The following is a 60948-nucleotide window of genomic DNA, read 5'->3' as shown; positions in this document are numbered from 1 at the left end:
GCTTAATAGTGAAGGATTTAGGACTTGCCAGTCCCTTACAATATACCCTCCTACAGCTCACTGGGATCTCCAATCTCTGATTTAGCAAAACAAATCATAAAACTTTGTCAACAAAGGTGATGCCCACAGAGGATTTCCCAAGTTATCACCCACTCAGCGGCGCACCAGGAAGCGCTTTGGGATGTAAATTCCAGCCATCAGGAAGCATTGGGAGAGAGCTTTTTAAATCGGCTCCCCGTGAGGTTTTCCTTGTAGCCGCCTCCTGCGGCCGCGATTGGAAGTCTTGCTCCGAAAGTCCAGAGAGAAGCAGCCTCCTTCAGACACCTTCCCTTGGAGATGAACCTTCAGCCATTCCGGGCACGGCTAGGCAAGGACAAGTGTTGGTTTCACACCTGGCTGATGAACCCATTATCACAACGAGTGAAAAAACCCAACAGCATCCGACAAGGACCTTCTTCTGCTGGAAGGGAATTGACACACATCCAGTGCCAGTTTCAACTACAACTGACCTTTCTGCATGCACTCCCATACAGGAACTCAACTGTTCTGCACCCATTTTTAAAACTAAGATAACCTATATAGATACAATCTTGCCGACGACCATAGAGAAAATGAACAGAACAAACATCACAAAACAGCAGGGGAAAAAAAAAGGAATTAAATCAGTTTTTTTTTGCACAACTGGTTTTTGATACTTTATTTTCAGAACTGCCATGAAAAACCTAACGGTTTGTTGTTTTGTTTTGGTTTTTTTTTGTTTTTTTTTTTTTTTTCCCTCAAAGCAAAGTCAAAAACTTGGTTGCTGCTTTGAGGTTTTGTGGTGACCCCACAACTCTCAGACTTCTTTTCCAGGAAAAGGAGCGTGAGGAAATGTGTGGTTTAAGCTACTCACAAGGGGGGAATAAAAAAAAACATTCTTGCTTTGCAAAAGGTGCCTGTTGAAAACACTGCTGAGTGGAAAAAAGATGAGCCAAGGTTTGCCAGAGATGCTATTATGAGGAAGACTGGAAATTTAAACTGTGCATGATGCAAGACTCGACCTGAACCAGCAACTCGTTTTTTATAGGTGGAAGCCTTTGTAATTCTTGCTGCAGTAACAATTATCCAAGATTTCCTTCTTGTTGGTCTGAATATCAAGGAGCAGATTCCAGAACCTGGGAGAAGCTTGACGAGCGGGTTCAGCGCAGTTCAGGGCAGCAGGGAGTGTCGGGGCAGAGCGGGGTCAGTGAGGCTGCTCCCTGTGCTGGCTGGGCTAACAGGGGCTCCAGCATCCATTCCACGAGCCCTCCTCTTGCTGACAGCAGGCACAGCAGCACTTGCAGGGGAAACAATTCAAAATGTTGCAGACTTGGTGCTGGTAAGTAAAATAAACAAAATCAAGTGGGTAATATAATTGGAGATAACCTACTTGCCCTCAGCTTTACTCGAGGTTACCACCGGACATCACAGCTTGAAGAACTGATTCAAGGAGTGATCACAATCATCAACATAATCACACATGCAATAAAATTTTTAAAAATTAGGATTTCTTCTCTTTCTAGTGAATAATTCAGATAGGAATCAAAAAAGTTCATGCACTTATACAAGAGCAATAAAAAAAATTAAATATTTATTTTGAATAACAAGCTTAAGTTCAAGCTGCATTGTTGGCAATGTTGGTTTTAAACACAGATCACAAAAGCGTGCAGAAAATTGTATTTGAGCAAAGAACAAAATAATACTAAGAATTATACTAAACAGCTGCTGATTTTTAAAGAAACAAAAAGGCTTGTAATCACTATACAAAATATAAAATGTATTAAACACTACCATCCACAGAACAGAGGTTTATTTTAGTTTGATTATATTTAAAAATTATTTGTGTAGTTATTTATATAGTGAATTGTAAATGAATATTATACAGTAACCTCCTTTTGGTCTGCAAAACCTTTGTTGCACTATAGCACATCCAATCATGTTGCAAAAAAAATTAAAAAAAAAAGATTTATTTGTCCTTACTATCAATAAAGAAAACAATCATTGATAATACAGTAAATATTGTCAGGTCTACAAATAATGAAATTCAAAATGACTCCTTCGACTCTGAAGCGCTTTCCATGCAAAAAGTCAGCACTTGCTGTTTAAACTGAGTGCACTACCAAGCAATGTCCAGGGTCGTAGATGCTCTTGGTAAGACTAAACTTTACAAAAAATTTTGAAAATAAAATAAAATAATTTTTTTTTTTTTAAATCGAAGATTGAATGCAATCATGCAACCTCTTACTACTGGGTAACCCACTGTGTCTCCTGTCAATTTATTGCCTTTCTGGAATATCACTCAAGGCATCAAAATTAGATTCATGATAAATATACACATAATGAAAGGACACAAACTGCTATTCGACACTACTACTGGTAATGTCTGTGCTACGTGAAAGCACCTTTAAAAAGAGCCTATGCGGCAAGAGATAAGTGTCTAAAGATTCAAAATGAATCAACAGTATTGGATAACAATATAATTCTCAACTCAGAAGCTGCCTCAAGATTAGGTGCATCTTCAGTTAATGTAACAGGAAAAAAAGGCAATGGATTTTATTATTTGTATCCACTCATAAACTGACCTAAGGCCACCAGATGTGCAGACACAACAAGTTTTCTTTTCTTTTTACAGTTCTTTAAATTGTAGGATGATAAGGGAATAGATCTATTCAAAAACAAACAGCTATTTCATCTCTATTAAGAGGTGGCACCGGGCGTGGGATTCACGTTCTGAGTGGCCACCTGTGGTGCCACTTCAATGATCCGGGGTTTGTCTATAATCCTGGCCGTGCGGTTGCCCTTCTCCACAATGCCGATAATCCACGCCTGGTGGCCTTCGCCGTATTTCGGGGACTTGATCTCGGCGCAGAAACGCGCTGCCTGCTCTCGTGGTAAGCAGATGAGGAGGCCTCCTGCAAAGACAGAGAGCAGAGCATCAGAACATCTGACTGAAAAGTATTTCAGCCTCGGTCTGCCAGAGCCCTACTTGGACGAGCTCTTGGTGACTGACTTCAGTGGAGTCTGCTGAACTCCAAAGACTCCAAGAAAAGACACAGAAGTCCGAGCTCTTGCTCTATAGCAAGATGTCCGCGCCTGAATGCAGTGTTTAGTTTCATATAAATGAAGCCAAATACACACAAAAGATGCTGGCAAAAGGACGTGGTATTGATGCCAACAAATGACATACTGAATCAACACCAGCACTGTAACCTTCCTCACAGGACTGCAGAGTGCCTCTACACAGAAACATTTTGGATAAAGGTCATATGCAGATACCTGTAACCACATATTGGCAGCAGCTGATTCTGTGAGTAATCCCATTGCCTGCAATGAAATCATTCATCAAAGCAGGGACCACTGCCCTGCTGAGAATGCAAGAGGCAGAACATGAAGCACAGGCCTGATCCAGTGCTCCCTGTGATTGCCTTTGTGACCCCTTTGTCTGACAATTTTCTAACCTTTTTAGCCTTTCCTGTATGTTTTTTCTCAGACACAATAGAAATTACTTCATTTACTAATGAAGGCTTTCAGAAGCAGCACAGTAATGAGTTAGCAAGCTCACCATTCCACAATTAAACCCAAAAGCACTTCCATTCTTAGAATCCTTAAGCACTGAAGAAGATCGGTTGGCAAGTGAATTGAAAATGTTCGGAGAACACAGAGAGTCGATTCACACACCCTGGAATTTGGGCACATGCTGAGCCTCACTTCTCTTCAACCCAAAGCATCCTCAAGTTCTGCCACACCAGCTCTGAGCCAGCCCTGGGGCAAAGGGCCACCTGCTGAGGTCACCCTGGGCTCAGGTGCTACATCCTCCTCCTCCACAGGCAACACTTCAGCACAGTGGGCACCTCGATGTTTGCTTTTCTGAGCACTCAGTCCCCTCGGTGGTGACTAAAGACACTTTTCATTTGGGGCCATGAAGAAGCACCTACTGAACATGAGGAGTTAATTAAAAGGGTGAGTAAAGTATGAAAGTGATTTTTTAAAAATTCTGTACGAAGAAAAGTGTGCCAGCCAAAAAATGCCTACCTCTCTGACATTTCCAAATAACATCTTGGTATTTCCATCAAACATAACAACAAAAACTCATAAGCTTGAATGACAGTGGCTGTAACTACTCCAGATGTAACAGACAAATCAATTGCAAAGGAATTATGTGACATTCCCATGGAAGGCTCTAAATCCAACTGAAGAGAAATTTATGTCATGGTGGAAGTGAATCAGGGGAGATGTTTGCAAGTGGCAGTGCAAAGAAGGTGCAAACTAGCCAGAAGGGAGATGTGCAAGTATGTTAAAAAAAGGAAAGAAAAAAGAGTAGAAAAGTAATCTTCACTCAATTTTCACACACACAGGCTCTCCCTGCAATTTTGTGTCACTTGTACACATAACCCCCTTATCATTCTCTGGCAAGACCAAAAAAAAAAAAAGAAAAAAAAAGAAAAAAAAAGAAAAAAATCACTCCCCACCTGCTGACTACGTCCCAGTCTGATCAATAATGCTTAAAAAGGCTATGGGCTACTCTCAACCAGCAGCAGGCTTCCTGTATGCAGGGATTATAGTTATTTCTCTGGTACACTGACAGTCTCTTTAACCCTTTGGGTAAATCCTTAAGGTGTTTTTTAGGCTAGTCTGTGTTCTTGGCACCCCCAGCTGCTCTGCTTTTTGGGGACTGAAAGGATGTAGATACTTAGTGGCTCTCCTGGCTTATCTTGGTAAGAACAAAAGGGTTTTCTTCGAAGAGGCTTTGAACACTGCTGGTTTTAACAAGTAGTATTTCAAGCAGGGAAGTAGACACAGAACACTTCAAAAGCAAGCCAGACAAAGCTCTGTAATTAAGAGCAGAGATACAAATAGTTCATGAATCAAAACCAAGTCCTTGCTCCTGCTAATGGCTGTCTCCCGCAATGAGAAAACAGGATGACATCATTAGCCTTGCCTCTTGTCAGGCACGGACACAGCCCTTTTCCACCATCCACCTGCCTATTTCCACCCAATCTTCACAAACACCAAGTCGCTGAGATACCTCTACTACACTAAAAGAGTCATCTGACACCATCCAAAAGTTATTAGGAGTGAAAAATACATACATGTATCAATGTCCCAAACAGAGGAACTCTGACTTATCTCTGCAAGTAGCCACTCTAACAAACAACTCATTCTTTTGAAACCAAATGCCCAGCTGCAACTTTAACCATTACCAACCAAGGAGTTCCTTAAAAGAGAGTGCAGAATCATATAAAAGTGCAATTTTAGGAGACTACACCATTAGCAAGACTGCATGAAGGATGGACCAGATGACATAATACATCTTTTCAACACTGTCTTTTGTCAACAGATGCCCAGCAAATGCACATAGGGGAAAAAAACCCCAACACAATAACCTTAAAATCCATTCAAATAGTTTTCCAGTAGATTTCTTACTGCCTGTGCACTCTGCTGAAAAACATCTGTTCCCAGATGAAGAAGCTACAGACAGAGAGTGTCTAGAAGTTGAAGCCAATAGAGAAGAAGTGTCAGTGTTAGAGTAAGCAGAGCCTTGAGCAGCCCCAGCAGGCCTCCCCACAGCTGGGTATCAGGCACAGCAAGGCAGGCCTTGGCCTCCACATAAATCAAGCCCAGGACAGGAGATGTGCAAACAGCCTGGTCTGAATGCTAAGGAGCCATGCCAGCACAGCCTGCCCAGCTCACACTGCTGACACACACCAGGCCCTGCAGTGTGTGTCAGCAGTGTGAGCCCCAAGCCTGTGGGTGGGTATTCAGCTTCCTGGCCAGCGTATCCACGTGGCTATGGATCTTTGGGGGATCTGGCCTGTGACAAATCCCTGTGGCCACCTCTAATGTGAGAAACACAGCACTGTGATCACATCAGACAGATGTGTTTTGAGGCACCCGCAGTTCACCACCAACCAGATCTGTCTCACTGTTTTCCCCATCATCATCCATCTCTGCACACTGCAAGCTGCTCAGCATTTCAAAGACCTCTTGCTCTCACTCCCAGAAGAGATTCTGAAGTCAAGCATTTCCCACTTCCTGGCAGTGCATCCATCTACACTATTTTACATTCCTGCAGTGAAAAGAGAATTGGGTTTCCCCAAGGTGCAGGGCAGGCAGCTCTGAAGACGTAAACACTCGGTTTGCAGCTAAACCATTCCCACACCAACTGCTACCCAAACCTCTACTACAGCCACTCACCTGGAAGAGCACCTTGCAGTTCCAGCTCTGTATCATGCTATTTTTTTGGCTTTTTCCAAATAATAAATGCTAGTGGCACTCTAGCTATGTGGGCTCCTGGGTTCTAAGAATCTGACCGGTATTACCAACCTCACTGACACAGCTTGCCAAGCTGCCACCAGATATTTCTGCTCCCTTCTGACTGAGTCTGGATTTGGAAAGGGTTCACGTTGCATATCCTATTACACATCATCTGAGCCACACAGTCTCTGTAGGACAGAGTGTCTGCTCAAGCACAGAGGGCCAAGGAACAACTCAGCAGATCAGGGTAAGTTATGTATTCACTAGGGGAAAAGTTTATTGCTCTCACTGTGATGCTCTTTTCCAAATCTTTGACTGTTTTGCTTCAAGGGGCCCCCTCTGTTGTGAACTGCAGAGAACATGGATAATACTTCTGAAGAGCCAGAAGATGGCAGGGAAATTAAATAAGAGAAAAAGACAGATTCGTTGCTACATCTCTCCATTTCCCAAAGAGAAAGAAGAGTCAGACTAAATTAGAAAAAATAAAATTAAACAGAAGATTCAAGATGAAAGTTAAGTAGAAAGACATCCAGCAGATGACAATGATCATGCTCATCAGAGAAGAGCCTACTCTTAATAAGGCAACTGAAAAACCATCACAAGTTCTCATCAAACACTGATGACTCAGTGTTTTTGTCCACAGCCAGATTTCCAGTGCAGCCTGTTGTACTCACTGTCGCTGCAAGTGGCAGCTTTATTGAATTCAAGTAATAAACGGGTCAGAAAGCAACATTTATTTTTCTGCTGCTTGTCACAATCACTAAAGTCAGATTTAATAAAAGTAAAGGAGAAAAACTGTAAGCTATATTCTTGGATGTCTGTATGCTGTGGACAGAGAAGGCCTCAGTTGCCAACACTGGCCCACCCAACACTAAATTTTATAGTAACAAACCAAACACCATCCTTTGTCAGGCAAAACTACTGCCAGTGGCTTTGCTTTTAAGAAAACTGTGCCAGATGCGGTGGAATTTCCAGATATCCACTGTTCTGGGGTTAACAGAGAAAAGCAGGTGTCAAAAGAATTCAGAGTTATCATTAACTTCTAACTGCAGACTGGAGGGTTGCAGGGTTTCTGGAATAGTGATCCCTATGGGAGCAGAAGACATTCAGGACAGGATGGTGGTTTGAAGTCCAGCTGAAGGAATCAGTTGTGAACAGCTGTGTGGCTGCTGCTCATTAGCCTGGCCAGGTGCCAAACCAACTGTGACTCTGAACACACAGCACCAATTTGTGCGTTTGAAATGGAATTCTGAGGTGCAGGTGTAGGGAAGGAAGAAGGTGGCACAGCTGTGACCTACCTGAAGTCTCTGGACAAGTCCCGTGCATGAGGCCGAACATGTTGCCACAGGCCTTGCTGACAGCAGCCATCTTGGCCAGGACGGGGAGGTTGTGGATAACAAAGGACACCTCGTTCCGCTGCTGCTTGGCAAGGTTCTGTGCATGGCCCAGGATCCCAAATCCTGTGATGTCTGTAGCTGCATGTGCATTGAACGTGTGCATGAGTCCAGCAGCTACAAGAGAGGGAGGGGGGAAAGAACACCACCACATCAGAAAACACCCAATTATCAGGAAAGTGCTTTAACAATATTGTGCACAGTCCAAATGAAGTTGCACACCTTTAATGCAAACCAGGATGGGTTAAATAAATAAAAGAAATGAAATCGTGCTTGAAGAGAACTGGAATTCACCAATAGTGCACGTAACACTTAAAAAATTTGATTTGTATTTAAGACATTAAATCATGCCGAAAATCTGTCATGGAAGTTGCATTTATGAGCATGGGCTATTAGACACATGCTACTCCTTTATACTGGCAGTCTAAGAAACGGGTTTGCTTTAGATCCAAACTTCCCAAAGCTGAGGGCCAGCGAGGCTGTGAGCTCAGATTTGCCCCACTAAGGGCAAGGACCAGACACACTCCGTTTTCTCACACCTCTTTACCCCGCCCCCTGCAACGGCGACATCAGAACTTGAGATGTGGACACCAAGTTTGAGAGCTGAAGAACAAAACCTGCGGCTGTGGGGGAAGGGACCCAGCCTCCCCACCTATACATTCATGAAATTCCTGCACATTTGCAGCTCCAGGGTGGGAAAAGGGCACCCGTGCATGCAGGACAAAAGCACCAGTTAGGAGTATTTAAGTGTTGTTAAAGGTGTCTGACAAGAGTAGAGAAAAACAAAACCGAGAACACTTTGACTTTCTTTGGGCGCTTCCCAATAGAGGAGCAGGACCGAGTTCTTTTCCGTAAGACAATGCTGGTCATTTATCTTTCCTGGAAGGCTTTGACAAAGAATGAAAAACCAGGGGGATGACATAAGAAATGAAAACTGAATAAATGGGAAAAGAGATATTTAACTATGCCTGTTCCTTCAACTGAGAAGTAAGTAAGGAAACACTTAATTCTCCATTCTGCCAAAATATACTTTGAATAAAGAAGGGAAATCCTGGATTAAAACTTCTAGGGTAAAAGCAGAACCTTCCCTCTACCAAAATTCAAAGGAAAAAAAAAATCAAAACAAAAGACCCACTATAGGAACAGAAAAAAGACAAACAGAAAAAAAAAAAATTCCAACATACTGCACACTGTGGAAAGCATAGTACAAGACCGAATTAGAACAAAGTAAAAATCTTTTCAAAATCAAAATTTAAATTAAAGCTTACATAAGTTTAGAGCTTTTCATTTTTTTATTCTATTTCAAATTATTTTAATCTTATCACAGCCAGGCCTTCTCTATGCAACAAAGTAAGGAACAAATTCAATATTTTTCGCTTTAAAACATTTTAACTCACTGGGATGTTACTTGCAGCACTCACATGAGCCATAATCATATCCAGCAGCTTTGTGTTTTTGCTGTGTAATTACAGGAGGGCGTTTGATTTTAATTTACTGGTTTTGCTAACAGTGAACAACAGAGAAATGGGGCAGAATGAAAGCGACAAAGTGGCTGTGTCACAATTCCCCAAGGCAGTGAAATGAAGTTGATATGGAATTGAAAATACTCACAATCTCTCCCCTCCAACACACACATCTCTTCTTACCTGTCCTGTTCAGCCGTGCCATATTCATCATTGCCTCCTGATATGCTAGTTCTACATCTTCCTGCGTTACCACGAGCTTGATTTTGTTCCACTTTTCAGGCTAATGGATAAAATAAAAACGTTTCTTTTAGATTTTCAGCTGTACATTTTAAAGCACACCCTGACCACTTAAAAAAAACTCAAACCCTTAATCCAAAATGTACTTTTTTGTAACAGTTCAGGAGGGGAAAAATGTTCCCGTTGGATGTGCTCCTTAGTCTGCTGTACCTCAGCAAAGCTCATGTAAAGATCGATTAGGCACTAAGTACCTCAAATCCTACTTTCAGCAGCTGAGTGGAGTGGAATAAACTACCCTTGGGAAAGAACTTCTTCAAGGCAACTCTCTGGATTGAACTCCCACAGCCAAATTAAAAAAAAAAAAAAAAACAAAAAAAACAACTTTGTTGCTGGATGTTGAAATTTGTAATTTCTGTCTTTTTGGGTTTTTAAGAGATTGTTCTTGATTTCACACGTGGACACTTTGATCAGACCATTGATATCCACCAGTCCTGGTCAGAGGAATGTATGCTAAGGCAGGATATAATCACTCTAGTTTAGGATTAAGGCAGTTTCATAAGCCTCCTTTACAATTTAATACCACCATCTTCCACCCATTCTCCAGTGTCTGTTAAGGTCTTATCTCTTCATCACATTCCCTTAAATGCTCTTCATCCCAGAAGGGTTTCACAACAATTTAGGAAACAGCACCTTTATAAAGGGTAATTGTTACATTCAAAGCTGAAGTGATTCCAGATCCAGAATGAAACAAAGCAACTACTTTCTTTTTCAAAGCCACTGATTCAACTCTTTTTTTTTTGCAACGAAAATAAAATTACAGAGAACTGAAAGGCTTCACAGGATTTTTGAAGCCACAATACTTACATTGACATTTCATAGAGTAAATGCATAGAACAAACATCTTACTTAACAAAAGGTGCAGGAACTACTAGTGGTAATGATGCTACACTGGGAAAGATCATGTCTTATCAAATGAGAGAATCCAGAAATGGCAAAAGGGGGAAAGACTTGTCAGCCAAAATAAATAAATTGTTAAAAAGCAAGGAATGATGGCAACGGGACCAGAGTTTCTGATATTAGGTTGAACCAGATCTACCAATTGAAGACAGACATTTTTGTTTACACAAATGAGAGACCAAAAAATAGTCAAAAAATAAAATGTGGCAGAGATGACAGAATATTGATTATTCTTACTCTGGGAATGACTGAAAAAAATCTGAGCAGTCATTCTGCCTTAGGTTTCAAAAACAGTTCTGAGGCTGATCCCAGGACAGAAACTGGTCAGGTGATGGCAATGGAAATCACAAATGATGTGGAAGCAGAACTCAAGGCTGAGGGTAGAACAGCCACAAACACAGGTAAGATATGAATTGGAGGAAAATTCCTCTCCACTACAGCAGCCAAGGTACTGGGGTTAGTCAACAGGGAATTAGAGTGAAAAAATGTGCAAAAACTCCCAAAGAGGTTATAAAAGCAAGACTGGATTTCCAAATAGGAAGGGTCTGTAGACAACAGCAAAGAAGGAGAAAAGCCTCTCTTCTCTGAAGGGGCACGTCCCAGCCCCTTTCATGCCTTTAAGCATGCATATCTCTACAATCCAGTTTGCCTTTCTTATCTACACATAAACTTGCTATACTACACCCTCTCCCACACACTTTTTAATATGAAGTCAAATTCCCCACCAAAATTTGATTTACAGGTGGGTTTGTGATGGGTAATTAATTCTAGTTTCACTTTCCCTGCATTTTCACCAAAAAAAAAAAAAAAAAAAAAAAAAAAAAAAAAAAAAGCTAAGGAAAAGGTAGCATAGCTACTCAGAAATTTTCCTACCACAATCAAAGATATATTCTGTTTACATATAGTAATAGCAGTATTGATTTCCTGGCTGTCCTCATTTTTCAGACCATGTTTTTCTGTTTGACAGTTGAGGAAATTAGTAGTATTTGAAATATGTGGAAATTCAGAATAGCCTTAATTTGCAAGTCTGCTCATCAGTACAACAAGGAGATATGTTAAGAAGTAAGATTATGACCAGAAAACATACTATGGAATTGGGATCTTATTTCACTTCATTTTCATATCAAGATTATCTGAGGCCCTGATCCTTGTATCTGTGGAAAACACAGGATTCTGAAGAGGTCAAACTTGCTAGGCCAGACCCTATGAAGAAGGAGAAAAATATTTTTCCCTTGTTGCTCACACTTCAGACTCCAATGAAGGTTTAAGCTGATTCTCTCCTACTTTGCTAACACTAGCTGTGTTAATTAGAATTCATCTGACAATGCAGTGGCCAACAGCCAAACCAAAGTATATTCCAGCTCACTCCTCTGCCAGTCTTTTGGCTCAGGAGTCCCAAAAGTAGAAGAGATGCATCTTTTTAGAGTGTAAACTGAGCAGTTATAATTCGGAAGTCACGTACTGGGAGCCAGACAACATAAGCAGATGCCAATTTTGCAGTTACTTTTCAGTTCAGTAGTTACATTTTTGCCTGAAGTAACAGATGGAAGTATGTCTACATCCATAATGCTGCTAGAAATATTCTTACTGAATGCACAGGGCAATACATGTGAAACGCAGATAAACTTACATGTACACAAGCAGAAAGCCCAAGAACACAGAGAGAGCATTCTTGGCCTAATTGCCATCAGCAAGTGTTGCCAATTACTTTGGCAGGTGGAGTAGGGCATAATGTTGCCCAGGGTGATAGTCTGTTGTTCTGTTAGTAAACAATTTTGGTTATTACAGCAATGACTGAGAAATAACTAAGAATTAGGTGTAATTAAGATGGGCTCACTAAGCACAAAATTGTAAACTGCCTTGATTCCAAAGGAATGTTGCACACAAGTAGGGAAGGCTGGAGCATATCAAGGAGGAAGGAGGAGGGAGATGACAGATGACTCCCATCTGAGCTGAACTTTGTCACTTGAGGGAATGAGGAAGGTCATCTTTATACCTCTTCCCTATTTCTTTTTTTTTTGCAGTGTACTCACAATATCTAGCCACTGGTGGACAGCTACAGCCACTTGTGTTCCCAAGGGTTTAGTTAATACAAGCACATCTCCTGGCACTGCATTGTCTGGCCTGGAAACAAAGAATTCATATATTAACTACACAGCAATATTCAAACACGTTATTAGGAATAAGTGCTGATAATTACATTTTCACAGACCCACACATCTTACTGCACAGTTAAAAAATGGACTAATTTCAGAATTACCCTTTGAGATTCATTGCCATGCAATATTATTGAAGAAAATACTGCAAGCTTGTTTAAAAAGTGCTAATCCTTCTTTCTTGGAAAAAACAATGCTTGCAGTCAGACACACCAAATTACACCTCTTCTTTCAAATTTTTGAGACATAAGAGAGGATAAGGCAAAAAATGTACCTTTTTTACCCAGGGCATAAGATATCCAGCATTAGGATCATGAATGGGTTCATTTGTACAGAGTAACATGCCACAATGGGACATTCAAAATCAGCTGCTGTTAAAATGGACAGAATGCTCCAAAGACAGCAGTTCTGTAGTTCTCTACAGCCATTAACAGGATAATTGGGACATGGTTTAGAAATGTATGTATAAGTGGCAGAAATTTATGTTCAAAACAATCTCCACTACCTTTAAAGATTAGATGCTTAATTCTCCTGTCAAAAGGAGAACAGGATCAAAAAGGACTGGGGGGGTGGGGAGAAGTAAAAGGACATCCTGTTTAAAAAAAAAGCAAATATGTACAAAGAGATGTGACATCTTGTTGAGTGCTAAGGACAGATGCAAGCAGAAGGTACTGCTTTATTCATCAGAGACACACCACAAGATCACAACACAGTGCTTAAAGGATTTTTACTGTATCCCTCAGACCAGTGCCTTTGATTGTTTAGTGATTTAACTTACATTATAAATTCATTAGGCTGACAGACTGTCGTGGCCACTCCTCCTAAAACAATCCAGGGATTTAACACTGTTTGGCCACCAGTAACAGATGTTCCTGCCTCTTCTGCTGCATCTTTGAAACCCTGGATAATTAGAGGCATCACTTTGTCTCTTTCCTAGAGATCAAAACAGAAGTCAGAGTTCCATACACAGCAGTGCTAGTAATTACAAGACTGGTCCAAGGCTTTAACCACTCCAAACAAACGCCCTCGTGGCAAATAGACAGAAAAGCAACCCTTAGGAAGAGTCTGTCCTCCTGGAAACTGCATGTTATCCCACAGAGTTACAGTTTTACAGCTCTGTGTAGAAGAGGTGCAAAGGCACTCTCACACTGAAGAAACATTGTTCAAAAGGTCATACAAGAGTAATTAGAGTTCTGGAAACTCAGAACAATTATCCTGCTGCTGTAATCAGGTACAGCCACAGCAGAGCAGTGCTAAAAGGCAACATTTAACCAAGATGGCATTTGGGCTCCACTGACTATCAAAGTTTCAACTTACATCCTTCTAAGAATAAACGTGCTTGCAGTCAGACACACCAAATTACACCTCTTCTTTCAAAAACAAACAAAAAAAAAAAAAAAAAAAAAACACACACCCACCCAAAAAAAAAAAAAAAAAAAAAACCCACACACCCCCACACACAAACAAAAAAAAAAAAAAAACAAAACAAAAACAAAACAACCAACCAAAAAACCAAAAACAAAAACAAAAAAAAAAAAACAAAACACCAAAACCCAATCAACTCATCATCTATGCAGATTGATAGATGAATTGGCAATCAAATGCTGGCCTTGGATAGAAGGAGGCACCCCATTTTGGTGGGGATGAAGGCAGCAGATCACAATACCACAGAAAACTGAACTTTTAGCACATGACCTCAGAATGCTTATGAGGCAAGATCCTATGAACTAAGCCACTCAATAAGACCATCTCTTCTTTACACAGCTTCAAACTTTGAGGAGAAAATACACTAAAGGTAAATACATTCTGAGCACATTTGGCTGTTTGACTCTTCCTTCAAGAAAAAGTGTCAAAAGTCTTACCCTATCTGTCATTTTATTGCTGATTCCAAGGAGCATCAACATGTTATCACATTCTGTGACCCCCATGGCATAAAGGTCACTTAGGACATTGGCACACGCTATTCGTCCCTGAAAAACAAAGAGACAAGAAAAAAAATCTGCAGCACTCTTGGTGAATGTTTAAACATTTTCCACAAGCAAAGCTTCCAGTGTGAGTTTGCACTCTGACACAGCTTCTTACTCCACAGCATTAAGAAACCCAACTAGAAATGTGGTATGATCCATTTTGTGCTATGTGCCCACCTAGAAGTGCAGGTATCCTTCCTTTTACAGGTATGCAGAGAATTCATCCCAGCTGTCATGGTCAGCACACTCTCCCACACTCCATAGGAATCCCAGAGTTCAGACTGGATGCCCAATCTGAGAGGCTGAAGTTAAGATCAACAGATCTGTCCCTGATCACAAGCTCTGTTTACTTAACATGGTATTTTCCTGTTAACTTTATTCCAGCACAAAACTGTACATCCTGATAGAGATGGCCACGGCGTGGAACTCACAACTGCTAGGAAGTTAATCCAAAAAGCACATATTGCTGAACTTGTGCATCAGAATATGCAGGAGATGGGTCCTTGATGAGAAAGATGTTTGTTCCCTGCCCTACTCTGGAGGCCATGTCTGCAATCCTCAGTTTCTAGGATAGAACTCCTCTTCCCCGAGGATACAGCTGTGCTGCCAGCACACACCCACACTGGGCTGCTTCCTCTGCCCTGGGGATGACAGCATGTGCAGGCAATAGGGAAGCTCAGGGCTCCCAGGAACTGGATTTGCCACCACTGAGGGAAGCTGTGTACTCCCACCACTCGCACAGTGAGAGAGATGTGTTTATCTGTCACTTTCCAGGTGACAAGATCAGGCTGAATTCTGCTACAGCACCAACAACTTTACTGACTTGTGTGTACATATGAGTATTTCCACTAACAAAAACTTGTACAAGAGACAAAACTGTCTGTCTGCTGAAGATTCCTCTAAGAAGTCAGGAAGCTGATAGGACTGAGAAGCCATCACTCACATTGCATGAGGTCAGTTACTCTAATTGTACTAAATTAATGGATCTGACTCAGGGTTTCTGAGGTATGGACCCAGCACAGGTAAAACATCAAGTTTCCTGATGAAGATGCAGAACTTCCTCATACAGGGTGTGTTCTAAGGGACAGCAAGATATTTTAAAATACAGGACAAATTCTGTTGTGTTACTCTGGAAGACTCCATGCATTCTATGATAGCTGTTTTACGTTTACAGCTGCAGAACTGTAACCAACACCTAGCTTTATGATTTTAAGTCTGTGCTTTTCATTACATTCAAAGGCAACAGCACCATGGTAAAAGCAACGACATGCTTATTTGATACAATTTGCAAATAGGTAATACTTTCAGGCAGTTACTTCACTTGCTGATGACATGAAACAACATCTCCAACTCACAAATAAATATAATACAGTTTTTCATAAATTCAAGAGTTTTCAGTGGCATCAGGGGAATCCCTGACTATTGGAACTGGAATACATTTTAATAATTTAAATTTTAAACTATTAAGAAAAAACTTGTGTACTGCACTATTTGATGGATATTAGCTGTTAAATTTCTACAGGCCTGCCATTTCCCTTTTGTGGAACTATCAAGCCATTCTCTGTTATCTTCAGTATTTACCAAGCAAACTGCTGGTTAGTGCCCTGTTAGGAATGACAGATAAGTTTTTAAAAGCATAAGGACAATACCTCTGATAGTCAGAGGTCAGTCTAATAATGCTTTTGCCAACTGCCAAAACCTCTATGGAAACAAATTCAGGGAAGTGCAGTTCCCAAGTCTGAGGGCTCTTGTGAACCCCACAGGGCTCACAGACAGAGGTGAGCCTGGGCAGGTCCTGCAGGTCACCTGCCTGCTTGCACAGTGCCCTGGAACACAAAGATCTGTGTGCAAGACAAAGAATTATTTGTAAGGGCAAAGGATGAAGAATCAGACACCTCTCTTGAGTGAAAGTTCTCAAAACAGCAACAAAAAGGTAGCTGGATGGAAGGGGAAAGATGCACTCTCTCAAAGCAGCCAGTTCCCTGCTCCTGTACTCCAACATGTATCTCCACAGTGCTGCAACAGAGGCCAGCATCCAGTACTAGTCCCAGTGGATTGATACGTATTATGAAACCTTTTTTTGATCGTTTGTAACTTTTCTAATAAACCATTTAAGCTAAATAAATCCTGTGCTTGATACAGATTTTACAGGTGTACATCCTAGGGATAATTTTCCCCATGGACTGAGTGTTTTTCAAGGACAAAGTGAAAGTGAAGGAGAAAGAGGAAAAGAAGGAAGAATGATCTTGCATATAACTGCAGAACTTCGTTTTAAAATAAGCAGTACAAGAGTGAAAGCTGTTTTCTGGAGCAGAAATAGGAATTTCAGCTGAGTCCACAAGCAGTTTTGCCTTCCTCAGCTGTTTCCTAATCCCTTCTGTCACAGCACCCAGCCTGGAGCTCATTTGCACTTCTGGCTTTCTCTCTTTGCTTCCTCTCCTCCAATTAGGAAGAGAGATCAGATAAGGAGCTGCAGGTAAACCCTGTGCACAGAGAAAGGAAGACACTCTACGTCAGGGAACACCCACTCAAAACCAGATGAGAAGTGCCTGGGTAAGGAGACCGAGGAGAAGGGCAGGGAGAGCGTGCAGGTGGATACTGGTACACAGTAACAACAGGCATGGGTCTGGGGACACCTGGACTTGAAGCAGTTGGAGAAGCAGGGTAGCAGTAGCGTGTCTCGAGCAGAGGAGGCCAGAGCACAGCCCTTTATACAGCCTGGACACAAAATTCCCAAGTCTCACAATTCCTCTGCTTGTAACAGCCATCCATAACCACCGTGGCAAACTGTATTTGACTGTCCTCTAACCAATGTTGGTCCACACAAGTAAGAGGTAATCTATACTGTCCCTTGGGGTTCTCTTGCCCTCAAAAGAGAGGTCTGAGCAGAGGGTCCAGGAGCAACATCCTGCTGGATCATCATTGGTGGTATCAGCAAGAAGGCTTGAGACAGAATCCCCATCCTCAGTTAGCTCTTAAGAAGAAATACACATATGTAAACAGATTAGGAAGTTGCCAGCCACCAGGTTAAAATAAATGCCTCAAGAATGAAAAGTGAAGGACTTGAGAGTTAGACAGCACCAAGGTTACAGCTGCTGGTGCATGTGGATCTCAGCACAGACTGTTAACTGTGATGCAACCACTGAAGCTGGACTAAAGCCAAATTTACATTCCACTCCTACCACACTGACCTAAACCTCATCTGGGCACAGGCCCATCTATCTACTCCTGTGGCATTTGTATCTCCAAACAAAGCAACCCTCCCCCTTCACCACAACCTTCAACACTGTCCCTCAAGTTTTTGTTACAAGGTGAGAAGAGAGCGTCTCAAATGATGAGCACAGATCTCCAAAACATTTTTGCTCCTCTGGTCCCTGACAAGTTCCCACATGATATTAAAGCAACCCACTTGAATCAAATTTCCCAGGAGAGCTCAACAACTCCATACTCCAGAGGCCAGCCTGAGATTTTTGGCTGCTCAGTTTGCAGAAAGAGAGCTCTCCTGGAAGAGAAATTACAGGAGCTAGGCTTACATATGTGCACAACACGTGGTCAAGCATGCTAAAAAAGAAAAAAGGCCCCAATTTCAAACTGTGTCCAAAACCTACCAGAGAGGTCTCGCAGAGCAAACGAACTGACAGCAGCACATAAAACATTCAGTCACACAAGCATCAAGAAAAGCAATGAGCCACATCCAAACCACAGAAAATATGAATTTTAGCACCATTCATTTAACATTTCCTTATAGCTTTATTAAAGTATTTTTTAAAGCTTATTTGTTTCTCAGGATCTGTTCAAATCAATACTGATCACTGCCACACATGCAGGAATGTCAGTTGAGACAGACTAAATGTGACAGGAACACAGAATGAACCAAGGCCAAAGTGCACACACCTTCCAACCAGTCATTTCCATGTGTCCATGGTCAAGTGGAGATAGCACCACAGGAAAGCTGGTGTTCACAAGGCACTCTGAAACTGCCAGGTGCTATTGCCAACTACTGACATGTAGGTATTTCCAGTTCTAAGAGGTTACCTGGTTATTTCAATACCTCAAAAAAGGCCAATTACAATGTGGTTCTGCTTGTAAATGGAGTTCATTCTCTGCTACTTCACAGGCTGTTCTCTTTCCCCCTTTTGGGCTTTTCAAACCAAATCCCACAGAAAAAGAGATGAAGGGAAATCTGAATTAAAGGTGGCAGTTCTCCCAACTTTCACCTACACAGAAAGCAGCACTGCAGCATTCCTGACCAACATGGGAGATTCCAGGATGAAATTATGCCTTTCCCTTTTCATGTCTATTTAGGAAAGACTCTGAATGCAATTAATCACACAAATAGCACTACACATCTAGAAGAAAATGTCAGAATTGCCATCAGGTAGGTGAGAAGCCTGAATCAGCAACAAACCCAAGAACCAAGTTTAGCCAACTTACCATCATATAAGGGTCATCCACAATAGGATAAATATAATCTGTCGTCTGGACTAATGACAAACCTCCGTGTCTTAATGGAATAACACAAGTGTCCATTCCAATTCCTGCAAAGACAGAAATCCATGAGTGAGGTTGGTAACTGTGCCCTAAATTATCTGCTGCTATTAACAAAAGAGTTCATAAAACATGTCTGTGAAATACAACTCCTAACATTGCCTAAACAGACAAGGCAAATTCCTTTGCCAGAAAAAGCACATAGCGCAAGTAAGAGGGAAAAACAAGCAAAGAAAGAAAACTCCTGGTTGGAACAGAACACAAGTGCAAATGGCTCAAGGCAAGAACTAAACTACAATGTTTTTTATTCTTTTGCAGCAGCATAACAGCACATCAAAAACATCTGTGTTTTTATGTAAGTACATTTAAAGTTAAGAGGAACTAAGTACACTGATATTGCCAAAAGCAAATAGGTTTTCCTGTCACTCTGATCTCAACAAAAACACAGTGACAGTTGTGAAGGGACACAGCATCTAATAAAGGACATTCCCTCACTTCAGAAGTCACAGCCCAGGCCCTTGGTGAAAGATGATTCACCCACTTGGAGCTTCAGCAACTGCATTAGCCTTGCCTGGCACAGCTGGAAGGCTGCAGAGCACCTGAGAGATACAGAACTCCTTGGAGAAAACCACAGCTCTGAGCACCACAGCCTTTTCCCTGGCAGTGGATATTTCAAACACAACATGTGATACTAGAACCCCCCAGCATTTGCTGCCACAGAAGAGCCCACACCAAAGGGGCAGGTGACAAATCACAACATGCTGGCTGACCACACTCCCCTGTGGATAGCCTTGTGTCCTGCAGCAATGGCAGGAAGCTTACCTCCTTCCTGGGCTGGCAGCAAGCTACCTGGAATTACTCTGCATGCCCCACAGGGCAGGAGTCTTCAAAATAGCCCATTTTTAGGGAGCAGATGTCACACAGGAACTTTTCACCATGTATTAATGAAACACACTACCCTAGCAAGAGCTACAAAGCAGTGTTTGCAGTGTCCTGTACAGGGATGGAACAAGCTGCTGTCATCTGAGGGGACAGAGGTCTGCCAGGCCATCAGTGTATAGGTGGAGAGGATCTTGCCTCTCCTGCTTAGAGAGGAAGGAGATCTTGCCTTGGAAGAGAACACATACTAACAAGCTCCCAAGCAGTAATTTAGGGTTGCTCAATCTCCAGAGAAGCTCCCAAGCCACTATGCCTCCAGGGAAGGGCACTGAAGCAGTTACAGAGAAGTGGTCCAGGTGCAGGAGCTGTTTTGCCCTCAGTTCACCTATTCATGCCATAATGCTGCAAAACCAACCCTGTTTGACATACAGACCAAGGGGCTGGGATGATGGTCCTTCTGAGGCTGTGTTAATGTTCCACCAAAACAGGTCTGAATAACAAGTGAATTTGTTCAGAGCCATGACTGATTTCAGATCCATAACAGCTCTGAGAATAAACATCAGATTAAAAAGTTTCTTACTCACAGTTGTATTTAAGTTTGCTCTGGGTAATGTCTCTTGGAGAACTAAAAAGGGGAGAACCTGCTGCTGGCAACCTCCCTCCTGACTGTATTTCAAAAGCATGATGCCCATGCACAGGTGGCAAAGTTACATGTTTATACCTTTTAAGCACAAGACATCAAAGACAAATCTCACACCAAACTTATCCAAAGACACATTTGCTAAAGGGGTACTCATCACAAAAGCATATTTTAAAAGAGATCTGAACTGTTCACCTTTTATTATTAACAGATTTTCTGTTACATAGTATCACACCTACACATTGAAGGCTTAAATCTACTTTTATACCTTTTCATATAGCTGTAGAAGAAAAGTCTACTAGAAGTTCCATTATTGTTTAGAGCCTGTAAGTTTGTAAGAGAAAAGAAATCTAAATCAAACTACTGGTGATTTTAGAAAATTGTCAAACTGAAATGCTGCTGTGAACACCTTACTTAATATAGAAAAATACATATAAATAGCAATTTGGGGATGAAAAAAAGATGGCAGTGTCCTCTACCAGGGAATATTAAATGATAGTGCCACCCCAGCTTCACACACAATTGCTGCTTAGATACTTCATACAAAGATCCCCATTGTTTAAGCAGGAGCATGGGTGCCTTACTAATCTCTGATTATATTCAATCTCTACCAGAATAGTGGGTTGCAACCTGTTAGCCTGCTAATAGACAATTAGCAATGTCGATATAATTTTAAATAAGGTTATTGAACACTAAACTGATAATAACTTCAGAATAAATGCTCCATTGATATTCCTAAATTGAGGGGAAAAAAACCATTCTGCATTGCAAAGAGATTGAATATGCAGGGCTGAGTAAATAGACAAACAGAATTAAAAGTGTCATTAAACACATTATCTACATTAATTTATCTATATCAATATTAGGTACAGTAGCTGGTATCAAAATACCTACGTTTGCCCTGTTCCCCATGTAGGTGGCTTGTGCAGGTTGTTTTCCCTTATTGCTTGCATCATTGTGCAAATATCAAAGAGAAAGTGAAGCTGGCAAGAACACAGAGGTCTTGGAAAGGCAGCCTTTCCCAGGCAGCTTCTACAGGTGAGCAAAAGAGTTAGAGTGGGGAACAAGGAAAGGACTCAAAGGAATAATGACAATTGTGAAACAATTCACTCCCAGTCCGCTGAAGCAAGGAAGTTCTCTTGCTCACTTTTTGTGACCCAGGAACAGAGGGGAGGGAGATGGGAAATTCACCTGGGAGTCATCCAAATTCATTCATCCATTGCATCAAATTCCAAATGCAATGCACGAACATAAAAGTCTAGAAATTAACTGAGAGGATTTCAGTTTGCACAGCATCTACTGGGGGAAAGGGAGGAGCAGACCAATACCTAAGCATGTTGCCATCACAATGGCCATTCCTGAGTGTTTTGCCTTTGTATTTGAGTGCACTGCAGGATGTTAAATAATTAAGATAATATTCTTGTATCCCAGATGCCAACAAATGACAGCATGAGATTCATTCTTCAGCTTTCTGGATGCTGTGCATGCATTATACAACACACAGTTTTCAAACTGGTTAAACAAACCACAAATGTGATCGTGTCACCAAGTAAACCTAGCAGAAGGGCAACCAGCGTGTCCAGAGCAGCAACTACTTACCCAGCCTGGGCATAACTGCCCCCAGGAACTGTTCATCTTCCTGAAAATGGTTTTCTTGTAGAGATTCCAGCAGTTTCTGTAAGACATCCTGCGGCACTTTGCAGCCTGTGCCCTTCAGTTCAGTGAATCGGGTCAGACGGAAGCTCTTGTCCAGTTCGTAACTTTCTGGGTTAAAGGACTCCCGAACAGACATGGTTCTCTCCCACAGACTGCCGGCCTCTCCCACCCCAGAGCAACGGGATCAGTTTCTCTGCTGATCAGTCTTATTGAAAAATAAAAATAACAATTAAAAAAAAAGGAACATTGGAAAGTCCCGTGACCTGCAAGAAAACGTGTTTTCCACATGGTGCAAGTGCTTGCTATGGTTGTTCACCTGTTAAGACAGGTGTGCGCATCTCACATAACTCATTTCCCTACGACTACAAAGGGATGACTTCTCATCCTATCTTCTGACATTTAAAACTACAACTGTGCCAGGTGAATCAGAGAATTAAGTTCTTTTCCAGATATGCTGCGTAAGGTTTTCATTAAAAAAAAGAATCTAACACACTTACCGTCCTCATTTAACACAGAGGTAATGAAAGAAATAATAGTTCCCAGAGCACAGAGGCCAACTTCCAAAAGGCAGCCTGGGCCCTGATCCTGCAGCATGCTCAGCAGAGACATCTGTTTGCACTCAGCTCAGTGTGGGGTCATAACTTTAGCCATTAACATATTAATCTCAAAAATAGGATGCTTTTCAAATAATGGCTCTGATTCAGTCCTGAAGTAAGAAGCTGAAGTTTCATAATACACCTGTACTCCTTGGGAGGAAACACAGTCCTGGTGTTGTGTTGGCACAGGTAGCAGAAGAACAAAGAGGCTGTATTGAAGCAGAGTGCTTCACCTTTTAGCATGCCAGTTTACCTTTTAGCATGTTCACAGACAAAAAAATGCTGAAAAGTTTCTTGCCTCTTCAGCCCTTTTTTAGTCAACTAATGATACGGAAAATCAGACAATTGTCCATTAAAACAGTAATGTAAAAAGACACTGATGCAATTCATTTAATAAAATTCTTAACAATGCATGTCTAATTTTAGAACGTTTTTCCACTCTGACTCACATCCACCACACTCCAAAACTAATAAGAGGCCTGAGACACTGACTTCTAAACAGGAACGGCTGTGATAAAATACAATTCATCTTTCTCAGAGAACAAGTTTTCAGGAATTACCAAAAGCAATCTGTCTAGTAGTAGTTTCTTAGAAAGCAAAGATCCTATGTAACAGCAACAAGAACAGAGTTCAGAGGCATCACTGACAAAACCTGATACTGATGGTCATGCCCTAATGAGGTTAAGCTGAAAAGAAGAATTCAAGGGACTCGTATTTGCCAAGTTCAGCTTTGCTAAATGAAAGAAAGAAGTAAATCTACAGACTGTGCTGTATCTGCCCTCCATGGCACTTATTAACAAGCACATCTGTTCCATAAACCTTTAAGTCAATTTATTGTCTGCAATTTGTAGGAACTGAAGTTTTAAGTTCCCTGAGAACTTTTGATGTGGAGCCCAACTCCCCTTCACTGTGTTTTCCCTCCTTCTCTGGGAGGTGTGGCACTTATTTAAAACAAATCTTCCAAAGCCTAGGCTCGGGCAGAAATCCAAACTCTAGTTACAAGAACGTGTCTTGGATGAGCAATGAATTCAGTTCCTAGCCGTTGTCTTCCAATGCAAGACACTAAGCACTTGCAAAAAAAAAAAAAGTGTCTGGAAAACAACCTGTCAACAGAAATAGGAGACAAAAGCTTTTCAAGGAGGGAGGGATTTTTTTTTCTTCATTCTTTTTTAACGCTTCATTCTAATTAATTCCAGAAAACTATAAAAAGCAGCTTGCCACATAAGAGAAACATCATCCTTCATCTAACCAATAAGTGCAACAAGCTTAGCACCCCCTGCCTACTTACACAGGGATGGATGCAGAGGCCACAGCCTACCAGGAAATTTTTGAACCCTCGAGGACTGCAAGGACACAGTTCCCCCGTTTGGCAACAACTCGTGAAACAAACAACATGATTTAATTTAATGGAAAACATCCCCAGTGAAACAATACGGTAACTTCTAATAAAGATCTGATTAAAGCTGCGTGCAACTGTGTAATTCGCAGACTCCCATGGGAGCAACATTCCAAGTTTTGGTGACTTCGGTGGTCACAGCACCGAGCCTAGCAGAGTTCACGAAGAGTTTGGACAACTCTCAGGCACAAGGTGTGATTCTAGGGGCTGTCTTGTGCAGAGCCAGCAGCTGGACTGACGGCACTTGAGAGTCCCTGCAACTCAGAACATTCTGCGATTCTGGCAGTCCATGCAGCATTGCGATGTGAGTGACAAGCATCCCTCCCCAGCAGCAGACAACACCTCCTAACCCAGACGTTTCTTACTTTAAAAGAGCGGCATAATAAATATTAAAAGCTAAAGTTTAACCCTTGCCTTCCTAAAGAGCAGAGAGAGGGGAGCACAGGAGCCAAAAGTGGGGGAGGGAGGGAGAACTGGAGCCAGCAACATACCCCAAACAAACCCCAGCGCACCCACGGCCAGCCCGACCGCCCGAGACACACGAGGCGAGGCGCTGCAGCCACCATCGATCCGGGGAATGCGGCGGGCAGCGCTGCGGGCAGACATGGCTCCGGGACACCTTAAATTTCCAGCCGCTGCCTTTAGAGGCAAACCCGGGGCCTTCGCTGCCGCTCTTTGTGCGGCCGGAGAGGCGGCGGGGGAAGAGGACGAGGAGGAAGAAGCTGCGCGCGGAGCGGCGGTGCCAGCGGCCCCTTCCCGGGGTGCGGCGGGGACGGAGCCCGCGGGTGTCCGACCGCGGTGTCCCCCGTGTCCCCACGTGCAGGTACGGTGTCACCGGGGCGGGGTTCACCCCTCGCTGGCGGGGTGGGATGTTGGGAGCAGCCACCCCCCCACGCCGACTGTCCGTAATGGGGAGGGAAAAAAAAAAATGTCGGCGGGCGAAAAATTTAACCCGTCCGCTGCCGGCGGCCAAATTTTTTTAAAGCGGCCGCATCGCGGTGAGGCGCTGCCCCCCCATCCCCGCTCCTTCCTCCGCCCTTCCCCCGGGGCCGGGCCGAGGGAGGGCGGCGGGGCCCGGGCCAGGCGGGCACCCCGCGCCCCGGCCGCGCCGCGCCACCCCCCGCGCCCGACCCGGCGGGAACGGCGGAGGCGAATTCCCCTTTAAATCTCCCCGCCTTGCACCCCCCCTCCTCCTCCTCCTCCCTCCTCAGGTCTCCCTCTCACCGGCTCTCGCCGCCTCCTCGCCCTCCGCCTCCTCCCGCGAACGGGACTCCCAGCGCGGTCCCACAATGCACCGGGCGCGACGGGCTCCCTCAGCGCCGCCTGAATAGAAAATGCCGCCGCCGCCGCCGGGCACGGGGGGGTTAAACCCCCCCCTTTTCCTCCCTTTCCCTGCTTTTCCCTCCCTTTCCCTCCCGCCTTCCCGCCCCCTCCCGCTCCCCCTCACGCCGCATCCCACGCGCGTTCCCGCGCGGGGGCGCGCGCCGTTGCAGCGCGACATGTCGCGACACCGCCTCCCCCTGACGCCCCCGCCCCTCGGCTCGGCACGTGTGGGCAGCCCGGGTGTGTGTGGGGGGTCTGGTCCCTTCATGCAATCCCGGAATATCGAGGCTGGGAGAGACCTTTAAGATCGAGCAGTCCGAGGCAGCGCTGCCGCTGTAACCCCTTAGATGCTAAACCGCATCGCCCAGCGCCCGACCCGGCAACTCTTGAACCCGGCTCCGGGGACCGGGACTCCACCACCTGTCTGGGCAGCCTAACAGGGAAAAATTCTTCAGTATGTAATCTGAATCTCCCCTGTCTCCGTTTAGGCCATTTCCCCTAATCCCAGAATTGATTAGAAATCGATTGGAAAAGACCTCTGAGATCGAGTCCAGCCTGTGACCAAACACCGCCGTGTCAACCGGACCGTGGCACTGAGTGCCGCTTCCAGGCTGTCCTCAAACACCTCCAGGAACGGTGACTCCACCAGCTCCTTGGGAACCTGCCCTAATGACTAATCATCCTTTCTGTGGAGAAATTCTTCCTCACACAGGCTGATGTTACCCCTGAGAAGCATGAGTCTGCCTGTAGAATTCCTTGCTCGGACACCTTCAATATGAAAACTTTGAGATCGGGAACAATTTGCGTGGGAAATTTAACCAGAGCTGAGGAGACCTGGCACTTGCAGAGCCAGGTGCTCCACTGATGCTGAATTTTGCCCAGAAACTGGACAAAAAGTCACATTTGATCCACGTCACACCAAAATGTTGGGCAAGAAGGAAAGTGAGAGGGTCAAATGGACCTGACAATGGGCAAAATTTGGCCAACATCAAATTTTTCTGAGTGCAGAGCCAAGACAGTGGCCCCAGGGAGATAGAAGTCATTTCCTCAGGTGTCGTCTCCAAGGGGTTTGATTTGTGGCCCGTGGAAGGCTGCAGGTACCACAGCAGGAGCACTGCGATGTGGCTGGTTGTGTCAGCTGGTGACATTTTTTACCCAGAATGTGGTTTTGAGCATGCTTCAGGAAAAACGTTATCCTGTTTTGCAGCAGGTGGTGATGGGTTCAGCACAACTCTAGGAAGCTGTGGTGTGTTTTAGTAGCCAACAGCCAGGATTGTCACAGACTACTTGCTCAAGTCCACCCTTTTCCATCACTGATTTGCAAAGTATCCCATTTTTTCTTATGCATTTAATATGCAGACCACTGGAATACAACATGTCTTTAACGTGTCTGATTTCCAGTGTCTTCTCCGTTCGTTTTTATCCCTGAAATTGCTTTTTGTGCTTCCAAAGACCCTTTCCCCAAATGGTTAAAGTCAGGATTCAGATGAATCTCTTGCTTTATGTGCAAGACAAGTTTTCTCTAGAAAGGAGGGAATTTCTGTGTTAGGGACACCACAGGGCCCAGATTACATTTCCAAATAGATAAAACAGGCACTTTGCTTCATGTAATTTGCAGTTAAGTACCTAATTAAGTAATTGCCTGTTAATTCAAAGATTGCTTTTCCTGCAACTGGTTTTGAAAAAGTCTTGTCTAAAAACAAGCAGAAAGAGGAAAAAAAAAATAAACTGTTGCTTTCTTTGCCTGATTTTAATTACTCTTTTTATCTCCCAGAGAATGTAGTGCCCCAGGACTGTGGTGCAGGGGACCAGAGGTGCATGGGAGCTCCCGGCACTGAGCACATTTAGGAAGTCACTAATATTTGTATAATTAATTGATTTTCAGGCTCCTCCATGTTGCTCTCTGAAAGCATTTCAAGCTCGACACACAGAAGCTGTTTCTCAGTGAGCAGCTGTGGGGCGTTTGGCTGATGGTTTTGACAGCAGAGATGAATTGAGGACGTGGCATCTGCAGTCCTGACCTGGAATTTGAACCCTTCAGTGCCTCTCCCTCCTCCCAGATGGAGAGAGGCGGAAGATCTCGGAATCTTCTGATTGCCATCGATCTGATTTTGCTGAGCACTGGCCTTGTATCACGTCCGTGTGTTCCTTGAGAGATGATTTCAATCTGAAAAAAAGCCCTGTAAGTATCTTGAGAGCTGGAAATCAGATGCTCTGATCTAACATTTCTCCAGCATTTAGCCATTACCTCTACAACAAGCACCTAATTTAAAAAAAAAACCCAAACATGAAGCATAAGGAAAACTGTGAGATAACATTGCTGATTTTGAGCCCTGACTTACATGATTTTCTTTCTGATATTTTTGGAGGGAAGAGGGAATTGGATCATATTTTTATCTTTTTTTTTTTCCCCCACGTCTGTAAGGACTAGACATTTCTTTAACAGAGGGGAAAATAAAATAAATTGAGATCTCCAGGTGGTAACATGGCTGAAAGAAAACATGAATACTTGGAAATTCGTGCTCATTAGTACTGGCACAGATGTGACTCTGTAGAGCTGAAGCTAACCAGGACCAGGGTATAGAGATGAGAACTGCACATAATTGAAGCCCTGATTAATTAAAAGCAATTTCTTGGCACAGACAATGATGGAGCACCCTTGAGTGGATGTCCCTGCACATGTCCCTGTGGATGTGTGCCCCAGGCCCTGCTGCCTGTGCTGGGGTGAGGCTTTGTGTGGGTGGGCAAGGGGTAGAAAAGTGGCTTTGCCAAGGAAGCCAAGCCAAGGGGAGCAGTGAGCCACCTCTCCACTGCTGCTTCAGGTGTGCTGCTGCACCCAGGTGCTTCTCCAGGGGCCCCATGCTTGGAACAGCTGCTGGAGGAAGTGTGGCATCAGGAAGGGAATCCTGTGCACACAGGGGAATGTCCTTTTCATGCAGGATCACAAACAAAACCCTGAAAGAGTAGTGATGGATGCAGCAGCCCTGGGGAGGCCCCACACTGCTGGAACCAACAGCTTCATGGAACGTTTTCCTGGAGTCCAACAGTGGTTTTCTAGACTTAAAAACTGATCACATTTCCTTTCCTCCCTCCCTCCCAAAGGCTTTTTTGTCATCTGTGTCCAAAACCTCCAGCAGAAACTCCATGATTGGAGCGATTTGGTCCAATGCCATGAGAAGGGACTGCTCCACACACTTTAGGAAGAGCGAAAAGGAGGAAGAAAAGAAGGTAGAGCCCTCTGTGCTGTGCCTGATCACTCATCAAAGCCAGCTGCCTCCTGTGCTGGCTTGAGGACATGACAGATGTCTGTAGCCTTTACAGGTGCAGGGCCTGCATTTCATCAGTCTTTTTTCCATGGATGACCTGGAGTGTGGATTATTAGCAGCTCAGATTTCTTGGGCCAAGGTGCTTTGTTGTGTACACATCCGGGTTAAATCTAAGCAATATTTCTGATCCATGTAGGCTTCTGACTCAGTCCTGCATCTTTGGTGTTTACAAAATGATCAGAGTTTGAACTCTCCCTGTTCTCTTTCTTAAATGTCAGCAGATTTTTTTTTAATTTTTTTTTTTTAATAAAACAATGCAGCCTTCCCCTGTGGTGTTTGTGACCAAGAAACTGTGGCATCACAAGAGCATGAGGAAATACTGGCTGATTAAAACCAGGGTAAGAAATGACAGCGAAAGTGCTTGTAATTTTTTTTTTCCTCATTTCAGAATTCACAATGAAGTGGCTGGTAAAATGGGACCAGCTGGTTCAGCCCCACTAGGGCTGAATACAATGTTTAATGTGCTGAAACTACTTCCACTGGCAAACTTTAGTGTGATAATTTAATTTCTCATGTAAAGCACATCTCACAGCATGGCTTTTTCCTTACCTCCCTCTGTTTTGACAAAGTAAAGTAAGTTTGGGCTATTGTTGGCTTGCTTTGGCTTGTTCTTTTTGTCTTTTTCCTGCCTCTCATTAATATACAAGTGGTATTAAATAGTAATGATGCCAGTATTGACCTCTGCTGTGCCTTGCTGTTGGCTCGTTTTTGCTTCAAGGAGCAGATGTTCTCTGTCTTTGTTTTCTGTTGCCAAACGGGGACTTTGCCCCTTTAACCTTTGATAAGGTGCTTTAATAATCTCTGATGTGAGATTTTATCAAAAGCCAAGTAAATCATACCTGCCTGGCAGCTTCTTTTAAACATTCCCATCGTGGTTTACAGCAGTTCCAGAAAGTGCAGTTTCCTCTGTGTTTTTGCAGGCTGTATTTATCCCCTGCACCCAGCTGAGCATCCTCCATGGAGGGAGCACCCACGGCAGGGATCCTGGGGTTCTGCTCCTGGATGATGCTCCAGCTACAGTCCCTATCACCCTGTAGCAGTCAAACAGGGTGATGTTTCCTGTCAGTGATCTCTGGGGTCTGACTAGACTCGCCTGGACCCCATTTTCCATCAGTTGCTGAGGTGGGATGGGGAGGCTGGGAGCTGCTGCTGGGGTCTTGGTGCTTGTTCCCTTGCTGTTTGTTCCCTTGCTGTGTGCCCAGAGAGGGGCTCCTGGCTGCTTTTGCACCAGCATTTAAACACCACTGTGCTGTAAAGCTGCTCTAACCCTTCCTATGAAGAGGCACCCTCGCAACATCTGTCTCTTCCTCATCCTTTTTGCAGCATTTCATACTTTATTCCTGCACTTGGCCACCCCAAAAGCCACAAGGGAAAGTTCACTTCCCAGTTTCTATTTGTTTTTTTTTTTTTTTTCCCAAGCCCCTACATGTCTTGTACAAGCAGCCACCATCCCTGGGGTGGTGAGGGCTCTCCCCAGGGTGGCTAGGCTGAGTTGTACCTCAGGTGGAAGCATGCCTGGCTATGGGAAGCCTTGTGGGCAGTTTGGGAAGGTGGCATTTTGTGTCTGAGATGTGCTCTCCCATGGCCTCTTCCAGTGTTAGTGGCTGCTTCTGCTGAACCCCTTTTGGATTTACACACATCTCTGCAAAACTGCATTGGATTTGGTATTCCCACTCTGCCTTTGCTCTCTTGGCCTGTCACATGTGGGGGAAACATTTAATGGAGCCCCTTTGTTCTGCCAGTCTGGGGCAGCAGGCACAGCACAGCTGCTCTTTGTTACTGGCCACCACACAGAAAATAAAACAATCACACGGGCCTTGGTGAGGCAGCAGCCTCTGCCACACTCCCCTCAGTGCCACTGCCCAGCCTATGTGGGAACCACTTCCTTCCCCCTCCAGACCTGGAAGTTCACCTGTGCTGACAACATCTGCACTGGGGACAAGGCTCGTGCCTTGCAGTGCCCACTAGAATGCTCCTTGTGTCCTTCTCCCTCTGCAGGTCTTCGTGTCCCTAAGCCACATCCCACCACACTGAGCCTGGGCATCCCCAAACATTTCCCACTTCCTTTGGCAGGGATGTGCCCTGGGCAGAGCTGCTCCTGCAGTGTTGGCAGGGGCACAACCCCATCGTCACCACCATGGCCTTTGGTCCCAAGCACAGCCAGTGCTTTTCTGTGCCAGGGTTTTCCCAAGGCTGGAGCCTGTAAATAATCCAGGAGTGTCTCCTCCTGCACAGCTCTGCACTCTGCTCCCTCTCTTTGTTTCAGAGTGAGCTCTGTGGTTCTGCCAGCCAGAGCTGCAGCCACCAGATACAGGCTCCCTTGGGATGAACCTCCAACACTGACTTCCCAAATTACTGTCTGGAGCGATGGGTGCAGCCGAGCTGAGCCAGCAATCCCATTCCAGCTGCTGGCACGTGCCAAAACATCTGCCTGCCTGTGCTGTGCTTGTTGATGGAGCTGTGAGCAGCTCCCAGCATGTCATTTAAGAATATAAATTGAGTTCCTCCGAGCTGGAACCACCTGCTTCAGATAATTTCTCTGGCAAGGAGTCTTCTTTTTCTCCATCCAGGATTTTCCTGCTTTCCTCTGCTGCCAACCCTGTGCAGTAGCTGAGGGGGTTGGTACTGATGGGTGGGAATTTAGGTGAATCCAGAGGGGAAATATCCTGCTGCCAAAGCATAGCAGAGGGCAAATGTGCTGTTTAAACCATAGAATTTTAGAATCCCTGACTGGTTTGAGTTGAAACCTAGTCTAGACCAAACCCCTGCCATGGACAGGGGCAGCTTTTGATCTATTGAGTTGCTCAAGGCCAACCTGGCTTCGAACACTTCCAGGGATGGGGCACCCAAAGCTTTTTGAGATGCCAGGCACTTCTTGATCCCACTAAGGCTGGTGGGATGAGCAAGCAGGGAAACAAACACTCTGGGAAAAGAGGTGGCTGTTGCAAGGAGCAAAATTACCTCAGCAGACCTGGAAGTCAGGGGTGTGGGAGTGAAGGATGCTGATGCTCCCAGCTTCCCTTTTCCCTCCCTAGGGTGACATGCAGCCAGCCCTTCAGGTCTGTCCCTGTCCCTTCTCCTCCTTCTGCCCCAGCAGTGTCCATTAGCTGAGTATGTAATTAGGATCCCCTAAACACACCTGAACTGCTGTCTGTTGAAACAAAGCTGAATCCCACCCAGAATTGTGCCAACCAGGCACTTAAAACTTGAGCAAAAGGGAGAAAGTGGTTTATGTGGGAAACAGGTGTAACATCAGCAAAATGCTCTCAGAGCTGCAGGTGAGCTGCCCTGGAAGACACCAGGTGTGCCCAACACCACCTCTCATCTCCTCAGGGATAACCACTGTGCAGTGGTGTGTTTTCCCCATTGGAAAAGCAAAAAGAAACCAAACCCAAGCCCCTGAGCAGGGGCTGGGTGGTTTGTTCTCCTTGAGGGGTTGGATGTGAGCGTGTTGCCATAACAGTCTCACAGCAGAGGAGGCACTGAAACATCTCTCCTGCTCCCAGTCCAAGCTAGCAGGAGGAATGAGGATTGCTGAGCCCACAGGCAGTGGCTCCCCCAAGAAAAAACTCCTGGAAAGCCCCTGATTTACATGCACCAAGACATGCAAAGGCTGTTTCAGTGGAGTGATGGATCCCTGGAGCTGCCAGGAGGTGAGATCCCTCTGGTGGGACTGGCTGGGATGCGGGGGTGGATGGAGGAGGGTGTCAGGGTTCCCCATATCTCTGTACCCCCAAATGCAGCCCTGCACTCAGCAGATGCACTGGCAGTAGTGGGAAGTGCTGTAATGTGGTGCTCCACATTCTCCTAAAGGGTTTTCCCCCAGCACTTAAAAGTAAAACCCACAAAATCCCACAGGGAGGGAAACAATCACACATTAAGTCTTCCCGTTTCTCCATTTCTTTCCCATTCCCTGCATCCCACTGCTCCTCCTCCCTTCCCTGCAGCCAGATTTGAGTGTGTTTTCCCGGGATTTGTGCCCAGCATTGGCATTAAGTAAATTCTCCCCAGCAGCATTTGCCTTTGCAAGACCTCACGCTTGGACGGTGGGATAAAGCTGTGGAAAGGGGCAAATGCTTGGAGCGGCCTGGGGGTCCCTGGGGAGAGACATCCCTCCAGGTGAGGTATTTCCCTGTGCAGAGGGAAGGCAAAGCCGGCTGATGGCAGCGCCTGGGGGAAGCGAAGACCAGCAGACAGCCCCCGTGCCGGATGCTTTGATTTCCAGAAAGACAATTAACACCCGCCCGATGCAACTCCATTCCAGACAGCAAAGCAGCAGGAAGTAGCTGCTCTTCCCAAAGGCAAAGCATTGCCCCAAGCCCCGTCTGCTGCCAGCTTGAGTGATCCCTGTGGAGCTCAAGGAGGCACAGCAGAGCCGAGGCTGAGCACTGTTTTTAACTCGGTTTTTGATTTAATCCAAGCTGCAGAGCTGCACCTCGCTATGACCAATATCCTTAGCATTATTCATATAGCCAGAATGTAACCAATGGGTCAGGGAATAGATGTGTGCTCCAAAAAATGGAGTTTCTCCACTGTATTTTAGGGTTGGTTTGATCAGGGTGGCTCTGCATAAGCTGCTGTGAATGTGGGAGTGTGAGGAGTGGAGGCAGGATGGGTGGATTGCAGCAGAGGAACAGGGAGCTGGGGCTGGTCTGCTGCTGCCACTGAAGCTGCCACCAAACATCAGCTCCATGTGCACCTCCTGACACTCAGCAGGCAGGTAACACTGGGGCCAAAGAAGTGAACCCTTCCCATTCCTGCCCGTTTGGATAAAATCTATAAGCACTGGAATGTCTGTTGTTCATAGAATCACAGAATGGTTTGGGTTGGAAGGTGTCTTTAGAACTCACCTGGTTCCAGACCCTCTGCCATGAACAGCGACATCTTCAACTAAATCAGGTTGTTCAGAGCCCCACAAACCTGACTGTGAATGTTTCCAGGGATGGGGCATGTACCACCTCTCTGGGCAACCTCTTGCAGTGTTTCATCACTTTCATTATAGAAAATATTTCCCTTCTATCAAGTCTGCCATCCCCAAGGTGATCTTTGTGGTGCACAACACAGATGGTCATGGTGGTCCTGCACTGCTGGTGGTGCCATCTTGCATTGCACCCTCAGCATCCCACCTGGGTGGGACTATTGGCATGACAGGGATGGGCAGGGTTTGATCCAAGGGAATTCCCATTCCCAGGAGATGCCTGCAGTGCTCATGAGAGTCCAGATATCTCATTAAGTGAGTCAGCTGCTCCTAGAAGCAAATACTGTCTGCAGTTTTGGGCACCACAATATGAGAAAGATGTTAAACTACTAGAGAGTGTGCAAAGGAAGGCCACGAGGATGGTGAAGGGTCTGGAGGGGAAAGCTGTATGTGTAGGGGCTGAGGTCACTTGGTTTGTTCAGCCTGGAGAAAGTTGAGACTGGGGGGAGGCCTCATTGTCCTCTTCAGCATCCTCATGAGGGGCCGTGGAAGGGCAGGCATTGAACTCTTCTCTGTGGTGACAGCACTGGAGGGAATGGCCTGAAGTTGTGTCAGGGGAGGTTAGGGTGGATAATAGAAAAAGGTTCTTCACCCAGGGGGTGGTTGGGCACTGGAAGAGGCTCCCCAGGGCAGTGGTCAGAGCACCAAACCTGTCAGAATTCAAGAAGTGTTTGGACAATGCTCTCAGGCACAGAGTGTGACTCTTGGGGTGTCCTGTGCAGGGCCAGGAGCTGGACTTGATAATCCCTGTGGATCCCTTCCAACTGAGCATATTCTGTGATAATATTTTAGAGGTGATCTTGAACAGGGGACAATATTCCAGTGAGTTATTGACCGAGGAGGCACAGTTCGGGGTAGAAAATTGCTTATAAGTTCAGCCATTTAGGATATCAGCATTAGTTTTGCTTCTAAAACTTCCCAAGTGTGAGCAAGAATCACCTCACCCACCCACACTCACTAAATATTTAGTCATTTTTAACAAGTTAAACAAAGCCCTTTGATTGGATTTATGCTAATGGCTCCTCCGTAGGCATTTCTGATTCATTTACATTTCATTTTAAAATTGCCTGTGTACACTGCTGATTCTCACCAACACCATTAGCAGATAAAAGGAACAAGTAACGGGTCACAGGCGCCACAAGATGGCAATAGTTGAAGAGCAATTTGTTTCTGGAGGAAGAGATCTGGGGTTCGGCGGCGAACCCTGGCTGGGAGGGCAGCATTGTGCATTAACCTGGCAGAGGGTCTGTGGCCCACCAAAGCAGAGTGGTTCGTGTGTGGGTTCAGCTCCCCCCTTGGAGGAGGATGGAGAACATGGGAGAGCTGCTCAAGGTCGGCCCAGCAGCGTTCTGCCTGATGGTTTCAAGGATCAAAACTTGCAGCATGAAGCAGAGAGGGTTTGCACGCCCCGGCACAGAGCCTCTGAGCCCTGGCTCTGAGTGCCAAGCTGGGGTTTTGCTGGGTCAGAGCCTTCCAGGGGCGTTGCTGTGCCAGCATCCTGTGAGAATCTGCAGCACCTGATTTGCCAGGTCAGGAGAAGAGGTCTCAGCCCCACAGCACCCCTGGATCCAGCACGGAGGTGTTTCAGTGGATGGGAGTGTCTCTGACTCTGTGACGGGGTAAAGTCTGGGTGAGACAGGCTGGCACCTGGTTACCCTTCAAACGGTGTTAGATCCTGTACGACCTACAAGCCACAGCAACGGGGTTCAGGATTTCTGTAAGGCTTTTGATATGGTCATTCCCCATCACTTTGGCCTCGAGATGGAGAGGTATGAGTTTGATGGAGGGGCTGTTAGGTGGATAAGGAGCTGGCTGGATGGTCATGTCCAAAGAGCTCGGTCACATTTCATGCCCACGTGGAAACCAGTAAGGAGTGGTGTTCCTTAAGGGCTTGTACCAAAACTATTTAATATTGTCATCAGCAACACAGGCAGTGGTGTCTAGAGCACCCTCAGCAGGTTTGCAGGTGGCACCAGGCTGAGTGGTGCTGCTGATGTGCTGGAGGGAAGGGATGCCATCCAGAGGGCTTGCACAGACTTGAGGAGTGGGTCTGTGCAAACCTCATGAGGTTCAACAAGGCTGAGTGCAAGGTCTGGCATCTGGGTCAGGGCAATCCCCAGGGACACCATCCCACTGGCATTGGTGCTGGGGGCCTGCATGAGGCAGGAATCTCCACTGCTCCAAGGCCTCCCCAAAGGGACTTTAAATGAGAAGTGGGAGATGATGCACCATGCTCAATGAAAGGCAGCAGAGGAGCCATGTGGGAGCCCATTCGTAATGAATATTAAATGTAAAATCTATGTTAATGCACTGGGGTTTGGCACTCTTTGCTGCCCAGGAGATGAAACTGGGAGCGTGATGCCCTGATGAGCAGAGGATCTAGGAAGTGGAGGTCTCGGAGCAGCGCTCCATCTCTGTGGGATGCAGCACATCCATGCCATTCCTTGGGGGCTGGCAGCAGCACTGGGTGTGCAGGGTGGCCATGGGCTGCTCAGGAGCCTCTGTCTGTGTTTTAGCCCCGGGGGAAGGAGTGAAGGCAGCAGGATCCCCAAGCAGGATGGGACTATGTGGTGTCAGATCACATGTGGTGCCCTGGGCCAGAGGGACAGAAAGGACAAATCCACAGTGAGTTATTGGCTGTCACTGATGCTGTTCTGTTGTCCAGTCAGACCACGGTGAATGGGCAAATTTTTATGTAGGCAAAGGTTACTTCTAACCTTGAGGCAAACCCCATTCCCTGCAGGGTGTCCAGCCCAGTCTTGGCTCTCCTTACAGCATCAGAGCCGTACATGAAGAGATGCAGGAAGTGGATACCCCACTGGTGCTGCCAGCATCAGGCCAGGGAGGTGGAGGTCTGTCAATTTTGAGGATGGAGCCATCACCAGGGAAGTTAGGAAAACAAGGGGTGGATGATGTCACCATTATCAACAGCCAAAAAGTGAGGCAGGGCCTACCACAGCTGTGTCAGGAGGCAAGGACGTGGCAGTGGGGAGAACTGGGCACTGAGGGCCTGTGCAGGAACTCAGGAAAAGGGAAATCGGGAGGGAGCAGAGGTCCAGCTAAGAGCAGAGCAGTCCACACACATCCCCTGTGCTGTGATGAATGGAGACATGAGATACAGTTGGTGAATCCTGAAATCTCTCAGGATTAAATGATTACATTAATCTTTTCTTTCTCTAAGCTGTGGTAATGGCAGTAGCCACATGCTAGTTCCAGTTCAGATCCATCCCTGCTAACTTCCCGGGGACTCCTTGGGGAGCTGGCACGGGCTCACAGTGTTCTGATACACAAATGCCCCCCTCATCCTTCTCTAGCTCACACCCCTTTCACCTGATGTCTCCAGGGCAGTGCTGGGCATGGGGCAAAAGTAGAGCAGGGATCCTGTGATGTGGGAGATTGCTGCCAGTGTGGTTTTTTACAGTCTCCTGGACTGATTTCCTTTGCTGGAGTGCACGTGCAGTCTGTATGATTTACTGAACCATCCTGGGGCAGGAAAGATCCTCCAAGCCACCTGAGGGTCAGTGGATGGCAGAACTGTGTGGGTTGTGGCTTTTCCATCCACCCCAACCTGTCCAGGCATCACCTGAAAATGACATTTCTCCTGGGTGTGCTGGTGATGGACACGGCCAGGGGACATCTCTGCCCATGGTGATGGTTGCCACTCCAAGTTGCCACTCCAGGCTCCAGCAGGAGCCATGGGCCACCATGGCACTCTGACCTGTCTCTTGCTGGGCAGAGGTGGATGGAGCTCTTCACCCCAAGCTTGTTGGTAGCTTCAGGGGCAATGGTGGTGTTGTGAACACTTGAACATGAAGTTACTGCCCTTGTGATCAGCTGTTATGTGTTGTTACACATATGCATGGCGGGGGTAGAAAAAGCTAATAATAAGAATTATTTAGGTTTTTTTAAAACCCAGAATTGATGTTTACACACCGGAGCTAAATTATTTATACACATAATGTTACAGGTTTCACATCAGTGGCTTTTATTAGCAGTCGGTGGATGAGAAATCATACCTGACCTACTTGTACAAACTCCTCTCGTGCCTCTCTGTGATGACAGCGTGGCAGGAAGGAGTGAAGGTGCTTACCCCAGCCCAGCTGGGGATGCTCAAGCAGTGGGAGAGCCAGTGGAGGGAGAAGAGATATCTCAGCACCTCCTACAAGGCTTTTTCTGCTTTAGGTTTGGGGGAGAACATGCACAAGGGGGCTATTTTTGAAAAGTCTTGCAAAATGCTGGCAACATCTGTTTCTCTAGGAGGATGTGGGTTTTTCCATGGACCATGGGGTTTTTCCTAGGACCATGCCCCTCTCCCTTCCCCAGTGAAGGAGAAATGTGCTTCCCAGCGAGGCCTCAGCAGAGGGCAGGCTTTTGGGGAGAAGGCTCCTCTAGAGGAGGGGTGGCTGCATCAGGACCACCCACCCCCAAACCACTCTGATGTGACAGAGTGTGTTTCCCCCGAAAGACTCAGCCAGCCGTTTCTAAACCAACATGTCACAGGCACTTGAGATGACTTTCTTCTTCTCTCGCAATTAATGCATTTTTTATAAAGCCCAGGCTTCAGTTTCCTTTCATGTTACCAGGAGGATATCCTTTTTCCTCTTCAGCTTCAGAAGGATTTTTTTTTTCACCCAAAGTATTAATCTCCAGTGTCCTGTGCACAGGACAGAGGGATGCACTGGGCCAGCAGGGAAGCAGGAGCGTGGCTGGAGCTCAGGTGTGGGTGCTGGCAGTCACTTGCTCCATATCCCAAAGCTGTTCCAACAGGTGAGCCTGCAGCCTGGCAGCAGCACGTGCTGGTGGCTCTGCAGCACAGATCAGATTAGTGCCCTGCAGATCGCAGCACACAGAAACGTTTCTTGCTCAGAATTGTACCTTAAACTCAATTTAAGGTGCTCCACTTAAACGCTGCAAGGAACAGTGTATTAACCTGGTCCCTGTTTTTTAAACACAAGCCAAACAAAGCCACGCTTTAACATCCTGGGCTGTATCAGCAGGACCAGGACAGTGATTGTCCCCCCTCAACTTGGCACTGGTAAGGCCACACCTTGAATCCTGGGGACACTTTTGAATTATCCACTACAACAAAGACATTGAGGTGCTGGAGCATATCCAGGGAAGGGAGAACAGAGCTGAGGGGCTCAGCCCAGAGAAAAGGAAACCTTAGAGTGGCATTTCAGTACTTAAAGGGGGCTTGTAGGAAAGATAGGGACTTTTTACTAGAGACTGTAGGGACAGGACAAGGGGCAGCAGTTTTAAACTAAAAGAGGGTTAGATTTACATTAGCTATTAAGAAAAACAATTTTACAATGAGATTGGTTTACAGTGAGGCTCTGTGAGCTGTGGATGTTCCATCCCTGAAGTGTTCAAGACCAATTTGGATGGGGCTCTGGCCAATCTCATCTTGTGCAAGATGCTCCTGCCCACGGCAGGGGTTGGAGCTTTCAAGGTCCCTTCTAACCTAAACCACTCTGTGATCTGTGACTGAGGTGCTCTTTCAGCACCCCCAGAGGGCAGGGCCGGCACTGGCTCTGTCACACCACAGGGATGCAGGACGTGCACTGCGCCAGGCTCCAGCCGATCTGAGCAGCCTCTGAAATGTGAAGGAAGCTCTCGTTGGGACTTTTTACCAGCAGTGTCTCCACAGTGCTCCTTGTATAAAGCCAAAAAGGTGTGGTGAGCTGCTGCTTCACTTCACTGGCTCCTTGGAATTGACGGAAGATTACCAGGAACATGTTTTTGCAGGAAGTATTTTCTAGGGCTAAACATTTGATGAGGGTGTGATAATGAATTACCAAGCATATATCTTTGCAGCTACTCCAACCTGTGAGTATTGGTTTGTCCTTCCTGTGTGTTGTTTCCATAGAAGCAGAGCTTAACCTTTTAAGAGCAGATTATAAAGGCACCTAATTCAATTAAAATTAGACTTCAAGCATATCAGTTTGTAATACTCAAGAGTTGTTACACGATTGGATATAGATGTTGTTGTGATTGGCAAGGCCAGTGTGGTTTCTGGCTGAGCCAGCTGGAAAAATAGCATCCTGGTGGGAACTTTCAGGGTTTTCCTATGTGTAGTCCACCGGTGGCAAAGTAATTCCTCTAAAATATGGGGATCCAGCATAGAACACAGGAACACACATGCAATTAAAGTTATTTATTGTAGGTTTTCTTTTCTGAACTGACAAAGAGGATTTCCCAGAGATCGGTAACACGACACAATGTTATACACCATTTCACAACTAGTCCCTTGTCGCTTTATTAAGAACATAGTAATTTAAAAATATCTAAATATTTACATATTAATAAAACATATATACAGAAGATTGAGACATTTTTACCTAAATATGGAATGATTTTTTTTTTCTTCTCTCTAATAAACCCTATAAAAAGATTTCTGAAGAAAGTCTGAACAGTAGTCACAGTAAGTAAACACAAATGCAATCTTCCAAATTTACAAAACGCTGATTTCATTGCTGAAGGGTTACAACACAACGGACCGGTGCCCCCTGCCCAATGCAGGCAACTCCAAGCCATGAAGGAAGGAAAGACTCAAAATTTAAGGTTTGCAGTGCACATTCAATCTATTCCACAGTTTCAGAGAGAACATGGTCATTCCTAAAAGTCCATGGAAGGCGGGCGGGGAACAGCTGGAGCCTGATTTCTCAGGTGCCAACAGAACAAACTGTTCATGTTGGCTTCAGTGTTATTTGTGGGTATTCTGTGACACCTGAGAAACAGGCATTAGGATTGTTAAAAATAGAGGTTGAGCGTTTTGAAAACCATCCCACTCTGTAATAGCACTTCTGTTGAGACACTCAAAGGCCAAATAGTTTCCAAAAAATAAAAGAAGTACCTAAGATAAGATACGCACAGGGAATGGAAACACAATGGCAAAGGCTCTAGCAAGCTCTCCCTCGATTGCAGGACACGTGCTCAAACTGCCTGGTGATCAATAGGTGTTGCAGGTAAGACCTTCCAGATTTCTTTGTGACATTTTTAAAGTGAATTTAGTGCTGATGAAAGGTGCAGAAATGAAGGTTCGCAGGGAGGGCCACACACAGTTTTACCTTAGCCCTGACCTGATCCTTTCAGTGTCTGAGAGGGTAGTGCAATTTCTTGATCGATTCACTTGTCTTAACTGCTGAGATACCAATACAGTGCCAGTTGAAAGGTGACTTGTTTTTTTTAAATAGGTGAGTATTGTTGCCAAGGACAGTGGCTGAAAAATCACAGTGAGGAGACCCTCTTCTTAGAAAACAGAAAATTAATACATTTCAAATTGAGGTGATTGAGCAAGCTGGGGGCAACAGTGAGGGGAAAATGACCACCTCCAGCAATCTGCACTACAAAGATGCTCAAGAGCCATCCCACTAGGACCACGTAGGGGAAATTGTTTGAGGAATAGCTTCTCCTTGCTATAACTAGGAACCTGGGCACTGCTGGGAGAAATCCTGCTTTATTCCCTCCTAAACCCAGAAAGGACTTTTTAATCAGAGCTGTGTGTGACTGGTCATTGGTACTGCAGCAGCCAGGAAAGGAAAAGTGGGTCTGCAGAAGCAGAGAGCTTCACCAAGTCAGATGCTCATTAAGCCCACAGGGTTCATGGTGGAGAAAGATGCCACCCTGGTCCCTGGGGACAGGAAGAGTCACAACTTCTTCGTGGTTTAAGATGAGACACTGCTTGCAAACATACAAACATGTGGAAAAGCACAATCATGGAGGAGAAACACAGGCAAGAGAATGACCTCAGAGTGGGTACCCCGCTAGTTCAGTAACGCATGGATGCAGAGGGAAATCATCTTAATTAAGATGAAGAACAATGAAGCAATCTGGTGGTTTCATTACTTGAGGTTACATGAAAAAAACATAGACTTGTAAGAAAAACTGTATGCCCATGTCCTGTAGTACACTGAAGTTCTCGTGCTGAGCTCGCAGGAACATTACTCAAAGGAGAGGATGTTTCTATCCGCTAAGAACACTGATGCAGGATGTGAAATTCAAACTGAAAAATCTGGGTTTGCATCTATCAGATGGTCTGTTGTGGTGTCGAAAAGGTTACCTGAAGGGAGACAGAGTTTGAAGGAATCAGTTAAAAAAATGTAAGAATTTAAGATATCAGTAATTTGAAACAAAAAAAAAAAAGTATTTTAGAATTATGGAAATAATGTATTTGAGTTTTAATTTTAATTAGTGATGAGGCTGAACTGCTGGTGTGCACACAGGCAGTGCTGCTGAATTCCATTTAGAGTAGAGCTCAATTGGCTGAAGAAAAGCAAATTAAATAGATTTTTCTGAATACAAAATTTGCCAGCCAAGTTTTTCACACAACATACAGTGCAGCCCACTTCAGATGTAAAGCACTCCATTAGTCTTCAGCACAAACTGCACTGCTACGCTCACCCCTTTGATGTTTAGGTTCTGAAGAAGTGAAAAAAGCACCCCATGAATTTTAAACCTTGAGTACATACTTTGGGATCTTATTTGGTAAAAACCCCCACCACTCCACAGCAGTCTAAATGCATACAGGAGAAAATATATAAATATATATATACACACACACCTATAAAAGGTGCACTGTGTGATTATATCCCATCTTTTTAAAAGCCCTTTAAGAATGTGCTTTTTCTAAACAGAACAATGAAAAGATGGACAGAAGAATTACGACGAGGGTGCTAAGAACACAGGGCAAAGAGAAGACAGACATCAATCAGCCTGAGAGGCAAATACATCCCAATGAAAAGGGAAGACTCATACAATCATGCATTGAAAGGATAAAGATTTATATTACAATAAAGGATTTATATTTAAGGTTTTGGAAAAGGTTTTTCTTTTTTTTTTTCTTCTTCTTTTTTTCCCCCCAAGTTTCATTTTCTTGATATTGTATTTCAGGAGAAAAGGAGACAACCTATATAGAATTGGATTGTTGCTGTTTTCTTATCATCCGTTTCTTTACCAAGAGATTGCTCTCATCTTTTCACAAAGCTGTATCACCCCTAGACCTGAGGATTGGGATGTTAGTGTTTCAGCTTCCGTTAGGGATATCAAAATCCTTTCTCATCTCGAAATTAACCCCAGCGTGGAGAAACTACACAAACTCTCAGCATGGCTGTGGTCCAAAGCAGGGGTAAGGAGTGCTACCTCATGGTCCTAAACCTGCCTACATCTTTCCAATCCAATTTACAAGGTGAGGATTCAAGAAAAGGGTGTTGCAGCTGGCTTACATTTGTTCTCACATGCAGAATTTACGGGTTGTGCCTTCCTTTTGTTTTTCTCTGAAACCACAAAATCCCAATGCATTGTGTAAATTGTACACTGAAATAAGATGAGTCTTTTCACAATACCAACTTACACAGAAAGGCTCTAAAAGGTGCCACATCCTCATCCTGATAAAGATCTATCTCACACCCTCCAGGTATCCTGTATCATCAAGAAACTAATCAGCCTTTCCACTGAGCCCACGATAATTACCCCCAGAGCTGTCTGATCTGTCTCAGCCCAGGTCTGGACACAGCCTGCAGCTTTGGTTAGGTGCAAAAGCTGGAACTCTCCGAGACCTGAGCTTTGATAACATTTGTTAGGGACAATTCTTCTAGTATTTTCTTGAGATTTATCTGTCAATGAACCAAAGTTCCCAGCAAGTTTAAATGCCACAGTTCTTCCAATTTACTTTAAACACCCTTCAATCAACAGCTTTTATAGCCAAGGCCCTCTTGGTATAGAGGGTGATTTTAACACAGGAGCATCATTTCTGCTCAGGAGTGCTAAAATATAATTGGGGAAAATGTCTTCCTTAGCTTTATAAGGATGTACTAGCTTCATTATTTTTTACCAGGCTTTTGAGCTCCAAAAGAGGTTTCTGAAAACAAAGCACCCCCTGCTCTCCTCAAATCCCAGGACTCTGCAAGTTTGTGGGCACAGAGGGAGATGTTTCAGACCTGGCTGTGGGCACTGGCACCAACTAACTACACTTGGAGCCTGGTCCTGCTGGCACCAAAAGAGAGACACCTCCAAACACAACTGCAGCTGACCTGGCCTTCCCTCTGGAAGCAGCTCTCTTCCCACCAATGATGGAGAGAGTTGAGAGCAACCACACCTCTGAGGTGTCCCAAATGAAGTGTCAGCCAGAGGCTATAATCCAAAATCATACAGACTGAGACATTTCAGCACTGATAGTGCACATACACCCAGATCTCCTTCATCATGTCAGTGGTGTCACAGGCAGGACTGACACAGCTGGAAAGGCAGATTTAAGGCATCTGAGTTTTTCCTTGTTTTCTGGCACCAATGCTTATCACTGATTCTAATAATTCTCCCTGGGTGCTTTTGCTTCACAGTTTGTTCAGTTATTGAAGATGAAGAGAGGAACTGTTCATGGATAGCTCCCATACCCCCACATCTTTTCTCCTCATCCAGTCTCCTGCAAGATCCCCTCAACCAAACCAATTCACTCTGGTTTTATTACACCAAAGCACCAGGTTAACCATTGATCACAGAGTTACAGGTAATTTAGGCTGGAAAAAATACTTAAGATCCTGCACTGCTAAGTCCACCAACAGCCATATCCCCAAGTGCCACATCTACACATTTTTCAATACCTCCCAGGACCGTGACTCCATCACTTCCCTGGACAGCCTGTTCTGGTGCTCAACAACACTTTTGGGGAAGAAATTTTTCCTAATACCTGAGGCCATGATTTATCTGATATTAGCTGTCATCTGCAACCAAGGCCCTTCGCATGAGGCACTGTACAAACACAGTCAGAGAGACTTTTCCCCAAAGATTTTTAAAGCTAAACAGAGAAGACAGCTGAATAAATTGCATGCAGACTCCCTTTAAAGAACCTGTCAAGCACCCTTTTGTAAAACCAGCTGTACTAAAACAGGGAAAGACCCCTGTAAAAATCATATTCCACCTCTTTTGCTACATTCCTTGATACAAAGCAGCTATATTTTGGCTCCGTCTCATAATTACTGTCATTATACTGTCTGTGTATCACTTTAAATAATCTGCTTCCAACAACAGTATGAGATTACACAGATCTGTCCTATAAAGAGGCACTGACACACATATAATAATGGGTGTGAGTCAAATTCTTGGCTCACAGCCTGTGAGCATCACCTCCCCCCCAATGCAAACTGCAGCGTGGTTTATTTAGGCATCCTTCCACAGGTAGTGTGGAGCAGTACACACCACACACAAGCATTTCAGCTCAAAAGCTGCATGCATGGATGCTCAAAGGTGTACAAGCAAGCAGACCACCAGGGTGATCTGCAGTGGAGTGGGAAGGGAGTCGCCTTCTCTACCACAACAGCATGTTCATCTCCATCCCTGATGTACAACCCAAGCAGTGACTATAGAAACCGCTCTAAGAAACGTACAGCAAACTGTTCATTCTGCTCCTTAATGCGACTACCGGAGCAATGAAGAGATAACACTAACATTAGCATTAACAACCTTTATTAGGGTCCTCTCACAGCGGAATTGCTTCCCTCCCTGATAAAAGAAACCAACAGGATGTTGCTTGGAAGGGACCTTTCAATGCAGAGCTTCCTGCATCTTTCATCACAGCCGTCCCCTGACATATTATTCAGCGGCTGGCCGGGAAAGCAGGACGGCGGCTCCCAGGCAGCGCGTGCTCCCAGCCCCCGCTGGGTCCATGCCAGAACCAGACTATAGCTGCTTGTCCTCCCAACTGCTCCGCTGCTCCTATTCCTTAGTAACTGCACGTGCTCCGCCAGCGCTCCACGGCTGGCAGCTGCTGCTCCAGCACACAGCAGCGGGGTGTGAAAGCTCCTTCTCCAGCCCTTGTGCAAGGGAGATTAGGGAGTCCTGGCACAGGACTCACATGCTGTGATGGTCACCAGTATTCTCCCATCCTCCCCACAGCTGTCAGGTACCGTGTGATGCGCTCAGAAACCCAGTACCAGCCCTGTCCTGCTCTTCCAGCAATGGCATTGCTGATCTCCAACCACCCTTTGTTGTTAAATGAAGTAACACAAAACCGCACTACAATCAATGATGTTATTCATCTGCCCAAGATCCTCTCTCCTTTGGGGATAAGAAGCAGCATCTCAGTGACATTACAGACTCTCAAATGCAGGGAAATGACCATCTCCCCAGACTCTGGCCCCACTGGATTTTCAGAGGATGGCAGCTCAGCTCCTATCATCATGGCACCTACTGATGGACCAACTCTTAATGTGAGGGTGCTTCAAATTTCAGTCTCAGTCTGGTGAGACTGGTGATTTCAGCACCAAATTCAACAGTGTGGAAAAATGTTATTTCCCAGTCTACACAGCTGCACAGCCAAGCTGCTGCATAGCAATTGTCAGGCTTTTAATGCAGGGTGGCTGCACTTCAAGAATAAGTAAACTAACACTTAACTAGCATGTAAATATGTCTGCAACCCTTCTGTGAGTCCAAGATATTATGGCTAATACCTCCAACAACTCAACAAATGTGACACTACAAGTGATTGTGTCTGTCCCTACCAATAACTCTGTTAAGAGATACAAAATACTCCCAGAAATATCAGGGATGAGCATGAGTCCCTGTCTGGCATAAGAAGTGTAACTTACAGGCCTTATTAGCTTAGCTGCTCCCACGGACCTTGAGGTTTTATGAATATGAAATTGAGGGGAAAATTGTAAGATTCTGATGCATTTGTTTTTTAACACAGACCATTCAAAACTTTAGATAGCAGAGTTCTGTGTGCAATTACCCAGCTGTCCATGGCAAGTCAGGATTATTGAAAAGTGCTTCTGTGCCATAAATAAACAAAAACACATATGGAAGACTGATAAAAATTTTAATGCATTTTACCTGTTTGTAGTAGAGAAATGTCCGGCTTCTCATCACAGTCAGTTGCCTCTGCTGATTACAAATATAAACAAGAAATCTCATTACTTTTACTGAATACAGGAATGGGATTAAAAAGCTACAGACTGTGAAGTGATATTGCATTTTCTATCTACTTTCCTCAGCTGCAAATTTGCAAGTGCTCTGTTAAAAACTCACTGCTTGGAGGAAAAGGTCATATAATAAAAATGCACACTTGGAAGACGGAGTTGGGTATTAAGAAGCAATTGTGCCAGTAACGGGATGGAGTAACACTTGTTCTTTTTAAGGTTTCAGGATATCTGTATGATAACAGGAGTTGTGATCACTTGATAAAGTCCCAAGAAAAGTCCCCAGCGGTCCTTAGAGGAAGAGCCCTGCAGGCTGGAACTCCACCCACCGACAGTCATCCGATGCCTGCAGGGAAAGGAACACTCCCATTTCTGCACCCAAACTTCCCATGACCACAGGCAAATTCATTTTGCAGGGGACAGATTTACTAGGGCAAAGTGTCTTCAAAAATGCAGGTGGGTGCCCAGTGTAATTAAGAAAGCACGTGACCACACTGGCAATTAATGTGTATATACACACATGCTTTCAATCCACAGCTTATGCAAGAGCATTTGACTTAATTTGGCCGACGGTGAAGGGAGGCTAAAAGCTTAATTTGTTCATTTTGTGTTTGCCAGAGGCCAAGGGAATGCACTGACATAGCTTGCCTCACTCAGCAGATGTGCAGGGACTTGTTAGGCTGTAGGACCGGGGACATGCTTGTGAACCCTGAGTAAATCAAAGGTGTGTAACAGGAAATCCGTGCCTAACCTAAACAAGCCCTATTCAAAATCCTATTACCTTTGTCTTTTGGCACTGCAGCATGATATTTAAGGCCTTTGAAGCACAATGAGATCTTTGAGGGCACTTCAGCAAATGAGGTGTGGTCATACAGGACAAGCCCATTATCACTGAATCACAGAATAGTTTGGGTTGGAAGGGATCTCAAAGGTCACCCAGTCCAACCCTCCTGAAATGAGCTGGGAGAGAGATTCAACTAGATCAGGTTGCTCAGAGCCCTGACCTTGAATAATTCCAGGGATGGGACATCCAGCATCTCTCTGAGCAGCCTGTGCCAGTGTTTCAGCACCCTCATTGTAAAAAATTCTTCCTTACATCTAATCTAAATCAACCATGTTGTAGTTTAAAATGTCCTATGAACTACCTTGTACAAGGTCTGTGTGGTGAATATATATCTGCTCACATCCATTCACTGCACAATATCCACAGGGATCAAAACCAAGGCTGCAGATAAATTAAGCAACTCAGTTCACCTCCCACTTGAGACAAAGCTAACTGTCCTGATCATCTTTATCATGGCTCTGCATAAGAGGATGTTCAGTTGTTGCCTTCATGATGATAATGCCTAATCCAGCTCCTAATCTACATTAGTTTTCTAATGTAATCCATCAACCCTTGTCTCTCCATCCCAGGTCCAAGAGACTGCTGTCTCTCCCACATGCCTGGATGTCAGGTTAGTTTTTAGCTATATACTCTCAGTTCTGCAAAATTAATTGAACCAAAGAAAACATAAACAAACCCTAATATCAGCAAGCAGCTTTCCTCCCACAAAAGGCTGAAATGCAAAGCCCTGGTAAGAAGTTCATGGCACAGACTTGCAAGTGAGTTGGTGCCTGGAATTGAGACCTTTCTCTGCCTTCTGTGAGAAGGTGGCACCCTGAGCAGGAACAAAGTCAGGGCCTGGTACAGCTCACTGTGAAAACCTTGAATTTTGGAAGGGACAGGTGGCTCACTAAGTGGGAGGGATCACCTAGGCTGGTTTGAATGTGGACCAGACTCTCAGTGGTGGAAGGACTGGATGTGCAAGGGAGGAGACAGCATGGTGCAATGAGAAGCCAAAACTCAGCTAATGGGATATACATGGATTAAAAATTCGTGTCAGTCTGAGGTCAACTTCCAGCAATGCTGTGAAGAACTACCTGCACCAGGTGATTCTGTGGCACAGCAACTCAGCATACAAGGGACAAAGCTGCATCTGGCCCCTTGGGTAGAAGGGAGCCAAGCTATGAAAATGGGGGAAGCCAGATCTGAGTGCTGGCAATGGACTGGAGAGCCTTCCCTCTGTGAATATCAGGGATGGTGCCAATGGGCTGCCCACTGTAGTGACAGCTTTTCTAGAAATCTCTGCAGCAATTTGTGAAGTAGCTCCAGAGATGTGGTCACCTTTCTGCCTAACTGCTCTTCCTACGCCAGAGGAAAGCAATAATACAGAAAGAAACAAATGGAAACAAGGAACTTCCAGAAGGTAAGGACTTGAGCCTCCAACTCTACAGAACCAGAAGTTACCTGGCCATTTTAATCTGGCAAAAGACTGATAAATGAGGTTCAGCTCTCCACCAATTGTTCCAGTCTCATTCCTCATGCCAGCACAAATGTTTATACAGTCACCAAGATCAGATCCAGTTAAAAACTGACAACATGGCCACAGGAATGCCTGTGCCAGCACCAGAAAGGGAGTGGGAGCACAGCAGATGCCCAAAGAGCTACTCACTCTTCCCAGCAGCTGCCAGGATTTGTTTTATGAAACTGGATGTGTAACTGCACCTCCAGGTGAAGTACAACACAGGGCAATGGCAAACATCTCGACCTCCTAAGATGGATATAAACCACCAGTCTCTTACATGTCATTCCAAGAAGAAAGGAAGGTTTGCCTTCGACAACCACACCCACAGGCTGCCAGCCAAACCTCACTGTCTTGGGCCAGCTTTCAAGACAAGGCAAGCAGGAAGAGAGCCTGCTGTGGGAACTCAGAGCCTCTTCTCTGTCCTTTGCTTAGACAGAGTGCAGCAGCTCTTGCAAAATAATGCTGGTAGTCATTTCCTTAGATTCCCCCCAAACTGTGCAGTTCAGAGGTACATGTCTGTCTGTTACGTGTACACTTGCTTCTTTCATGGAAAGAAGTACACATGTGCTCAGGGCTGGGAAGCTGAATACAGCAGTTACTATTTTAATATTGCTGTTTTTTATCTAAAATACTGGCCACAAACACACTGTACCACATGCTGGACTTCATCCTACATCCTTCCTGGCCCTGTGTGTATTGCTAAGAAAAAATCAACCCAATCTCTTGCAGTATGTAGATGTTGTGTCAAAAGCAGAAACCAGGGAATCAAAAGGCTGAAGAAAAACAGAAAGAAGAAAAAAAATTCCTGCAAAACAATGGAAGCAGCAGTTTGAACAAGGACGTAGGAGAAAAAGCATATTCCCAGGAAAAAAAAAAAAAAGCACATTTCTAGGAAATTTTTTTTTCTTCTTCCCCACTATTTTACACTGCAACAAAGTAATTGTTGTTAATTTTAAACAACAATTCAAGGATGAAGCATCATGGCACGCAATTTATTTAAATGAATCTTGCCTGAACATTTTCAGCATGTTTTCCAAAATTGCTGTGTTTTCCTTTAAGGAGTCAGGCAATCCAAATGTTCCAGGTTATGCACAAAAGTAATCACTTGGCATGAACAGCTCCTAGCCCATGTACTGTGGCAGTGTTAGAACAGAATCACTGCATATCCTGAGTCGGAAGGGACCCACAAGGATCATCCAACCCCTGGCCCTGCACAGGACAGCCCCAGGAATCCCACACTGTGGTAATTTACATATTATTGTTATTACATATTACCCCCACAGCACCAGCTTTCCCATGGACAGCCGCTATGGAATAATGGCTCAGGGGCTCTTCAAAACATAAAAAGGGAGGAAGAACTTACTGTGGGAGACGTGTGAACCCTGACCTGCTGCTTATTAATGGATGGAGAGTTTAGTAATCAAAAGGCTCGAATGCAGTGCCTGCACAGAGGTGACAGGAACAGCCAGTCAGCTCCCTCTGATTTTACCCCTTTCAAGATCTCTGTGATAATGGCTGACTGTCTCCCTCTGTGCTGCACTGGCAAGGCCACCAGACACCTGCTCGTGTTCTCTTTTGCAGGGTGAAGGGACCACGCTGGGGCAAGCCCAGCACCGTAAATTATGAGGCAATTTGCATTGTAATTCATGCTGCTTTAAGAGAGGAAACCCATCACACGCACTTCCTTTGATTTCTTTCCTTCCAGGACAACTTTGCACCCCATCCCATCCACCAACACGGTTCAGCTCCTCTTCTGGGAGAAGACAGACCTGGCATGAAACTGTGCTCCACTCTGCTCTGCTTTGGCATGACATGGGACCAGTAGTCAAGGCTGAAGAATATTATCATACTCTTTAATTTTAATGATAACATCTGTTTGTAACATTAACCTCGCAGTCTCTTCTCCCCTTTGTGACAGCTAACTTGTGAAATTTTGAAAAGACTGAACAGGGCCAATAAAAATTTAATGGCAGCGGCAGCTTTATTCTCAGATCTAACAAATAAAAAAGCCCTACCCAAGTCTCAGATCTCAGGCAATAATCTAAAAGAACTAAGAAAAAGCTGAAGCAAAATAAATAAATTAAAAAAATAGAATACCCCAGCTATGAAAAATATTGTCATTGATTCAGAACGTAAATGAATTTTTATTTGGCTTAGGATAACAACCTTTCAAAATCTACACGGGGGAACTATTTTCTAGAAAGCAGAATTTTAAAGTGTTTTTTTTGATTAGCTTTTGAAATAAGGAGCTTTTTCAGTCCCTAATTCTAGGAGATGAGCCAAATATGGTAAATAAGGCTGAAGCTGAGCAGCATCTATGATCTAGTGATCAGAATTTCATTTAATTTGGAAACACTCATGGGAGTGCACCCTATAGAAGGGGCTACAAAAAGCAGATCCACCCCAGTCGTTTGATAGAATTCTCTGAAATTATTACTGTAATTGAAAGACAGAGCAGGATTTACATTTTCAGACTGAAAAAATGTTTCACAGGATAAAGTGGAGAGGGCTGCTCATGAATGCAGTGTCTTACTGTCTGGTTTGAAATGAAAAACTCATCAGAGGACGTACTGAATGGCTCGTGGGAAGGCAAGCAGGATGAAAAGCTTGTCCCTCCTCTCTTAAATACTTCTGCTGTTAAAATTTGGTACAACACAGTGCTGACTAAAATGTTGTCTTGTGACCTCTGAAATAAATGGATCATCTTAAGCTTTCTCCACATAAAAGCCTGTGTATTATGACAAACCAGGAACTGATGTAGGTAAATAATGAGATCAAGCACCAGGGAGACACATTGGGTCAGAAAGTCCTGGGTGAAGTTAGGTAATTGGTGGCTCAGATTTGTTCTTTGGGCACCTGAGCCTATCCCCACAAGATCAGCTGGCATGTTCCAGTGAGCAAGTGGAGACAAAACTCAAAGAGAACGACCTGGGAGTATGGACATAGGACACTTGCTCAGCTTCTGCTCCACTGGCCACAGGCAGATGGGAAGAGCCCAAGAGCTCAGCCAGAAGAGTATTGAATCCCACATCTCAGTGGCTGCAAGTCCCATAGTTTTAAAATACTTAAAAGCCAAGGTTTACAACATGAAGTCCTGGAAGAGCGTCTCCCTGCATGTTTGCCCTCCCCTCCTGGTTTGGATTCTGTAAATTACACACGTTTTTGGTATGGTTTCACAATAAATAGAGAAATTGTGCATAATTCCAACATCACTAGTTCTGTATCAGGATAAAGCTGCTGAGGGCTGAGACTATCCTACCAAACACCACAACATCCTTCCCCTGGTCCTACAGACCTCCCCAGGCATCAGCTAACAGCCAACGCTGGACACAAAATACGGAGTAGACGGATCTGTTGCCTGGTCAGCTCTAGATTCCTCACATCAGAAGCTCACAATTGTAGCATAAAAATACCAACAAATCTTATTTAAACAACATGAGGATGTTACTGCAACCAGCTGTCTGCTCCTGCCTCTCTGCTCCCATCTACTGTTTTACTGTCACAAAGGCCTGGGGAACTTCTTTGCTTCAGTGCAAGGTCAGGTTGGGCTAGCTACAGCCACCAGAGGAGATGGCAGTGGCTGGAAAGGTGCAGGTGGTGGTGTTCAGTCACTCCTGACACACTGAAAACAGTGTGTCTGCCTGTGGCCACATTAGAGAGAAACTGGGGCACTTCAGGGATTGGCCATTAAACAGCACAAAAAAAAAAAGAGCTTTTCTACCAATCTTGGTATTGTGCAGGGGTTTTTTCAACAAATAAACTTGAGGAGCTGCTAGGTACACTGCTGTTCACTATGCATCCACATACAGGTGAACAAGTTACCTTCCCTCTGCAGCACAGACAGGGGAGCCTATCTGATTCTGGCACACGACTCAGCTTCACTAATTTTCCTTCATAGTCTTGCTAGCTTACATACAATATCCTCTGCTTAGATTCTCCCATCCTGAGCAAGGACCAAAGATAGAGGTGGCCCCATTTGGAAAGCAAAAGCTGAATGTCATTGTCATTTTAATTAATATCCTGCAGAGGCAAGAAGAAAAGCAAATAAAAAAGGATGAAAGAAAATAAAAATCAAAACAAAATCAGGTCAATCCTCTTTCCTGAGGGATCTTCTGCAGACAACCCAAGGACCCTCTGATCCCCACATCCTGCACTGCACCCTTCACCTAACTGTAGCCTGACATCCCACTTCCACCCTCCTGTCCTGGGGAGGCCGAAAGGCAGCTTTGGAAGGGGCAGAAAGCAATCCTGTTGTACAACACCAGTAATCTGACACTGCCTTTAACGAGATTATCTTCTATCCCTCTGTCCTCCCTCCCCCAACACACAAGAAACCCTTTTTAAGGCCAGTGCTGGTTTGTTTCTCTACTCTGGGAAGCTTATGCTACCGAATAATCTGCACTTTTGTCCTCCCCCTGTGTTATTTCTGTCTCTGGGTGTTTCTCATTTTCCTCTGTCTTATGCTTTTCCCTCCTGGCATTAATAACATTGTGGAGAATGATTTCAGATGCCAGCCTAAGTGTGTGTTTCAGAGATGCAGCTTTGGACAGAAAAGGTTGGCCCTGTGAGACAGGGAGATGGAGAGGACATTTCCTGCGGTCTTGCTCACCACCAGGGACGACAGGGTGAGCATCCCCTGCGGAGCCATCAGGTTTCCCATCCCATGGATGCTAACAGGCACTTAATTGTGGTGATGGGCAGAAGGGAAGAGGGGAAAAGGCAGGCAGCTAAATACAGTAACAACAAAGGACTGTGTTTAAGGAGGTGGCACAAGTGAAGTGCCTCAGACAACAGTGTCAGATATGCCCAGGGAGAGACAGGCAAGAAATACAACCCTGAGAGAGCCTTAGGAAAACTGCAGGCTGAGAAAGGGGAAGTGAAGCCTCGTGTGGAGAAAGCCCCTTGTAGGACTGGAGGGATGAAGATGGGAAGGAGACTAGTTATGGTTTATAAGGTAATTACATGTCTCTTAATCAGTAACACTGCTTTTCCAAGAACCCTACTGGGGATTTCCAGGCTGCACGCTCATGGCTGGAGCTGAGGGCTCAGGAGCCCTCACTGTCAGGGTGAAAGCTCAGCCCTGAGTTTGCTGCAGGCTGGTCCCAAGCATCCAGGTTATCCCAGCCCAAGCTGAGCTGCAAAACCCTGCCTACATTACCTGTCCCTGCTGGCAAGCTGCCTCCCACGTATTGCAGAGCCTTGCTGGCACAACCAGGGTGGGTGGCTGGGTTTTCCTTTGGTTTGTTTTGGGGCTTTTTTTTCTGATTCTTTCACAAGGAATGGGAGAAGACTCATCTATTCTTCCAGACACATAGAGTTTAGAGGGAAAGGTCAGTTGGGTTATGTATTAACAGTACAGTCACTGGCTTGTCAGATTAAATAACACAGAATTAAAAAACTTCTACCTGCAACCCTGGATGGATCAGCTAATTTCTGGGAAGAAGAGTTTGGATGCTAAAGGAAAGCAGACAACATTTGAGAAACACTCCAACTTAACTCGTCTGTAGAGACAGCTCCTAAACCTGCTACCATTCCAAACCCACAGAAACCTGCTAAAGTGTTAGAGTTCTAATTTTCAGAGAATGAACAAGTACAACTCTACAATCAACAGGAAAAATACTTCTGTGGATATAAAGGCTGTAAGCTTTTAATCTTACACTCACATGTTGTAATTCATGTTTTTATACATACCTGAGCCTCTTTTTAATCGTCTTCTTGCAAGTTTAATTTGATCCTGAAGAATCTGGACCCAGTCCCTAGGACCAGGAAGTTTATCCACATGGTTAGCAGTGCAGTACTTTTCTGTAAAGACTGAAATAAAAAGATACCACTTTTTTGAAATGTGCCACCAAAAATGGAGAAAAGGAGATGGGAGAGGGTGTTAATCAAAATATATTAAATTATTCAATTATCAAACAGAATTTTAATGACCAAATGTAGGATTGTGAGAATAAAGCCCAACTCAGTGTATCACAAGTTCACCATTCAGAAGTGACTTGGCTGCATAAATATCACAGGAATGACATCATTACCACGCATAAAAGCCTGTTCCAGAGAAATGTTCTACACCTGATGTCTTCATGAGATTCACACAAAATGATCACAGAAAAATAACAGTGTATTTAGAACTGAGTCTCAGATGTGGCAGGCACTTTTTAATGCTGCCTTCCATATGGTACAGGTAGAGAGCTGAAGATTTGGTCATTTGGTGGCCTCTTGGTCAGGTTCCTAAGGCTGCAGGCAAAGTTGTGAAAGAGTAAAGTCCTACCACTGTGAAAATCTCCACAGTTTTTATACTGCCAAACTAGATGGAAAAGAATTTTTATAAAGCTACTAAAAAAAAAAAAAAAAGGCACTATTACGGAGAAAAAACAATATCCTACAGGTCCAATTTTGTGTTTTGCAAAAAAGGTACAGAGAGAGTCAACATTGTCTTTAAATCCGTATTTACAACAAACCTAACAGTGTTATACCAAAAATATAGAATTACAAATGGAGTGAAACTGATGCAATTGATTTTCATCATGCAACTGAGAGGTATTAAAAAAAAAAACCAAAAAACAAACAAGTGCAGAAATAGAAAAAATATTCCTGCTGTTAGTATTGCTATTATAGACTTGGTCAGAGGTCTCAGAGCCCAGTGTCCAATTATGACTGGCAAGCAGAGAGAAAGCTGGACCCAGCTCAAGGGATTTGTAATCCTTGAGAATAAGTATCACACAAATGGGATCAGGAAACGTGCAACAAAAAAAATGGGAATTTCAGTATTTTTACATACACACTTTTGAAGCAGCACTACCTGCTAAGTATAAGAGAACCAAAAGTAACCTTCCCCTCCAAACTCCTTCCATGCTAACAGCTTCACAAAACCGTGGCGAGGCAGGCATCAGCAACACCTTGCAGTCTGATCTACAAGGACATCAGACCAGCTCTGAGGGCTGCCCACACAAGTCAATACACCCCCACATTCACAGTGTTTGATTTGCAACAATCATCATCTTTGCAAAGGTAGGAATAATCTTTCCCTTCTGAATCCATATGGTATCTGACACAGTGGGCACCTGATGAATGACTTGTTCCTACTTACTTAAAAACTGCTCAATGTGTGGTTAAGAAATAACAATGTGGACAAAAAGGAATGGGAATGTAGCAGCAAGGAGGCAGGAGAACTGGGACCTGCCCTCTCCAGTCCACCCAAGCTGTATGGTATTAACAAACCCTCTGCCAGAGAAATATGGACTGGTTTGAATTTAAAGGGGACTTTAAAGACCATCTAGTCCTACCCCACTGCCATGAGTAGGGACATCTTGCACTTGATCAGAATGCTCAATGCCCTGTCCAAGCTGATCTTAAACACCTTCAGGGATGGAGCACCCACAGTTCTCTGGGCAAACTGTGCCTATAGTCACCATCATCACCAAAAAGAAAAGGCTTCATAATGTCCAACTAAATGTACCCTCTTTCATTTTAAAGCCACTGCCCTTTTGTCCTGTCACTACAAGCTCTGGTAAAATATCCATCCTCATCTTTCTTACCAGTCCCTTTTATACCATTATTATATATTTATATTATATTAAGAGACCACAATAAGGTCTGCTAGAGCTTTGTCTTCTTCAGGTTGAACCACCTCAAATCTCTCAGCCTGTCTTCATAGCAGAGGTGATCCAGCCCTCTGACTGTCCTGGTGGTCTCCTCTGGAGCTGCTCCAACAGGTCCATGTCTTTCCTGTGCTGGGGACCCCAGAGCTGGCTGCAGCACTGCAGGTGGGGTCTCATCACAGTGGAGCAGAGGCACAGAATCATGCCCACAGTTCTTGTGATGCCACCTGGGACACAGCTGACTTTCTGAGCTGTGACATTGCTGGCTCATATCTAATTTTTTGTCTAACAGTACCCCCAAGTCCTTCTCTGCAGGGTTGCTCTCAGTCCCTTCATCCACCAGTCTATACTGATACTGGGGATTGCCCTGACCCACATGGAAGACCTTGCACTTGGTCTTGTTAAACATCAGGAGGTTCACATGGACTCACTCCTCCAGCCTGCCAAGGTCCTGGATGGCATCCCTTTCTTCCTGTCAACAACCACACCACTCAGCCTGGTGTCATCTGCAAACTTGCTGAGGGTGCCCTAGAAACCAGTGCCTGTGTCATTGATGAAAATATTAAATTGTACTGGTCCCACTATGAATCCCTGATGGACACATCACACTTCTATCTGAACACAGCTCATTGACTTCTGCAGGGAAGGATTTTACTAGCTGAATTTCTAGTCAACAATCCAAAGGAAAAATAAGTGCTTCTGACTCGTGTTGGTTTTTTTTTTTTTTTTTTTTTTTTTTCCCCCCAGTTCTGAGTGAAAGAGACTCACAAGAGAAGCTGATTGCCCAGGAGAAACACTGCAACTGATACAAGTGCCACTGAATACCCAAAGTCAAAAGAGAGAATTGCTCCCTGGCTAATCATTCTGTTGCAGAAGCATTAAATTACTTTTAAGGACAGCAGTGAAAATGTTTTCAGACAGGAAGAGTGATTTTCAAGCAAACACTCCCTCCTTTAAGTTCTCTGCCCATTTTTGTCATTAATGTAGCCTTTTGTGTCTCTGTCATGGAAAAGGACTACAAGTGCCACTAAAGGATATCTGGGCACGTGGTAGAAGAATGTTCTAATGATAATAATGCAAACAACATGATGCTGTTCTTGTAGAGATTTCATACTGGCTCAGTTATTTCTTGGAATAAATGAAACCACAGTGTCTGATAGCCCAGCTCCTTGGAGGGAAGAAGGGTGCTATTGGAGCCAGACTGAGTGAAGACCCACAGGACGTCAGACCCTGGCATCTTATTCCATCACAGCTTTTAGGGACAGGCTTCCCTATCAGGGATCAGGCACTAGCATTTGGGCAATACTGTAAATACTAATAAAGATCACTGTTATGGCAGTGGTACCTAGTAGTACCATCACAGACTAAATTTTTCTGTTGGAACTACAAGTCCCTCCTTTTTTCTCTTAAACTCAAGTGAGAGGTTAAGCCAAGCCTCAGAATTTGCTCCACTAGTACAATCTTAGCTACTGAGAAACATTGCTCTCTGCAGAGTGTACCAGCTGCTATTTTAGTAGTCCTGTTGCATTTACTGTAAAACATTTATTTTATCAAGTGCTGTTCAAATTAGAGTGGCTTTTTTTGAAGTAATTTTGAACTCCTCTTTCTTTCATTTAACTTATTTATTAAAGCTTTTAAGAAACAATGAGATACAGATAGAGGGAATTCAGACAGATTTTTGCAGATTACTGAGCTCAAGAAAAGAAGGTACAAAACAGTGTTTGTGATTTAAACCTAAATACAAACATAACTGTAAGGAAGTCTGTCAGCTGCTCTGTAAGATATATCAGGCTATGACACAGGCACAGCATACACTTTACTGCAGAACTGCACAGCTGAGAGTGTCCTCTGAAGGCCCCCATGCCCAGCCTGCTGCTCAAAGTATGGCCAACTAGGTCATAATGCTCTGGCCTGTGACCAGTCACATTCTGAATATTTCCAGGGATGGAGGTCCTGCAGCCCCTCTGAGCCCCTACTGCACTGCTCAACCCTGATGGTGAAAATGCTTCTCCTTATCAAATTGTTATTTCCCATGTGTTCAGTGCCTCTTGTGCCTCTGAGAAGAGTCTGACTCCACTTCTCCACATCATCCCGTTAAGGTGCTTGTGAACAGCAGTAGGACTTCTCCTGAATCATCCTCTCTCCAGTTCTCTCAGCCTGCCCTCATTTGATACAGAAGCAGGGAAGTGGTGAAGTCCTGAGTCTTGGTGGTCCTTCCACTGCACTCAAGCCAGCTTGTCAATGTCTTTCTTTCATGGGGAGAGGAGTCCAAAAGTTGGCACAGAGGTGGTTGCAGAAGATTTTCCTGCCTCCTTTTGCTGCCAATGGACTCACAGAAGCTCTTCTTACTGCCCTATGTCTCCTAAGTTAGCAATCTGTACCTGAGAACAAGTCACAGCCTCTAAAATAAGCTCACTCTTAAAGCTTATTTTTGGCCTGTCTTTTGATGATCTGGGTATTGTCCCTACAATATAAGGTTTCAAAATAGAATCCAGTTCAGAAACTCTGGCCTAATAATACCAGCCCTTTATATGCTGTCATCACAGAGTTTGAAGGTACATGTGCTCTTCTGGAAGATAGACAGCAGTGACTGCCAGGAAAAATCAACCAGCAAAAGGTTGAAAAACCAATAAATTTGCTCCCCCAAGAGAAGGACCATTGTACTTATGAGCATCAAACTCATCTCATGCAGTATTATCTTCCTCCATCTCTCCCCAATCCAGCCAGCAACTACTGAAAAATTTACAGAGCAGACAAAGTCAAATACAGTGCAAGACTCAGAACCTTGATTGAAGTGTATCAGTTACACTGTCATTATGTTTTCAAGATTTCTTTGCATCTCTGATATCTGGGGAAAAAAAATAATTATCTTAGATGAACACTGAGTTTCCAGCCTTACAGACTGACTTCAGAAACCAGGATCACTGGCTTAAAATTAACACAAGCTGTCCCCGTAGAAGCTATTTTTAACAAGTGAATGAAAGGGAATAAAAATAAGACTGCATATTTTAATAGACCTAACACGCGTCAGAAATTCTAATCCCCTTACACTCTCCTTAGCTGAGAATATGTTCTAATTACACATAGGAAAGAAAGCAGAAAACATACCTTTTATTGCACCCACAATATTTTGGTCTAGTCCTTTCCGGTTGTCATTGAGCCCTCTTTTCCTTTTGCCATTTGGTAAAGAATTAGCCAAAGTCTTGTCATCAAAAAATGCACAGACCAGCTTCCTAAAGAGCAGACTTCCTGAGCGAGTGTAGTTTGATAGTATAGAGTCCAGCTGTGATTTTGGCATGAAGACATCAAAGCCTTCTGCAAGTTGCACTTCTGGCTACCAAAAGAATACAAATGTTTTAATTAAACGAGCATTCAAAGACATTATTTTACTTCAATCATGCATCTGGTGAGACTTTACAATCACTTCATCAAACCATGAATCTTTTCCCAGCTATTCAGGACCACAGCAGCCTAATTCATTGAAATCAAACCCCATCAGTGAATAAGCACCTTAAAAGGCAAATCAAACAATCACACTCCTTGTCTAATGTCTGTAAAAGTTAACAACTACTGACATCACTTCTAGGCATACAGCTAACAAAAAGCCAGGAGATACCTTTCAATGCTGGGTAATAATGACAAAGCACAGGATCATCGCAGAGCAGCGCTCCAAAGCGATGCTTTCTGAACATTTGTCTAACCATTTAATGGACTTGTTTCACTGCCAAATGCTGTGAACAAGTGTGCTGTGGGGCAGCCAGGCACTTCCAAGAAGCACAAATGCAGGAATACTGGCCCAATCTGTGTGGCTTCCCAAGAGGGCTCCAGCAAAGATATGGCCCACATGAGTATAAGCAGATGACGAGTTCGAGGTTGTCCCTGGAGCCAGCACTTGCTGAGCATCCATTTGTCCCTCCTTTTCATAGTCCCAAAATGCATGTTTAGAAGAGGATGATGTTAGGCAGTTTACTTCAGTACAAAAACCCTCAACAGTGAATCACAGAGATTTAAGTGACTGCCAAGGTGAAATGGAGGGGAAGAAGAGAAAAGAAAATCATGTTGTATTTCACAAGAGTCTTCTCTCAAGTACAATGAGGGCCAAAATAGACAAAAGCCTTTGAGGAAGTCCCCTTACCAAGAGTCTTTTTGCTGCCCCTGTCTGTACATATCAGAAATTACATGAACACCATTTGCAGAATTTTCTTCTGTGAGTACCATACAATGCTTATGGTAAGACTTCTTCACAGAATAATTACATATCTAGAACACACACTGGGAATAAACTAAAATTTTGAAAATACTGTTTAGAAGTTGGCAAGGAGGTAAAAGAATCAGTGATCATGATGTGAAGTAATAAACCAATAT

General features: G+C 44.5%; 2 protein-coding genes and 1 long non-coding RNA gene across 10 annotated transcripts in view; 1 reads left to right on the top strand and 2 right to left on the bottom strand.

The window, feature by feature from the left end:
* Positions 1-744: 744 nt before the first annotated feature.
* On the bottom strand, positions 745-25496 carry SEPHS1 (selenophosphate synthetase 1). Of its 3 annotated transcripts, none has more exons than XR_005953324.1 (10): positions 25330-25496; positions 22057-22318; positions 18885-18988; positions 14346-14453; positions 13262-13416; positions 12361-12451; positions 9314-9413; positions 7572-7784; positions 2601-2930; positions 745-1354 (listed from the first exon to the last, which is right to left on the bottom strand). XR_005953324.1 is itself a non-coding variant. In XM_041413357.1 (9 exons), exons 2-9 carry the CDS (start codon positions 22247-22249, stop codon positions 2716-2718), a joined length of 1179 nt encoding a protein of 392 aa, XP_041269291.1. In that variant the 5' UTR covers positions 22250-22318; positions 25330-25496; the 3' UTR covers positions 1584-2715. The 3 variants fall into 3 exon arrangements, 1 of the variants encoding a protein (XP_041269291.1); XR_005953325.1 differs by lacking the exon at positions 25330-25496 and adding an exon at positions 24597-24735; XM_041413357.1 differs by lacking the exon at positions 745-1354 and having other exon boundaries at positions 1584-2930.
* Positions 24791-32388, top strand: LOC121340544. Of its 3 annotated transcripts, none has more exons than XR_005953328.1 (4): positions 24791-24928; positions 27314-27610; positions 29015-29092; positions 32261-32388. It is a non-coding gene; the product is annotated as an uncharacterized LOC121340544 (long non-coding RNA). The 3 variants fall into 3 exon arrangements; XR_005953326.1 differs by lacking the exon at positions 32261-32388 and adding an exon at positions 31021-31272; XR_005953327.1 differs by lacking the exon at positions 32261-32388 and adding an exon at positions 31021-31272 and having other exon boundaries at positions 28368-29092.
* A 7483-nt stretch (positions 32389-39871) lies between these two features.
* BEND7 (BEN domain containing 7) overlaps positions 39872-60948 on the bottom strand; it is a 47320-nt gene continuing 26243 nt past the window's right edge. For 2 of the 4 annotated variants that reach the window (XM_041413352.1, XM_041413356.1), the window contains 4 exons: positions 59692-59917; positions 54677-54796; positions 46555-46605; positions 39872-41791 (listed from right to left, as the gene is read on the bottom strand). In XM_041413352.1, coding sequence (XP_041269286.1) covers positions 41730-41791; positions 46555-46605; positions 54677-54796; positions 59692-59917 — 459 coding nt within the window. In that variant the 3' untranslated portion in view covers positions 39872-41729. Of the gene's footprint in view, positions 41792-46554; positions 46606-54676; positions 54797-58646; positions 59317-59691; positions 59918-60948 lie in introns of those variants that run through there. The other 2 variants (XM_041413353.1, XM_041413354.1) reach the window with 2 other exon arrangements.

The sequence above is a fragment of the Onychostruthus taczanowskii genome, unplaced genomic scaffold (genome assembly GCF_017590055.1).
Source record: "Onychostruthus taczanowskii isolate IOZ18803 unplaced genomic scaffold, ASM1759005v1 scaffold41, whole genome shotgun sequence".
In the NCBI taxonomy this organism is placed as follows: Eukaryota; Metazoa; Chordata; class Aves; order Passeriformes; family Passeridae; genus Onychostruthus; species Onychostruthus taczanowskii.
Note: the sequence above shows the minus strand (reverse complement) of the source record. Positions and strands in the feature narration are given on the sequence as shown.

Coding starts and splice junctions, on each gene's coding strand:
- SEPHS1 (XM_041413357.1), bottom strand. CDS start 22,249: ATGTCTGTTCGGGAGTCCTTTAACCCAGAAAGTTACGAACTGGACAAG. Junction 18,989..22,056: donor GGCAGTTATGCCCAGGCTGG/GTAAGTAGTTGC, acceptor CTGTCTTTGCAG/GAATTGGAATGGACACTTGT. Junction 7,785..9,313: donor GGCACGGCTGAACAGGACAG/GTAAGAAGAGAT, acceptor CCTCTCTTGTAG/CTGCTGGACTCATGCACACG.